General features: G+C 45.3%; 1 protein-coding gene across 3 annotated transcripts; it reads right to left on the reverse strand.

Moving 5' to 3' along the window:
• Positions 1 to 7,917: 7,917 nt before the first annotated feature.
• LOC141192485 (uncharacterized) lies at positions 7,918 to 58,863 on the reverse strand. 3 transcript variants are annotated; one of them, XM_073662012.1, is made up of 7 exons: positions 35,600 to 35,692; positions 18,388 to 18,568; positions 18,079 to 18,258; positions 17,881 to 18,004; positions 17,700 to 17,797; positions 17,411 to 17,501; positions 7,918 to 10,110 (listed from the first exon to the last, which is right to left on the reverse strand). In XM_073662012.1, exons 2-7 carry the CDS (start codon positions 18,463 to 18,465, stop codon positions 8,501 to 8,503), a joined length of 2,181 nt encoding a protein of 726 aa, XP_073518113.1. In that variant the 5' UTR covers positions 18,466 to 18,568; positions 35,600 to 35,692; the 3' UTR covers positions 7,918 to 8,500. The 3 variants fall into 3 exon arrangements, with proteins under 3 accessions (XP_073518113.1, XP_073518114.1, XP_073518115.1); XM_073662013.1 differs by having other exon boundaries at positions 18,388 to 18,565; positions 35,600 to 35,666; XM_073662014.1 differs by lacking the exons at positions 17,411 to 17,501; positions 17,700 to 17,797; positions 17,881 to 18,004; ... (1 more) ...; positions 18,388 to 18,568; positions 35,600 to 35,692 and adding exons at positions 15,885 to 15,905; positions 56,416 to 57,195; positions 58,235 to 58,325; positions 58,524 to 58,621; positions 58,705 to 58,863 and having other exon boundaries at positions 7,918 to 9,732.
• Positions 58,864 to 72,089: the final 13,226 nt, after the last annotated feature.

Below are 72,089 nucleotides of genomic sequence, written 5' to 3' on the forward strand. Positions count from 1 at the left end.
AGTGTGGGAGATAATGGGGCGTTTGTATGGTGTGGGGGCCATCATACAGTGAGATAGATAATGTGGGGTCTTTGCACAGTGTTTAGATACAAATGAGAAGATTGTGCACAGGGGAGACACTTGATCCGTATATCCTTCATACTGAAATATGGAACATAATACTTATACTAGTATACATACCTTTGGTGTCCTAATGTGGTCATGAAAGCGGAGCGCTTCTCAGAGCATTCCTGTTATGCAAGATGCAAGACACATTGGTCTCTGCCTTATGTGGACTAAGGCTGTTAGATAGCCCCACTTCTCTCCATTTGAGAGAAATGTCAAGATTGTTAAGTTGGTTGTTTATGGTTGTTTTTAACTTCTTCCACCATGTTTTTCTTTTCCACCCCTCCCCTTTGTTTTTTTTCTTATCTCTTTATTTGCCAATTTATTTATCTTACATCACATTCAAAAGTGCTTATAGACATATTGTTAAGGTACAACATCTTATTACACACACAAGAATATCACTATGACATTAATATTAGATGTGATAGCGTGGAATGTCCGGTTGATGGGGGAAGCCATTAAGAGATGTGCGGTTTTTTACATATTTAAAACAGTTCCATCCAGCTATACTATGTATTTCTGAAACACATATGGTAAAAGATAGGGTGCACTTAATGCATAAGCGAGAAATTGCCTATGAATATCACTTTTATGTCTTTTCAGTGTCATGTTCCTCGTAAATACCTGAAGATTTAAAAACAGATCAAAGTCTTTGGGTTTGTTTGTGGCACAAAAGCAAAGTCCTTTTGATAATATTAATTTCTCATCATTTTATAAAAGGCAGTCTGACAGATTAAAAATATTTGTGAGTATTATTGTTTGAGGCTTGGGGTAGGTTTATTTTCCATTTTTTCTTCCTCCTTGCGTTCCTCTAGTAGGTTTTTTCTTTTCCCTGGTTTGGGGAAGAAGTATTGGTTAATTGCCCTTTCTTAGGAGACACAGCCCAAGGAAAAAAAAGGTACCAGACCTTTAGTACCAGTTGTGGTATTGTCCACTGTCAGGGAAATATTAATATCAGGAAAATGTTCTCCCACATCTGCCTGACATAGATGTTCGCCCCCCTCCCTTATTCCCCTTCTGCTCAGCACAAAAGTCCCAATTAGAGCACGCCTGAGAAATAGCTTATGCAAACAAGCCAGCCAAGGAGTGTTATAACTTCGTTAGGAAGCAAGCATCTTGTCTCTGAAAGACGCAGGAGGTAATTAAAATGCTGACTTGCACTAATTTGCTTGTAACCATGAGGCTGCTTCCCGAGCTTCAAAGGGAAATTTGCAGACGAGCTGACTCCGATATGAACTATGAAATATTGTGAGTTCCATACGTCCGACAGTAATGGGACCCATATGTGTACTGATCAAATCAGCCCAGGAATGTATATGTAGTTTTCCAGGGCTGTAAGCAAAATCAGGGAGCTGTAGCGCAAAAACACCAGAATAGCAGACTGCAGCTATGTGATGTGTGGTCTCTAAATGAAGATAAAATCATAAGGGAAAAAATGGCGTAGTTTGCAAGCTTCTGCGATCAACGAGCGATGAGCTATTGCAGAAGTTAGCGTTTTTAATAAAAATGTACAGGCTGGAGATCGGCCCACATGATGTCACCACCAGGGGCATGTAGCCAGATCTCCCCTTAGGTATAAGAGAATCCATGGAGAAGACAGGAGCACTCATTGCCAGGGGGGAATAAGAATTATAAGCAAAGGGTCCTGTTCAATTACAGCACAATCCAGCTGGGGAATCCCTCCTCCACCTATATTGAATCATCTCCGCGATCGTATAGTGTAAGTTAACTTCTTTCATCCTATTTATTTTATGGAACTGCGTATGTATTTTAATGTCTCCTTTGTAACATCCTTATGTATATATTTTTCCTAAACACTGCCTCCCTTTTGGATTAAACATAAAATTTAATAGTTCTGTTTCTTTTGTTCTGTAATCGTTCCCTTCCACCGAAGCCATATACGCTACCAAAACGCAGGCGTCAGGCCAGGCCTGTATTATATTTCAAACTCGGCCGGTGGTGGCAGAGAATAATAATTGGGCTATCGTGAAGCTGACAGTGACTGTACGGAGGGCGTTAAACACGGATTCCAGGCTTTGAAATCCCCGAGGTGTGACGCCATACGCTCATTGGTCGCTTACAGATACCTACGTAGAGTAGTCTGGATCGTGTGCTCGCAACTACAGACGAAATACGGACAGCGTGACGGCACAGTGAGATATTGCGTGATCTCCTCGGTGTCGTCCCTCTGTGTGTGTTGAAATTCCTGACATCCACTATTATAATATTGCTTGTTTTTTTAGTAGAGGAAACAAGGTCTGATGTAGTGTCATATATTGAGAGGTCCAGTAGTGGAGTAGAAATGGGATCTGAGAATTCGAGTAGAACAAGAGATTCAATTTCATTAGGTGAAATTAGACTTATATTTCATTTATTGACACTAGTTGTCTTTATTTTATTTTTACTTAGACGAGCTCTTTCCCTTTCTTCATTGAGTCTATTTATTTGTAGTCTAATGTTGTCAAGATGTTTTTTTGCATTAAGAACCAAAATGAAGGTAGAGGTTTTCCACTCAGAGGATGGAAGTAGTATATTTGAATTTTGTATAAGAGGAGTGTTTGTCAAATCTGTGCTCCTGCCCACAGTACTTTTTGTAGATTCAACTGTTGCAATTGATAAAGGTTCAATTCTATTTGGTAGGACTTTCTCAATTATTTTGTTATTTGTTATCTTCGGTTCGATCTTATTATTTGCAATATGTTTTTATTTGTATCAGTACATTCATTAGCCTTGTCCTTTAATTGTATAGGTAGAGAATTTTTAGATTTTTGTTATGTCACTCGGGGCACACTTTGTGTTTCTTTCTTTTTCATAGTACGATAATCCCTGCCTCAATGCAGTTTTTTCGATTTTTTTCATTATTGCTCCATTTTTTAATTGTAATATGGATGTGATAGTGTTGTAATTAATTTTTTTATACTATGGATGAGATTCAAACCTTAATAGGTCCTTGTGACAAAACAGCTTTTTATCTTAATCAGCCAGAAGTCTAGATTTGTTCAGCCAAGAGAAATACACTATTGAGTGTGTGTTGACTTGTGAGTGTATTTCTGTGGCTGGTCAAGAAGGAGATAAGATTATGTGAATGTGACTTCTCTTGGTTTTTAAACAATGATGTTTGTTGCTATGCTAATTGCATATTGTACTAAAGCCATCTAGATGTAGATTTACAAGAACCCACTGTTATACCAACTATATAAATTGATTAAATGCTCAAACAATGAGACATGAGCCCTGTGGAATAATACCCTCCCTAATCCTTGACCTGTGGATGCATACTTGAAAGGACAACTAACTATTTAAGGCACATATGCCTCTGTAGCAGTGAGAATTGAAAGAGAGAATCAAAAATCAGTCAGAGTCTTCAGGGCAAAAGCTTGGTAGCATGGCTTGATCCAGAGCGACACAGATTTGGATTCTACATTATTCCTGCCTAAGAGTATACGGCCCTGACTGGAAGGATACGGATCTGCTCCATTTACCATCAGAGAACCCATGGATACATTTTGGGAGACCAGGTTGGAATCATGAAGTTATCTGGCTCCATGTATATGTTGTTTGGGGCTGCCAGGTGGAACCCTCTAGTCGCCTGGAACCCATGGAAACTCCCAGACAGGCCAGGGTGGGACCCTTGGGTCTCCTGGTCTTGTACCTTGATGGACTGTCAGCTTCTTAAGCTTGCTGCTATCTCCGCTCTGTGGGGGCCCGCCAAAAGCGGGGTCCACTGGTTGAGGTAGTTGGCCCTGGAAGTCCCAAAGTCGCAGTTGTTCTATCCCTGGTGGGTCAGCGGAAGGGTGAAACTGTGTAATGTTGTACCATCTTGGGTATTTGCTGGGATTGTTCTGTTTAATGTCAGTTTAGTTGTTCAATAAAATGTTGGCACACTGCTTTACCCTCGCCCTGTGTTATCTGAGTAGTATTATGCCCACGGAAGACCCCAGGTCTTCACAGTCCTTAGCTAATGATAGGACTTTTTCAGTTGCAGTTTCAAACAATTATGTTCTCTTTTTATGTAAACATGTTAACACATAATGTGCATACAATTATTTAAATTAGAGTCTCATTCAAGTGTAAATGTATTGTCCTTAGAAAATGGAGAAGTATGTACCAACCTGAGGCCCCTCAGACATATTTTTTCATCCATATAAATAGTTAAAAACCGGACATCCAGACCAAAATGAAGTTCCTCTTTTAATGCATCTTTGAAGTGATAAAAGTTTTTTTTTCCTTTAAAACGTTTGTGTCCTCCTCACTGAATGAGTTTGTAGAACTGTCCATGTCCATAATGGATCCTCCTGCTTGCCCAATAGTTTGTAACATGAGCCATTCCCTTGATGATAGTCGATTGTAAAAGTATTCCATGATGTAGATATATAGATAATTCAATCTGCAGTCGGGCTCTCCTTTGACAATTGCCAGACCCGGTGACGGTTCCAAGGTATTGCTTCTGTATCCAAGATAAAACACGAGGGAGAAAGTAGCGCAAATAGGGTCTTATCCAACAAACATTTATGAGTATTTGTATCAGATTGTGCTAACCTGATCCGTATTCTTTTCTTTGGCATTTTAAGTCTGATGTTCAGCTGCTGCGGATCCATGGATTTGTCAAAATCGATGAATATCAGGATCTGGAGAAATTTGTGGATACTTCCCGCGCTGCTGGTTTATTGAAGACGTCAATTCAGAAAGGTTTATTAAATATAAAATAATTGAATATGAAACGTGCAGATCTGAGATTTTTTTTTACATCAATGAATCTGGCTCTTTGTCTCTGCACTTCTATAGAATAATCTGGAAAGATGGAGATTTTGGACCCATTGATTGTTACATCTGGGTGATCCCTTGCCTGTCGCAGGATAATATCTCTGTCCCGGTAGTGTAAAACTTTAGCCAGCACAGGTCTTTGTGGAAGCCCAGGAGGAAGAGGATGGGTAGGCATCCTATGAGCTCGTTCTACAGCCTATAGGGGGTTAAGGTTTCAAGCCTGATTATTAATTTCAGCCAGTTTTGAAAGAATTCAGTAGGAAAGGAGCCTTCCATTTTTCAGGCACGTCAATAAGTGGTATATCATTGAGCCTTGACCTATTTTCAAGATCATCTGTTTCTGCAACCAGTGCTGATATTTTCTGTGCGGCAAGCCTGTTCTCATTGCTTGTATCAGCTATCTGATCATCAATGGTGCTGACTCTGACTTCCACTGCCCCTGCTCTATTTTCTGCAGTTTGTGTCATATACCTGCTATCTCATCTTTAAGAACACCAAAATGTACATTCAAAGCAGATAGAGCAAATGTACAATGTACCACTGCAATGAAAACGTATTTTAAAGTAGGTTCCTCAGTCCTATTGGTGCAGATTAGGCCGTGGGGCAGGGAGTATTGTGCTAGATGCTCGGCCGGAGCTCCTACACCTGCTTTTTCACATATTTCATCAAGGTTGTTGTCCTCTTATTTGGTCTCCAGTGAGGATACACAAAAGTACTGCTACTTTCTGTGTGCGTGGGATAGTCGTGCAAGAGAATATTGCTACAAAAAAAGTGACTGGCCTCTCCGACATTCACTTCAGCCAGGGAGTAAACTGTCCTGCATCCAGAAGATGACGACCCACCTAGGCAATGGTGGTAACAAAATCTTATCAAGTTGGGCATACAGTGGTGGCCAAAAGTATTGGCACCCCTGCAATTCTGTCAGATAATACTCAGTTTCTTCCTGAAAATGATTGCAATCACAAATTCTTTGGTATTATTATCTTCATTTAATTTGTCTTTAATGAAAAAACACAAAAAGAATTGTCCTAAAGCCAAATTGGATATAATTCCACACCAAACCTAAAAAAGGGGGTGGACAAAAGTATTGGCACCCTTTGAAAAATCATGTGATGCTTCTCTAATTCGTGTAATTAACAGCACCTGTAACTTACCTGTGGCACCTAACAGGTGTTGACAAGAACTAAATCACACTTGCAGCCAGTTAACATGGATTAAAGTTGACTCAACCTGTGTCCTTGTGTGTACCACATTGAGCATGGAGAAAAGAAAGAAGACTAAAGAACTGTCTGAGGACTTGAGAAACCAAATTGTGAGGCAGCATGAGCAATCTCAAGGCTACAAGTCCATCTCCAAAGCCCTGAATGTTCCTGTGTCTTCCGTGCATAGTGTCATCAAGAAGTTTAAAGCCCATGGCACTGTGGCTAACCACCCTAGATGTGCACGGAAAAGAAAAATTGACGAGAGATTTCAATGCAACATTGTGCGGATGGTGGATAAAGAACCTCAACTAACATCCAAACAAGTTCAAGCTGCCCTGCAGTCCGAGGGTACAACAGTGTCAACCCGTACTATCCATCGGCGTCTACATGAAAAGGGACTGTATGGTAGGATACCCAGGAAGACCCCACTTCTTACCCCGAGACATAAAAAAGCCAGGCTGAAGTTTGCCAAAACTTACCTGAGAAAGCCTAAAACGTTTTGGAAGAATGTTCTCTGGTCAGATGAGACAAAAGTAGAGCTTTTTGGCAAAAAGCATCAACATAGAGTGTACAGGAAAAAAAAAGAGGAATTCAAAGAAAATAACACGGTCCCTACCGTCAAACATGGCGGAGGTTGCCTGATGTTTTGGGGTTACTTTGCTGCCTCTGGCACTGGACTGCTTGACCGTGTGCATGGCATTATGAAGTCTGAAGACTACCAACAAATTTTGCAGTATAATGTAGGGCCCAGTGTGAGAAAGCTGGGTCTCCCTCAGAGGTCATGGGCCTTCCAGCAGGACAATGACCCAAAACACACTTCCAAAGCACTATAAAATGGTTTGAGAGAAAGCACTGGAGACTTCTAAGGTGGCCAGCAATGAGTCCAGACCTGAATCCCATAGAACACCTGTGGAGAGATCTCAAAATGGCAGTTTGGAGAAGGCACCCTTCAAATATCAGGGACCTGGAGCAGTTTGCCAAAGAAGAATGGTCTACAATTCCAGCAGAGCATTGTAAGAAACTCATTGATGGTTACCGGAAGCGGTTGTTCGCAGTTATTTTGGCTAAAGGTTGTGCAACCAAGTATTAGGCTGAGGGTGCCAATACTTTTGTCTGGCCCATTTTTGGAGTTTTGTGTGAAATCATCAATGATTTGATTTTTGCTTCATTCTCTTTTGTGTTTTTTCCTTGCAAGCAAATTAAATGAAGATAATAAGACCAAAGAATTTGTGATTGCAATCATTTTCAGGAAGAAACTGAGTATTATCTGACAGAATTGCAGGGGTGCCAATACTTTTGGCCACCACTGTTATGAAGAACTTTGTAAAGGCAATGGATAAAAATGTAAAAGCATTCATGCATCTGATTGATAACTTTACAAGGTTAAGTGAAGCAAATATAGAACAAGGAGTCTCTATTGGACGTCAGATTCGTAAGCTTCTTCAAGATGAGGAGTTTCTTTGTTTGTTGCAGGGCAAGGAAAAGGCAGTATGGTCTACATTTGGATTTGTGGTAACTAACTTTTTGGGAAACTCATCAGCAGATACAATAACTTTGAAGAGTTGGTTTTATTTCTCCTCAAAACATATAAGGATCTTGGCTGCAACATGTCCTTAACGATTAATTTCTTACATTTTAGACTTTTCTTCCACCAAGCAGCAGAGTAGTGAGATACGAAGATGGTGAGAGATGTAACAAAGATATTATACCTATGGAGAAAAGATATCAAGGAAAATGGAATCCCTCAATGCTTGCAGATTACTGTTGCATAATTTTAAGAGATGATCTGATGCAGGAGTACAAGAAACAAGCAAAAATCAGTTGTTACTGAATGAGGACCAAGTTTTGTAGTGCAATTTCTGTAATTGATTATAATTTGCAATAGTGTTTAGACAGGTTTTAGTTATTTGAATTGTTGCTAGGTTTTCTCTAAATAAATATCAGAAAATTGGCATAACAAGATATTCTGCATCTGTATATTTACAAAAATAATAATGTTTCAAAGTACTGAAACTTTTATCATTAATATATGTAGCAGTAAAAGGAAAACTCATTGTCCAATTTGAATTCAGGAGGTCAAACTCGTTAAGAAATAGCTCAGTTCATAGAAAACCTGACATTTTTTGAAAATATGTAAAACAGTGTTAAAGGATCTGAAAGGTCCTTGAGCTAGTCGGGTGGAAGGTTCTTTAGCTGCTCAGTCAGGACGTACAGCCTCTGTACAGGTCCCGGTACCTTCCTGCTCTGTATCAATCAATTAGATAAGTGTGGAACTGGAGAAGAGAGTAGTTCTCTCACTGATCAGGAAGGACACGGTCTCATTGTTCTAAGTCACAGGAAGCTACCTCCAGTTTATAGGATGCACTCACTTATTAGCAAGATTTTTTCTTGCTAAAAGTGTGTTTTTTCAAGTAAAATTTTCCACATTAAGGACATAAAAAAGGCTTCTGCCCTATGTGACTTCTCTGATGTCTATCAAGATGCGATTTCTGATTAAAACATTTCCCACATTCTGAACATGAAAAAGGCTTCTCCCCTGTGTGAATTCTCTGGTGCTTAACAAGATTTGTTTTCCATGTAAAACATTTCCCACATTCTGAACATGAAAAAGGCCTCTCTCCTGTGTGAGTTCTCTGGTGCCTAATAAGATTTGATTTCCCTGTAAAACATTTCCCACATTCTGAACATGAAAAAGGCTTTTCCCCTGTGTGAGTTCTCTGATGTGTAACAAGATCTAATTTCCGGTTAAAACATTTCCCACATTCTGAACAGGAAAAAGCCTTCTCCCCTGTGTGAGTGCTCTGGTGTGTAACAAGAACTAATTTGTGGTTAAAACATTTCCCACATTCTGAACACGAAAAAGGCTTCTCCCCCGTGTGAGTTCTCTGGTGACTAAGAAGATTTGATTTCTTGTTAAAATATTTCCCACATTCTGAACAAGAAAAAGGCTTCTCCCCTGTGTGAGTTATCTTATGTCCAACAAGAGCTGATTTCTTGTTAAAACATTTCCCACATTCTGAACAGGAAAAAGGCTTCTCTCCTGTGTGAGTTCTCTGATGTGTAACAAGATCTGTTTTCTGGTTAAAACATTTCCCACATTCTGAACAGGAAAAAGGCATCTTCCCTGTGTGAGTTCTTTGGTGTATAACAAGATTCCATTTCCGGTTAAAACATTTCCCACATTCTGAACAGGAAAAAGCCTTCTCCCCTGTGTGAGTTCTCTGGTGACTTAGATGATCTAATTTCTTGTTAAAACATTTCCCACATTCTGAACAGGAAAAAGGCTTCTCCCCTGTGTGAGTTCTCTGGTGTGTAACAAGAGCTGATTTCTTGTTAAAACATTTCCCACATTCTGAACAGGAAAAAGGCTTCTCTCCTGTGTGAGTTCTCTGATGTATAACAAGAGCTGATTTCTGGTTAAAACATTTCCCACATTCTGAACATGAAAAAGGCTTCTCCCCTGTGTGAGTTCGAAGATGTGTAACAAGAGATGATCTCACTGTAAAACATTTCCCACATTCTGAACAGGAAAAAGGCTTCTCCCCTGTGTGAATTCTCTGGTGACTAAGAAGATTTGATTTATCATTAAAACATTTCCCACATTCTGAACATGAAAAAGGCTTCTCCCCTGTGTGAGTTCTCTGGTGCTTAACAAGATCTGAATTCTTTGTAAAACATTTCATACACTTGGAACAAGAAAATCTATTCTTTGCCGTGTGAATTTTTTGATGCTTAAGAAAAAACTTTTTGAGTGTAAAACTATTTCCATATTCTGACTGTGAAAATGGCTTCTTAGCTTTGAGAGCCATTAGTTTTTTAATGCTTATTTTGTGACTTTGATTTTCCTTAGTAGTCGGTAATGAATTACAAGATAGGACCTGTTTCAAAAGATCAGATGACACATCTTTGTTGTGAAGGGATGATGGTATATCTGGAGAAATGGCATTCCCATTAATTGTATCCTGTGTGATTTCAAACTCATCTGATTTGAAAATTGAAGATGTCAGCTGTCCCTCTGATCTCCTGGTAGAGTCATCTGATAAGTAAAAAAAAATACTATATTTGAATAAAATATACTTGAAATTTATATTTTTGAACATTTCTACTTAAAATGCTGGTACAAATGGCAAGTTCTATAAAAAATATTGAATTATTCACCAAGACAATGACAGTTCACAGTCTAATAGAAAACCTTATAGCATGAACCAGTAGAGCGTGGTGCTCAACTGTTTGTTCATTCTGACTCCCAAATATTACATATGCAAAAATGCTACCAATAAAAATTTCTACTCATCTCACAAAAACAAGCCCTCACTCAGGTCCATAATTTGTCAATGGAAAAACAAAAGGTTTCCACATCATTAGTGGCTCAAAGGCTCTTGGAAATATTGAAAATTCTCTCTTCTCTCCTGTCATAAAAATTAAGAAAACATTTTCTCCGCTCCCCCAAGCCGTTCTTTCCTCTTCCCTTATCGACCAATAATCCACTAATTAGCACGCACAGGCGGAGTAGCTTGTAGGCAGATGCCAGTACCCAGAGAGATGGCAAACCCAATTAACAGAGACCTGCAATAAATTTACATCTAGCTAAGGAAGATTTAGCGATGCCGACATGAAATATGGAATATATAAAGTTCCATAAGTCCGATAATAATGGGACCCATATTTTTAGGGTCAGCCAAGGAACAATATGCATAATTTTCCATAGCGGTACGCCCCCCCGGGGAGCGGTGACGCAAAAGTACAAAATAACAGACCGGAGCTAGGTCAATTGTGGTCTCTAAAGAGAGGTAAATTCATAATGGAAAATATGGTATCACTTTCAGGCTTCTGCGATCAACAAGCGTTAAGTGATCATCAGAGCCAGCTATTTTAGTAAAAATGTGAAGGCTGGAGCCCAGCCCACGTGATGTCATCCCAGGGGGTGTGTGGGCAGGTCTCCACCTTCGACATAAAAGACCCCACTGAGGATGGGTCAGTGTTAATTGCCGGGGGGTATAGAGACCATAAGCTAAGGATCACGTTCGATAATGGTCAAATCAAAGTGAATTACATAAAATACTGATTGAAATAGTGGACATAATTCACACTAGTGGTCACCACTGATACAGATAATTAGTATAAGTTAGGAAGGGTTTGTAGAAGGGAAAAGGTGTGTGAATAAAATATAACTTTTATTAATATAATTAAAAAACTCTTATTTTGTGAATTATTGAATAAATATTCATACATCAAATTATGTATATAGGGCCACTGCTGTGTATTTTTATGCAGTGCTAGCCCACAAATTACTTATTTCAATTGTGAGGACACAAAAATAAATTATCCACAGCCAATGTCCCTATAATTATTGGCTGGGTATTATGAATTATGTGTCCCAGGTATTCCAACACTCTCCGTCATAATGTTAGATAATAACATATATAAAGTGCCGTGGAAATATGTGAGATAATAGTTAATTTTCCACCAGTGAGCCTAAGTGACTACTTATATACTCTGCATTATTAATAAATGCCGATATTAAAGATGAGCTATTTCCCTGCAATCTCACTATTATAGCTGGCATGAAAACAGCTATATAGCTGGATTTATATCTCTGGGCCAAGCACTAGTCTAATATGGGTGGTCTATGCGGTTAATACCGCTGTTCTGTCAAGTCATACCCATAATTGTAAGGGTGCTCATTTAATCCCACAGCATGTACATTCTTGCTGTGTGCGGGTAGTCTGCTAGCAATTACTATAATATATTGCAGAGATTAAAGATGTCAATGTATATCATTTGCTTCACGTGTCTAATTCTTCCAAAATCTCTAATGTCCTCAATTCAACAAGTTCAGTATAATTAAGGATTTGCACCTATTTGGAAGAAAGTTAATTTTTAAAAAACTATACTCAGACCAATCAAGTAGGGGTACTATTTCTCAGGAAGTAGAACCTACACCAAGTTTATTGAGCCAAGAATTGAGGACATTAGAGATTTTGGAAGAATTAGACACAGAGAATCAAGCAGGTGAATCAGAGAGTGAAAACAGATTATGCCCTCAATGGAAAAAGAAGATCCTTAAGCCCAAATCCACCAATATGCCGACATTACAGACCTGCCCTGCAGTGAAAGTCTTTGTTGACTTGGTTACGAAGGACATTTTAGCTTTGCCAGATGGAGATTCTCAATCATTTGCTGCTTCTGGAGATAGACGAACAATCGATGAACTCAAACAAATTGAGGACGTCGTCTTCAAGTCCAGTGACAAAGGTGGCAACATCGTCATCTGGCCGCAGGATAAATATATCCAAGAAGCCAAGAGACAACTCACCAACAAAGACTGTTATAGATCACTTTGGAGTGATCCCACTGACCAGTTCCTGGAAGAATACACTAATTTAATAACCCAGGGATTTGACAGTGGAGCTATCACGAAACGTGAGAGGGACTTCCTGACGGTTAAACATCCAAGAGTAGCAACATTTTATATGCTACCCAAGGTCCATAAAGACCTTGGAAATCCACCAGGAAGACCCATTGTCTCGGGTATAGGTAACCTGACTGAAAAAGTCAATCAGTGGATAGATCAGGAATTGAGAGGATATGTTTATGATCTTCCCTCCTACACCAGAGACACTATGCAAGTTCTACAAGAACTTGAGGGCAGTAAACTTGATCAGCAAGAACTACTTGTGACATGTGATGTCGAAAGTTTATACACTTGTATACATCAGGACAGTGGGTGCAGGGCCGTTGATTTTTATCTATCTAGAAATCACAACCTTGACCCAACACGAAAAGGTTTCATTCTCTCTCTTTTGAGGTTCATTCTGAAAAGAAATTACTTTGTTTTTGACGGACGCTTCTACCAACAAATGCGGGGAACCGCAATGGGTGCGGCGGTCGCACCGACTTTCGCAAATTTATATCTAGGATGGTGGGAAGAGGAGTTCGTCTTTGCGGAGAATATGTCTATCTATGTAGATCAGATTGTAATATACAAACGCTACATAGATGACATCCTTATCATTTGGAGGGGCACAGCAGATACCCTAATTAATTTTGTTAACATCCTTAACGACAATCAACTCAACTTGAAGTTAACTCTCTCTTTCCATAGGGATCATATTCCATTTCTGGATATCATGATATATAGAGATCTGGATAACAGGATTCAAACAGACCTATATAGGAAGGAAACTGCCACAAATGGTATCCTGGATGCTAGAAGTGCACATGCACCATCAACCATCAAAGCTATTCCCAAGGGGGAATTCTTGCGGTTACGCCGCAACTGTTCCACCTTTGAAGGGTTCAAATTGAGAGCAGTGGAACTGAGGAAGAGACTTTTCGAAAGAAATTACTCTAAACAATCAATCAAAAGGGCATATAATATTGCCTTAAGGACGGAGAGGAAGGACCTTTTAATCCCGAAGACTCGAAATCAAGACGAAACGTTGAGATTTATAACCGAATACCATCAAGATTGGCAAATCATGATTAATATCTTTAATAAACATTGGGGGATTTTAAAATCGGATAGAGATCTTGATCGATATCTCACACCAAAGGCCTCAATAGGATATCGGAAAACTACATCTATCTCTAACCTTTTGGTCTCGAGTCATTTTAAACGCAATAATAGAACTGTAAATGTAAGGGATCCGGGCTTCTTCCCCTGTAAACTATGCAAGGCCTGTCAAATTTTGACCCCTATGAAATCCTTTAGGGATGCTTTTGGAAAAAACTTTACCATACACCAACACTTAAATTGCTCTTCGGTTGGAGTGATTTATTGTTTGGAGTGCACATGTGGACTCAGATATGTAGGTAAGACAACCAGAGATCTGAGGACACGCATCAGAGAAAATATTAGGAGTATCATTAACTTTGATAAGGACGAACAAATATGTAGAGAAAGACAAAAAATTTTCGTTCCTACCCCCATCGCTAAACATTTCAAACATGCACATGACTTAAGATGGAAAGATCTGAAAGGATGGGCAATTTTTCAACATAAGTTGGACATTAGGGGTGGAGATTTGGACCAATTCTTGTTAAAAATGGAAAGCCAGTGGATATTCCGTTTAAATACGGTTAATCCACATGGATTGAACAAAAATTTCAATTTTGGTTGTTTTTTATGATGTTTCTCTATACTCTGTACAGTAACTTTTTGACTTGTCTCTGGCTTTGGGGTTGTTAGCTGTGCATTTCCAAGTGATTTTTTCCTGCTTTATAATGTATTGATTTATGTCTATTTGCCCTCTGAAAATATTGATGCATCTGGTTTTCTTTCCCAGATGTATCAGTTGAAATATAGAGAATCCAATATACTTATACCTCTACTCTCTACACTATCCCATCAATTTTCCTCATTTTGTATTTGAGGTGCGGGAATGAGGGGTTTAGCTTTATCCACATTCACTGGGGAGTGAACTATCATAGATAATATGAGAAGAGAATTAGAGGTTTGCAATAAAGATCCCCCTTAAATGCAATTGATGTTCAATATGTACAAGATTTCTTCAATCTGATAGATCTATACATATAATAATACTTTATGGTATTATTATTCTAATGCGTAGCCTTTCAGGTATATTATCAGCCAACCTAATAGTATGGGACAAAACGGGAATTTAACCATTATCTTTATAATTTCTGGTATTTTTAAAATTTCATTTGGAGTTATTTAATTACATGTCTCTGCCAATACAGGTATGTGGACTCTCTGATTGGCTGATAGACCTGTCAATCTTGACAGGAGGTATAAGAATCCTGAGAAGGCGGCCGATCCCGCCCTTAGAAAAAGCCGGTAATTACGGCGAAACGCGCGTCAGGGACGTTCATTCTTATAATCTATATGTGGTGACACATCCCAGGATCCACACACCACTCTCTGTCACTTTAATTTTTACTCTGCCGGCTTAATACATAAAGCGGTAGTGACCGCGTGCAGGCTATCTGCACGCGATCTGAATGAGAACGCTGTCGGGGAGATAAGAGGCTCTGCTCTCCACGTGCTCTAGCCAGCAATACAAACCGGCAGCTAACTGCACGACTTGCATAATCAATCATTTCTATCCGGCCGGCTTAACATATGAAGCGGCAGTGATAGCGTGCAGATTATCTGCACGAGGTCTTAGTGTGAGCGCTGCGGGGGAGACAGTGTGTTCTGACCCCCACTTGAAGCCAATGATATACATCGACATCTTTAATCTCTGCAATATATTATAGTAATTGCCAGCAGACTACCCACACACAGCAAGAATGTACATGCTGTGGGATTAAATGAGCACCCTTACAATTATGGGTATGACTTGACAGAACAGCGGTATTAACCGCATAGACCACCCATATTAGACTAGTGCTTGGCCCAGAGATATAAATCCAGCTATATAGCTGTTTTCATGCCAGCTATAATAGTGAGATTGCAGGGAAATAGCTCATCTTTAATATCGGCATTTATTAATAATGCAGAGTATATAAGTAGTCACTTAGGCTCACTGGTGGAAAATTAACTATTATCTCACATATTTCCACGGCACTTTATATATGTTATTATCTAACATTATGACGGAGAGTGTTGGAATACCTGGGACACATAATTCATAATACCCAGCCAATAATTATAGGGACATTGGCTGTGGATAATTTATTTTTGTGTCCTCACAATTGAAATAAGTAATTTGTGGGCTAGCACTGCATAAAAATACACAGCAGTGGCCCTATATACATAATTTGATGTATGAATATTTATTCACCAATAATTCACAAAGTAAGAGTTTTTTAATTATATTAATAAAAGTTATATTTTATTCACACACCTTTTCCCTTCTACAAACCCTTCCTAACTTATACTCAAATCAAAGTGAGGCGCCCCCCCTCCAGCTATACTTAATCATCTCTGAGACCTTATAATAAGTTCTTTAATCCTTATTTTGTGTAACTGCATATGTATTGAATTGTCTCCTTTTGTAAAACCTTTTGTATATTTTTCCTAAACACTGCCTCTCTTTTGGATTAAATATAAAATTTAATAATCCTGTTTCTTTTGTTCTGTGATTGTTCCCTCCTCCGAAGCCATACGCTATCAGAACGCAGGCGTCCGACCAGGCTTGTATTATATTTCAAATTGGGTTGGTAGTGGCAGCAAATAATAATAAGCTATCTAGAGCAAGAATGTGAACGGACACTGAAAATGGTGAGATTGTTCCATTATTATGTGTAAAGTGTGAACTCTCATGTTAAACCACTGATTGTCTTATACGGTTCATGTTTGGTGATGCTCTTAGTATCCGCTCCATTATTATCTGCCATGATCTCGTTTGGTGTGCAGGTGGGCTGTACTTAGTTACTATCCCATATAATCCTTGGCATGAATGAGGATAGATTTGTCTTGGGTAGTGACACTTTTCTACCATTCGCAGGCACCATTTTGACTTATGGTCCATGTGACTTTTTAGTACCCATTTAGATTTTGTTATGCATTTACTTATTAAAGGTTACGTTTTAACCTCTTTAACACTATTTTGCTTTGCCTTGTCAAATGTAAAGCATCACACCCTACTAAAGCTCATGCATAATGCCGGATGCTGCCAGATACAGCCTTGCTCTCTGCTGGTTAAGTTCTCTGTGTTCAGCTCCCGTGTTCTGTTTTTCTTCTTAGTTTCTTCTTGTGACCTCGGCCCGTTTACTGTCTACTCTTGTGTCTTCTGATTTTGTATTTTCTCTGCCCTCCTGGTTCTGATCCGGCTACCTGACTATTCTTCTTCCCATCTCACTCAACAAAACAGCTGGCAACACTGTTGTTATTGTACAGAAATTCACACTTGGCCCTCACTGCACATTTAATGTTGTCGATCTTAAAAGCGAGGTTTGGTCATAAAGACTGGACCTGGTCTTGTAGGGACCATATGAGCACATTCAGCATCACAGAAGGGAGAGAAGGTAGATTCATCCAATAAGATATCAGGGATCTAGGAAGCCAACAGCATCATCACCCTCCGCTTTCTCTCAGACCCATCATATTTTTCTTCAAGCGATTTTCTAACTTGTCAGCACTTTCTACGTACGCTGTCATTTGGATTGGTAGTTTGCAGATCTGGTCAGGTAAGAGTCAGGATCTTCTAATTTCAGTTGGTAAGTGGATTCTCCAGGTTGTAAGTTCTAAGGGGTTTCAACGCCCAAAGTCATTTGTACAGTTTTGGATGGAGGAGAATGTTTTGGTCTAGATGCAAAATGGTGATCAGACGATTGTGATAAAGCCGGACTACACCACAGATAAAGCAGCCACAGCTGATGACTGAGAAGAATCTGTGACTTCTCTGTATTTAGTGGTTACTACTCACCTGGGCGGTCATATGTAGGAATCTCCTCTTTACACTGCTCATCACCCCTCACACATGTCTCTGTAGTATTAATATGGGTCAGATCTTCACCCTGAAACAAATATTGTACAAGTCAAAGACAGATGGAGAAGTCCCATCTATGATCAGCACTAATCCTGCTATCTCCACTGTTCTCATTATACAAGTATAAAACATATAATACTGGTGGATAAAACAAGACTGAACACAAGACCTTCACAGCCGTCTACACATCATAGGGGAGATCTCATGACACCTTCTCTCCATCTACCTGATGATCCTGAGGAACATTGGGATCTTCTTGTTTACAGTCCTGTGGAAGAAGAGGACGGGGATATCTCTCTGGTGCCGTCTTCTTACTGGATAGATCTGGAGGAAACACATACAGGGACTGAATTCATTCTTTACATACAGATAATTATAGGCCGTGTGTATTTAGTCCTGTCAATTACCTGGTGATGTGAGGGGCTGGGGAACCTCCATCATGACGTCCTTGTACAGATCTTTGTGTCCTTCTAAATACTCCCACTCCTCCATGGAGAAATAGACAGCGACATCCTGACACCTTATAGGAACCTGACACATACAATGATATAGTCATCCCCCAGATCCCTTCACAGCGATACTGTATAATGTCCCAGCAGTGTCACCTCTCCAGTCAGCAGCTCAATCATCTTGTAGCTGAGTTCTAGGATCTTCTGGTCATTGATGTCCTCATGTATCAGGTGGTGAGGTGGAAGCTCCGTGATTGGGCTTAGGGGTCTTCCCCATCCCTCAGACACAGGGTCCTGACAGCGCTCACTAGAGGTCTTCTTCACTACTATGTAATCCTAGTTATGGAGAGACACATTAATAAATCTCACTACAGACATTTCCAGAGTCCTCACCTCTCCAGTTCGGACCATCTGTTATTCCCATAGATAAGAATTATGTAATGTGACGTTATCAAAATCTCTCACCTCTCCAGTAAGCCGGAAGAGGATCTCTAGGGTGAGGTGTAATATTTTCTCAGCCATCTTGTCTCTGTCCATATTCATCTTTGATAGGTAAATCAGGAAAATTCTCTTATATAGAAGATATTCACCGAGAGGATCCGATATTGTAGAGACCAGAATGATCTAGTTTTCTTCTTTACATCTACTAATAAAACCTATATATTTTAGGCCACAGACAACAAGCAATTTCTTCCTCGGAATCTGCAGCTGAATACCTTTCTCATAGACTCATCTTCCTTATTGCTAATTCTCATCTCATTTACCAACACTGGAATTAGCAATACTGCAGGAGATATTCATTACTCGTGACATGAGAAATAACTACTTCATGATGAGGACCAAATCTTCATCTTCTACTATGGCTGTATAAACATATATGGCCAGAGCCCGTCTATATGTTTCTCGTCTTCACCAGACTGTCATCTTCTATCACGTTAGATCTCAGGTCTGATTCACACACAGAAGTTTGAGGCATTTATAAAAGTTTGTTTGTAAGAACACCAAGACAGGGGTTACTTGATACCAATGTCTCTATGTACAGTGTTTTATGGGGTTTATTTCTGGCCTTAGGCTTTCCTATATATTACAAGAAAAATCCATAAAAATAGAATTAGACTTACCGGTAATTTGGTTTATAATAACCCACCATGACAGCACACCGGAGGATGTAACCCCACCCTAATAGGGACAGGAAACATGAAGAGGTGAAATAGCCCCTCACACATCCTCCCTCCAGTGTTATTATAAAGGACCACAAGAGAATGAATGCTTCAAATTATATTTTATTCTCACTGATATGATCATGTAAGAAATAATAAGCAAAAGGGAGGGAATTACTCGTGCTGTCGTGGTGGGTTATTAGAAACCAAATTACAGGTAAGTCTAATTCTATTTTCTCTAATAACCCCCCACGACAGCACACTGGAGGTATACCCAAGATATATTTAGGGAGGGACAATAGCCTGGAGGCAAAGGCTAAATCTCTTCTAATGGACACTAGGTCCAATCTGTAGTGTCTGGAGAAGGTATGGAGTGAGGACCAGGTAGCAGCTCTGCAAATCTGCTCGATGGAGGCGTTGGCTTTCTCAGCCCAGGAGACAGATACCACTTTTCTAGAGTGAGCTTTGAGCTTCTCTGGAGGTGAAAGGTTTTGGATCTGGTAAGTTTCAATAACTGCTTTCTTAACCCAGTTGGCGATTGTAGATTTAGACGCTTTCTTCCCCTTATTTTGGCCTTGAGAATGGACAAATAGATTTTTGTCTCTTCTCCCTTCTTGTGTTTCCTGAAGATAATGCAGGACTATCCTTTGAACATCCAGAGTCTGGAACTCTTCTCTCTCGGATTGTCACAGAAGGATGGGAGAATTATATCCTGAGATCTGTGGAAGTATGAGACTACTTTAGATAGAAATGATCAGTCCAGACGAAAAATGAGACGATCTTCTAGGACCTTTAGAAGATCGCGAATCTTAGAAACTCCCGATAAGTTGGATGAATCGGGACGTGGTAATATGCATCTTGGAGATCGATCGTAGCCATGACATAATCTTGTCCTATCAGAGGAACTGTTGATTTGATCGATTCTATCTTGAACCTTATGTAAAGTATGTGTTGATTCAGAGGTTTCAGATTGATTGTGATCCGATGGGATCCCCCCATTTTTTTTTTATCAAGAAGAGTTTGGAGTAGTGTCCTCTGCATCTCTCCTTTGTTGGAACTAGAGAGATCACCTCTGAAGATAGTAGTTCTCCCATACAAGCTATTAAAGTGGCTTGTAGCTCCGGAGAGGAGAGCCGTGTTGTTTTCACTCTCCGTGGAGGATAGGAGGAGAGCTCTATTTTTACCCCAGAATCGACCGATCTTAGGATCCACAGGTCATAGTAACATAGTAACATAGTTTGTAAAGCCGAATAAAGACTTGCGTCCATCAAGTTTGACCTGTTAGTTCTGTAATTGCTAAAGTTGATCCAGAGGAGGGCAAAAACCCCAAATGATTTGGCCAATCTTCACCTGAGGAAAAATTCCCTCCCGACTCTGAAACCAGCAGTCAGAATAAATCCCTGTATCAACCTACTATTTTATTCTATTTTTAAGTATATGCTGAAATCTGCCTGGTATCTAGAAATGCATCCAGTCCCCGCTTGAACTGGTGTAGTGAATCTGACATTACCGTCTCTTCACTCAGTGAATTCCATATTCTCACTGCTCTTACCGTAAAGAACCCCTTCCTATGCTGGTGCTGAAACCTTTTCTCTTCCAGTCTTAGTGAATGCCCTCTTGTTACCGTAATATTCCTCCTTTTGAACAAATCCCTGGCAAGGTCTCTATACTGTCCCCTAACATATTTGTACACATTTATTATGTCCCCCCTCAACCTTCTCTTTTCCAGACTGAATAGTCCTAGTTTTGCCAACCTCTCTGGGTATTGCAGTCCCTCCATTCCCTTTATTAATATTGTTGCCCTCCTTTGTACTTTTTCAAGCTCGTTTATATCCTTTCTATATATTCGGGCCCATAACTGAGCACAGTATTCCAAGTGTGGTCTGACCAGTGCTTTGTACAGTGGAAGAACAATGTTCTCATACTTTGCAGCTATACCTCTTCTGATACATCCCATTACCCTGTTTGCCCTTACAGCAGCGGCCTGACTTTGGGCACTCCAATTTAGTTTGCTATCAATCAAGATGCCCAAGTCCTTCTCCATCTCTGAATTCCCCAATGATTTCCCATTCAGTGAGTACTGGTGACTTCCATTTTTCCTTCCCATATGTATGACCTTACATTTCTCCTCGTTAAACCTCATTTGCCATTTAATGATCCACCTACCCAGCTTATCCAAATCCCTCTGTAGGTCTGCACTGTCCTCTTTAGTATTAATTGTTTTACATAACTTTGTGTCATCTGCAAAAATTGATATTTTACTATTTATCCCGTTGACTATGTCGTTAATAAAGATATTAAATAACATTGGGCCTAGTACAGACCCCTGTGGTACCCCACTAGTGACTCTTACCCAATCTGAGTATATTCCATTTATAACCACCCTCTGCCTTCTATCCTTTAGCCAGTTAGCTACCCACTTGCAGACATTTTCCCCCAGCCCCATCATTCTCATTTTGTATACCAACCTATTATGTGGCACGCTATCGAATGCTTTTGAGAAGTCGAGATACACGACATCCACTGGTTCCCCCTGATCTACTCGAGAGCTAACCTCCTCGTAGAAGTCAATCAGGTTTGTTTGGCAGGAGAGATTCCTCATGAATCCATGTTGGTTCGGGATTAAAAGATTATTAGCATCAAGATGCTCCGTAATTGCCTCTTTAATGAAGCTTTCAAAAATTTTGCCCACAACGGACGTCAGACTCACCGGCCGATAGTTTCCGGCGTCACTTTTCGCTCCCTTTTTGAATATTGGCACTACATTCACCTGTCGCCAATCAAGTGGCACAGACCCAGTCTCAACAGAGTCCTTAAATATAAGATATAACGGTCTATCACATTACTTAGTTCCCTTAGTACCCGTGGGTGTATGCCATCAGGTCCTGGTGATTTGTTTATTTTAATGTTACTGAGGCGTTTCTGTACCTCAACTTGGGTTAGATTTGTCATACTTAGTGTAGGATTAAGCTTGTCACTTCTCATTTCTCCTGTTAGTTCTATTTCCTTTGTGAAAGTTGTCGAAAAAAAATTATTTAATAGATTAGCTTTATCCTCATCTTTCTCTATGATTTTGCCTTCCTCACTTTTTATCGGTCCAATATTATCCGATTTAATCCTTTTACTATTTATATACGTAAAGAACAGTTTGGGATTTGATCTACTTTCCCTAGCAATACGTCTCTCTGTTTCCTCCTTCGCTATTTTTATTTGTTTTTTACAGGTTATCGTTTTTTCCTTGTAACACATTAGTGCCTCCTTACTGTTTTCCTGTTTTAATCTCTTGAATGCCTCTTTTTTGCTATTTAACGCCCCTTTTACGTTCTTGTTCAACCATATTGGTTTCCTCTTATTTCTGGCCCTTTTATTCCCATACGGTATATACCTCTCGCACTGAGTATTCAGAATTCTTTTGAAGGTTTCCCATTTACTATTCGTATTCCTTTGATTAAGAACTTTGTCCCAGTCAATAAGTTGAAGGCTTTCTTTCAGCTGCTCAAACTTCGCCCTACTAAAGTTTAATGTTTTTGTTGTTCCCTTATTGATAACCCTACTGAAGGGCATTTTGAAGTTGATAATATTATGGTCGCTATTACCTAGGTGCCCCCCTATCTGTACCTCAGTTATTCTATCAGGCCTATTAGTCAATATTAAGTCCAACACGGCCTTCCCTCTCGTTGGTTCCTGCACTAGTTGGGAGAGATAATTATCCTTAATATTTGTCAAGAACCTTTTTCCTTTCTGAGATCTACAGGTTTCTGTTTCCCAGTCAATATCCGGGTAGTTGAAGTCCCCCATAACAATCACTTCATTATGTTTTGCTACTTTGTCTATTTGTCCTAATAGCAGATTCTCATTCTCCTCTGTTTTATTTGGTGGCTTATAGCAGACCCCCAGTAATATTTTATTATTATTTTTTGCCCCCTCTATCTCTACCCACATGGACTCGACCCCCTCTTCTCCCTCTCCTATATCTTCCCTTAGTCTGGGGTTTAGACATGACTTTACATATAAGCAGACTCCTCCGCCTTTCCCCTGTTTCCGGTCCCTTCTAAATAAACTATAATCTAATAAATTTACCGCCCAGTCGTAGCTATCGTCTAGCCAAGTCTCTGTTATACCTACGATGTCATACTTCTCCTCCGATATAAGAGCCCGCAGCTCATCCGCCTTATTGGTCAGGCTTCTTGCGTTGGTCAGCATGCAAGATAAAACTTTGGGGTTATTTAGCATCCTATTCTTCTTTAACGATCTAACTGTACTATCCCCACCCCCCTCTCCACCCTCATTATATTCACTTCTCCCCTTCCCCCTTGCTTGCCTCACATCCCACCTATTTCCTTGGTTCCCCCCCATCTCTAGTTTAAAAACTCCTCCAACCTATTAGCCATCTTCTTCCCCAGCACCGCTGCACCCTCCCCATTGAGGTGCAGCCCGTCCCTACGGTAGAGCCTGTAGCCGACCGCGAAGTCGGCCCAGTTCCCCATGAACCCAAACCCTTCTGCCTTGCACCAACTCTTTAGCCACTTATTCACCTCCCTAACCTCCCGTTGGCGCTCCTGTGTGGCTCGCAGGATTGGTAGTATTTCTGAGAAAACTACCTTGGAGGTCCTTGCCCTAAGCTTCCTACCTAGGTCCCTGAAATCATTTTTAAGGACCCTCCATCTACCACTCACTTTGTCATTGGTGCCGATGTGGACCATGACCGCTGGGTCTTTGCCAGCCCCACCCAGTAACCTGTCAACCCGATCCGCGATGTGCCGGACTCGAGCGCCAGGGAGGCAGCACACCATTCGGCGATCACGGTCTTTGTGACAGATTGCCCTGTCTGTCCCCCTAATAATAGAGTCACCCACTACCAGAACCTGTCTTGCCTGCCCTACACTTCCCCCCTCCCCCTCATTACTGGAGCATACACTCCCCCGGCGGTCAGAGGATCTGTCGTGCTCCAATAATGCCGGTTCTGAACCAGCCTTCCTATACTTCTTCCCTCTATCCCTCCTAACTGTTATCCAGCTCCCTGCCTGTTCAGCCTGCACTTCCCCTCTATGCTCCACCCCCAGTATTGACCCATTGAGTGTCTGCTCGGTGAGCAGCAAACTCCGTTCCATGTTGTTGATGCTCCTCAGTACCGCTATCTGAGCACTTAGATCCAGAATTTGGGCTTCCAAGTGCACGATATGCTCACATCTCTCGCAGCAGTATGGATCCTCGAGCGGTTGCTCACGGAATGCATACATTGCGCAAGATGTACACTGCACGGCTCCGGCCAACATGGACGTCATTCTAAATATGGGGATCCAGTCAGTATATATATACACAAGTACAAAACACAATTATTTATATATAGGTGTATGGACGGGGATCAATTAGGGATGTGCAAGTGTATCAATTAGATATCGGCGGGGGATCAGTTAAGTATGGACGGGGGATCAATTAAGTATCAAGTATGGACGGGGGAATCTGATAAGTAGGTCAGGTGGATTAATTAAAAAGTAAAGTAAAGAATGAAACACAGTCAGCAATTCAGTCCCAAGTCCCCCCCCCAAACTCCCCGAATCCAAAGCCACCGAAAAACAAGTCACACACCCACCCCCGCCCGCACCCACGCCCCGGACACACGCAGCTCGCCCACACCCGCAAACTAAGAGACCCAAAGAGCCTTCCCTTTTCTCTCCCTTTCCAGCAACGCACCCTTCACCTCAATGCACCTCCAAAGGACTTGATGCTCAACCAGCTGCCCCTTATAAACCCTTAATTATGACCCCTTCCCCTTAATTAACCCCTTGTGAGTAAATCTACACCTCAGGATTTTAGTGCAATGTAGTTAACCCTTAAATACACAGGTAGTAAACTAAGAAACTAAAACTGTAGTGAGAAAATAGATTTTAAAAAGCCCAATAAATCTAAACAGGTAGAAAAGCACTCAGCAGGTCACAATGCAGCACTCACCGCAATTCACACAGGTATTTTCTGCAGGATTCCCAATACCTCTTCACTGAAAAACAAGTCACACACTCACTCTCGTTCGCACCCACGCTCCGGACACACGCAGCTCGCCCACACTCGCAAACCAAGAGACCCAAAGAGTTCCCTTTTCCCTTTCCAGCAATGCACCCTTCACCTCAATGCACCTCCAAAAAAAAAAAGGTCTGAAGAGATCTTCCGCCCCGCCACTGGGGAAGAAAGCTCGAAATGCAGCCCCCGATTATCTTGGCGTCATCGTTTGTTCTGACGCTGGTTCTGGGAAAGAAAAATATTCCTCCCTTTGGGTAGCTCCACCGACCTGACTTCCCTTTCCTACTATATTGAGGAGTTTTTTCCTGGGGAGGTCAAAAGGGTCCTCTTTTTGAGCTAAGTTATGGGAGGGATTTCTTTTTATCCAAAGCTTTTTCAAGTAAATCATCTAGGGCTGGCCCAAACATGTATTTTCTTTTAAAGGGAATGGAGTATAATTTCATTTTTGATGTGACATCCCCACTCCAGGATTTCAACCACAGGGAGCTCTCACAGAATTGGGATAGCCCAGATGCCCTTGCTGCTACTCTTTCTGACTCTGCGGAGGCATCCGCCAGGAGTCCTGTAGCTTTGTGGAGGAGTGGCAAAGATGCCAGAATGTCTTCTCTGGGAGTGCCTGAGGCCAGGTGTTCCTCCAGCTGACTTGACAAACAAGACATCGATCGGGCAACACATGGAGATGGCATTTGTGTTCAATAGTGTTGCAGAGGTTTCCCATGACTTCCTCAATAGCCCCTCCATTTTGTGTTCCAACAGGTATTTTAGCTGGGAGGAATCCTCAAATGGCAAGGTTGTTTTCTTTGCCACCCACGCAATCTGGATGTGAACCTTTGGAATTTCTGACCAGCATTCTGCTGTTTCGTCATCAACCAGAAACCTATCCCCTAGGTCTGCAGGGGAATTCAGCCTTTTTTCAGGGGAATCCCATTCTTCTAGAAACCAGATCCCGAATACTTTGGTGAATAGTAAAAACAAATTTTTTTCCTAGAGCGTACACCTCCAAACATTTCCTCCTGCACTGTTTGGGAAACCTTTTCTTCCTCCACCTCCATAGTATTCCTTACTGCCATAAGGAGTTCTTCCATGCTATCCACTGAGAAATAATATTTTTTCCATTGGGATTCCTCAGGGCCTGGACTCAGCTCGCCCTCTTCTGGAGGTTCTTCTGAGATATCTCATCCAGAGGATCCTCGTCCCCTTCTTCTAGCAGGCTGATCTTTCTTTTCTTTGCAGCCGAGAGTGGACGCAGTGTCTTGGCTGGGTGAGTGTGTACGGTGGGAAAATGAGGCAAAGGAGGATTTGATTTCCTGGCGCACTATACCCTTTATCTCTTTCATTAAGGAAGGCTGTTCCTTCCTGATGATTTTCTATGTACATTCCTGACATAACGGCTTCTTATGGGAGGAAGACAATCTGTTTGAACAAATTGGACATCTGCAGATGTCTTAGTTCTGTCTCCAGTAGCAGATTCCTTGTCCCCCTATAAGAGACAGAAGGAACAGGGGCTATAATATCCATTACCTGCATTCTGGAGATGGACTGCCAGTGCCATACTTACAGGGACTGGAATGGTGCTGGGCTCCACAGATGCTGAGTGGGAAGACTCTAACCCATCCAGAACAGACACAGTTTGTCCTACCTCAGGCGTCTTCCTATCCAGGGCTCCTTTATGGGCGATCAGATGCAGCGCCCTCCCTCTCATCTGGGGGGGCTCCTCCCCATGTAGTCCAGGTGAAGGTACAGGCGTTCACCGGCGGTCATCTGCCACCATTCTCTATATGCTGATGCGTTCCACCGTGGAAAGCAAATCCGCCGGAAGTGACTTCATCATCCCACCACCCGACATTCGACGTCACTTCCGGTGCAGAGATCGTGCGCACCCCACATGGACTGTGGGACTCCCTGGAGCGGAGTCTCCAGTGTCTCACTCTGCTTGCTGTAGAGAGGAAGGGAGGAGGAGATGGACGCAGCACAACGAGGAGGAACCCCTTCATTCCTGATAGGGACAGGAAAAAACACTGGAGGGAGGATGTGGTAAGGGCTATTTAACCTTTTCATGTTTCCTGTCCCTATTAGGGTGGGGTTACATCCTCCGATGTGCTGTCGTGGGGAGTTATTAGAGAAAAAGCAAATATTAAAATGTTTCAAAAGAAAATTGGCAACAACAAATTCTTGTAATAAGAAAAAAACATGCAAAAAGCACAAGACACATTTTGTTACTTAACATATTAAACATTTGTTTTAAAAGAAATTAACTCTTTTGGGCACCAGAACAGGTGTACAACGCAGGGATGGGACAGGTACGGCTGCTACACCAACCCTGGCAGTCTAACCAGTTGTTGCTGTCAAAAGCAAACATGGCATCTAAGAAAATTTGACAGAGTTCGGCTCAATGCCCCTCATCCCCTAAGTACTCAATAGTATGAGGCTTCCTAGTTACTGCAAACAGACTTGGTGGTGGGGTCGGCTTACTCCTGTCCCCACATTGCACCTTCCAGGTCATCCCCCCAGTACCATCACTCTCATTCCCTTCTTTTGAGGTCCACACCATCAGGCTCTTCCATCCCCTCTCCCTCAGAGTAGAGGTCGTATACCATCCCCCAGGCTCACCCATGCAGTTTCTTGACCATTTTTCTGCCTGGCTGCCGCACTTCATGTCCTCAGATTTACCAACCCTTATCCTGGGAGACTTCAACATCCCCATAAACAGCCCCACCTCCTCATTCGCATCCCAGTTTCTATCTTTAATCACTTCTCTTGGCCTCTCACAGCTTTCAACCTCTGAGACACACAAATATGGAAACACCCTTGATCTGGTCTTTGTCCGGCTTAGTTCAATCCCCCACCTAAATAACTCCCCTCTTCCCCTCTCTGATCATAACATTCTCTCCTTCACGCTCACAAATCCTCGTCCGCCCCAGCACACTCCTACCTATCACAGATTCAGAAATCTACAAGCAATCAACCCTCATACACTTACAGACGCCCTTCATTCATCACTGTCCCCAATCTCCTCTTTTTCCTGTCCTGATCTGGCAGTAAACCACTACAATGACACACTCAGAAGCACACTGGACCAAGTAGCGCCCCTCACCCTCAGAACCTCTAAACACAGAGTAAAACAGCCCTGGTTCACACCGCAAACCCGATTTCTCCAGCGTTGTTCTAGAAGTGCCGAACGCCTTTGGAGGAAAACTCGCACACTAGAAAACTTTATCCACTACAAATTTATGTTAAAAACCTATAACTCTGCCCTTCACCTCGACAAACAGACCTACTTCACCACCCTGATCTCCTCACTATCCAACAACCCCAAAAAACTCCGATATCTTTTACTCCCTCCTCAATCCTACAGCGCAGGCCCCCATCACGTACATTGGTGCCGAGGACTTGGCCTCCTACTTCACAGAGAAAATAGACACCATCCGTCAGGAAATCAGCTCCCAGCCCCCAAGTGCCGCGACTCCCATCCCTCCCCACATCCCCTCTGGATCACTCTCCACATTGGACCCAGTCACAGAAGACGAAGTCTCTAGGCTCCGCTTTTCTTCTCATCCCACTACATGCACCACTGACCCCATCCCCTCACATCTACTCCAGTCTCTTTCTTCAGTCGTCACTACTCACCTAACCAAAATCTTCAACCTCTCCCTCTCTTCTGGTATCTTCCCCTCCTCCTTCAAACACTCCATCATTACTCCATTATTAAAAAAGCCCTCTCTTGACCCTTCCTGCACAAACAACTACAGACCAGTCTCCAATCTTCCCTTCATCTCTAAACTCTTGGAGCGCCTGGTCTACTCCCGCCTTACCAGTTACCTCTCCACAATCTCTCCTCTAGACCCATCACAGTCCGGCTTCCGCCCCCTACATTCTACAGAAACTGCACTCATCAAAGTAACCAATGACCTTCTGACAGCAAAACGTAATGGTGACCACTCTCTGCTTATTCTTCTTGACCTCTCTGCAGCCTTTGACACCGTTGACCACCACCTCCTACTCTCTATGCTCCACTCAATCGGCATAAAGGACACTGCTCTCTCCTGGTTCTCCTCCTACCTATCTGACCGCTCTTTCAGTGTATCGTTCGCAGGCTCCACTTCTTCCCCCCTTTCTCTCACTATTGGGGTTCCGCAGGGTTCAGTCCTTGGCCCTCTTCTCTTCTCTCTCTTTACACAGCCCCAATTGGACAGACCATCAGCAAATTTGGTTTTCAGTACCATCTTTATGCTGATGACACACAACTATACACCTCATCCCCTGACCTTACCCCCGCTGTACTACAGAACACCAGTGACTGTCTGACCACAGTTTCTAACATCATGTCCGCTCTCTACCTGAAACTCAACCTTTCCAAAACTGAACTTCTTCTGCTCCCACCGTCTACTCACCTCTCTAAATCTGACATCTCTCTCTCCGTGTGTGGCACCACAATAATGCCGAGCCAGCAGGCGCATTGTCTGGGCGTTGTGTTTGACACCAATCTCTCCTTCACCTTCCACATACAATCTCTTGCCCACACTTGTCGCTTGCACCTGAAGAACATCTCTAGAATCCGCCCCTTTTTCACCTTGGAAACAAAAAAACCCTCACTGTTGCCCTGATCCACTCCCACCTTGACTACTGTAACTCTCTATTAATTGGCCTCCCCCTCACTCGACTTTCCCCCCTCCAGTCCATCCTTAATGCTGCAGCCAGGGTCATCTATTTAGGCACATCAGGGGCTCTCCAAACGCAACAAGGTGTCCGCTAACAAATTGAATGGAAAATCGGCTCAAATTGTTAGCGGACACCATGTTGCGTTTGGAGAGCCCCTGATGTGCCTAAACAGTGGAGCTCCCCCACAAGTGACCCCATTTTGGAAACTAGACCCCCCAAGGCACCTATCTAGATGCATAGTGAGCACTTGGAACCCTCAGGTGCTTCACAAATTGATTCATAAAAATGAAAAAGTGGAAAAAAAAACTTTTTCATTTTTACAAATCAATTTGTGAAGCACCTAGGGGTTCCAAGTTCTCACTATGCATCTAGATAGGTGCCTTGGGGGGTCTAGTTTCCAAAATGGGGTCACTTGTGGGGGAGCTCCACTGTTTAGGCACATCAGGGATTCTCCAAACGCAACATGGTGTCCGCTAACAATTTGAGCCGATTTTCCATTCAATTAGTTAGCAGACACCATGTCGCGTTTGGAGAGCCCCTGATGTGCCTAAACAGTGGAGCTCCCCCACAAGTGACCCCATTTTGGAAACTATACCCCTCAAGGATTTTATTAAGGGGTATAGCGAACATTTTGAACCCAGAGGTACGACACAGAATTTGATAACATTAGGTCATCATATTGAATAAGTTGTCATTACTCTTGAGCGCAAGTGCTCGCTACTTGAGTTTGCATCGGGTACTCAGGTATGCACCATGTATCACGGGTGCTCAAGTGAAATGCTCGAGTCCCCGCCCGCATGTTTCACGGTTATCGCTCGTGCATGGCAGGCAATCCCCGCGAGGTTTTTTTGGCCGCGAAGCATATGGGGTGGAGACTCGAGCACCCGCGATACTCAGTGCATACCCGAGCACCCGATGCAAACTCAAGTAGCGAGCACTTGCGCTCAACACTAGTCGCCATATCGTCATCTTTTTTTTTTTTTTTTTACATTGGAAAAAAAAAACAACCCCAACCCTAACATTAGCACAAACCCAACCCCAGCCCTAGCGTTTATTTTTTACGCCGTTCCTCATGCGGTATAAGTGATGAGATTACTTTATTCTTCGGGTCAGTGCGATTACAGCGATACCAGAATCATATCGGGTTTTTATGATTGACAGCTGTCACACACTAAAAGACACATATTTTGTAAAATCTAGTTTTTGCATCGCCATATTTTGGCAGACAGAGTCATGTGACAGCTTGTTTTTTGCGGGATGAGTTGACGTTTTTATTGGTGCCATTTTCAGGCACGTGACATTTTTTGATCGCTTTCTATTCCTATTTTTGGGAGACAGAATAAACAAAAACCAACAATTCAGGAATTGTGTTTTTTTACATTTTTTTATTCTGATCCGGGTGTGGTAAAATTGATAAGGCAGCTTTATTTTTCAGGTCAGTACGTTTACAGCGGCACCACATTTATATAGTTTTTCTATGTTTTGGCGCTTTTACACAGTAAAAGCTGTTTTAAAGAAAAAATTATTTTTTTGCATCGCTTTATTCTGAGAGCTTTAACTTTTTGATTTTTCGGATGATGGAGCTGTATGGCGGCTTGTTTTTTGGGGACGAGATGACGTTTTCAGCGGTACCATTTTTATTTATATTCGTCTTTTTGATCGCGTGTTATTCCATTTTTTGTTTGGCGGTATGATGATAAAGCATTGTTTTTTGCTTTGTTTTTTTTTACCGTGTTCACTGAAGGGGTTAACTAGTAGAACAGTTTTCTAGGTCAGGTCATTACGGACACGGCGATACCATCCCTGTGCCATGCAGGCTATCAGCGCTGGACAGGGAGAAGATTGTTTGGAGATGCACTGCGCATGTCCAAACAATCTTCCTGCTGTCTGGTGACCCAGATGTTGTCATGACGACATCGGGTCGTCATGGCAACACCCGGGAAGCCTTTGCAGACAGCGCTGGAAGCCGGAAGAGGAGGTGAGTATCGGCGATCACCTCCCCTTGCCTCCGCAATGCTGCGATCGACTTCGATCGCAGCATTGCGGGGCTTAATGTGCTGGGAGCGGTGCAGGACCGCTCCCTGCACATAGTATCGGGTGTCAGCTGTGACAATCAGCTGACACCCGGCGGCGATCGCGCCCGCACAGCCTGTGTGCGCGCGCGATCGCCATGACGTACTAATACGGGTCAGGCTCTTAAAGCCCAGGGCACTGATGCGTATTAGTACGTCATGGGCTTTAAAGGGGTTAAATTGCTTGTTCTCACGTTCTGACCCACAAAGCTCTCCACAGTGTAGCACCCCTTTACATCTCTTCCCTCATTTCTGTTTATCGGCCTACCCGTTCTCTACACTCCACAAGCAACTTTCGACTAACATCTGCACTAATCCGTACCTCCCACTCCTGGCTCCAAGACTTCTCCCGAGCTGCACCTATTCTTTGAAATGCTCTACCCCAAGAAATTAGGATGAATCACAACTTACACAGTTTTAGGCGCTCCCTAAAAACACACCTGTTTAGGGCAGCCTAACACCTTCCCTAATCGAAGTCCTTTTATCTTCTTATAGCCCATCCCTTATTTCTCTATGCATAACTCTCCACCGAACCAAAAAGCACTACAGATACTGGCTGGTGATGAGCTCATGCAGCCTTTATCTATCCCGCATCCCTTCAAGATGGCTGGACCATCCTTGTAAATAAGCCATTGTACTTTGTGTCACCCCCACCTCATTGTAGATTGCAAGCTCTTATGAGCAGGGTCGTCATTTTTGCTGTAATTATTGTATTATCTTTAGCTATGTTACTTATGACTGTTGTATACGAACCTGTGAATTGTTAAGCGCTGCGGAATATGTTGGCGCTATATAAATAAAGATTATTATAATTACAGTGCATCACCTGAGCAATCAGAGGCATGTATGCTGTATGATCGCACTGAGGAGATTTGTTTAACCCCTTAGTGACGGATCCAATTTTGACCTTAATGACCAAGCTAAATTTTACAATTCTGACCAGTGTCACTTTATGAGGCTGATCCAACTTTGATGTAATGTCCTTAAAACAAGTCAAAATGAGGCTCAGTATTGTGTGTGGCCTCCATGTGCCAGTATGACCTCCCTACAACGCCTGGGCATGCTCCTGATGAGGTTGCGGATGGTCTCCTGTGGGATCTCCTCCCAGACTGGACTAAAGCATCCGCCAACTCCTGGACAGTCTGTGGTGCAACGTGACGTTGGTGGATGGAGCGAGACATGATGTCCCAGATGTGCTCAATCGGATTCAGGTCTGCGGAACGGGCGGGACAGTCCATAGCTTCAATGCCTTCATCTTGCAGGAACTGCTGACACACTCCAGCCACATGAGGTCTGGCATTGTCCTGCATTAGGAGGAACACAGGGCCAACCGCACCAGCATATGGTCTCACAAGGGGTCTGAGGATCTCATCTTGGTACCTAATGGCAGTCAGGCTACGTCTGGCGAGCACATGGAGGGCTGTGCGGCCCTCCAAAGAAATGCCACCCCACACCATTACTGACCCACTGCCAAACCGGTCATGCTGAAGGATGTTGCAGGCAGCAGATCGCTCTCCACGGCGTCTCCAGACTCTGTTACGTCTGTCACATGTGCTCAGTGTGAACCTGCTTTCATCTGTGAAGAGCACAGGGCGCCAGTGGCGACTTTGCCAATCCTGGTGTTCTGTGGCAAATGCCAAGCGTCCTGCACGGTGTTGGGCTGTGAGCACAACCCCTATCTGTGGACGTCGGGACCTCATACCACCCTCATGGAGTCGGTTTCTAACCGTTTGTGCAGACACATGCACATTTGTGGCCTGCTGGAGGTCATTTTGCAGGGCTCTGGCAGTGCTCCTCCTGTTCCTCCTTGCACAAAGGCGGAGGCAGCGGTCCTGCTGCTGGGTTGTTGCCCTCCTACGGCCCCCTCCACGTCTCCTGGTGTACTGGCCTGTCTCCTGGTAGCCCCTCCAGCCTCTGGACACTACGCTGACAGACACAGCAAATCTTCTTGCCACAGCTCGCATTGATGTGCCATCCTGGATGAGCTGCACTACCTGAGTAACTTCTGTGGGTTGTAGAGTCCATCTCATGCCACCACGAGTGTGAAAGCACAACCAACATTCAAAAGTGACGAAAACATCAGCCAGAAAGCATTGGTACTGAGATGTGGTCTGTGGTCCCCACCTGCAGAACCACTGCATACATACATACTGCATAAGGGGCATAATTGGGGCATCACTGTGTGGGGGCAACATACATCCTGCATAAGGGGCATAATGGGGCATTACACTGTGTGGGGGAATCATACATACTGCATAAGGGGCATAATGGGGGCATCACACTGTGTGGGGGCAAGATACATCCAAAAAAGGGGCATAATGGAGGCATTACACTGTGTGGGGGGTCATCATACATCCTGCATAAGGGGCATAATGGGGGCAGTACACTGTGTGGGGGGCATCATACATCCTGCATAAGGGGCATAATGGGGGCATTACACTGTGTGGGGGCATCATACATCTTGCATAATGGGGGCATTACACTGTGTGGGGGCATCATACATCCTGCATAAGGGGTATAATGGGGGTATTACACTGTGTGGGGGAATCATACATCCTGCATATGGGGCATAATGGGGGTATTACACTGTGTGGGGGCACCATACATCCTGCATAAGGGGCATAATGGGGGCATTACACTGTGTGGGGGGCATCATACATACTGCATAAGGGGCATTACACTGTGTGGGGGGCATCATACATACTGCATAAGGGGCATAATGGGGGCATTACACTGTGTGGGGGGCATCATACATACTGCATAAGGGGCATTACACTGTGTGGGGGGCATCATACATACTGCATAAGGGGAATTACACTGTGTGGGGGGCATCATACATACTGCATAAGGGGCATAATGGGGGCATTACACTGTGTGGGGGGCATCATACATACTGCATAAGGGGCATTACACTGTGTGGGGGCATCATACATCCTGCATAAGGGGCATAATGGAGGCATTACACTGTGTGGGGGCATCATACATCCTGCATAAGGGACATAATGGGGGCATTACACTGTGTGGGGGCATCATACATCCTGCATAAGGGGCATAATGGGGGCATTACACTGTGTGGGGGCATCATACATCCTGCATAAGGGGCATAATGGAGGCATTACACTGTGTGGGGGCATCATACATCCTGCATAAGGGACATAATGGGGGCATTACACTGTGTGGGGGCATCATACATCCTGCATAAGGGGCATTACACTGTGTGGGGGCATCATACATCCTGCATAAGGGGCATAATGGGGGCACTACACTGTGTGGGGGCATCATACATCCTGCATAAGGGACATAATGGGGGCATTACACTGTGTGGGAGCATCATACATCCTGCATAAGGGGTATAATGGGGGCATTACACTGTGTGGGGGCATCATACATCCTGCATAAGGGGTATAATGGGGGCATTACACTGTGGGGGGCATCATACATCCTGCATAAGGGGTATAATGGGGGCATTACACTGTGGGGGGCATCATACATCCTGCATAAGGGGTATAATGGGGGCATTACACTGGGGGGGGCATCATACATCCTGCATAAGGGGCATAATGGGGGCATTACACTGTGGGGGTCCTGTACTCTGAGAACAATACGTTTCCTCCCTTCCTGTCTCCATAGTTGGGTCGTATGTATCTATTACAGGAAACAGAACAGAAACCTTATGATTCTTATAAAAGGGCAACACAAGACCCCAAAAGAGCCTCCGTGCTGAAGGGGTTAATGCCCCCTGCGCCCAGTAATGGGGTCTCCACATACCTCCACCTGCAGAGCCGCCACCACATATATGGCTGTTGTGTGCGCACAGGACCTGTGATGAGGTCACAGGAGGGGAGGAGTCAGGGGTCACATGATCAGGGGCCTCAGTGGATGCAGGACTCTGCTGTGCTGGTTGTCATGGTGCTGGATGAGCTGAAGTTTATGTGTGGGGTCAGGAGGGGTTTACAGTGTGGATGTAGCAGAGCCGCGTGTGTACGAGGTGTACGGAGCAGAGCCGCGCGTGTACGAGGTGTACGGAGCAGAGCCGCGCGTGTACGAGGTGTACGGAGCAGAGCCGTGTGTGTACGAGGTGTACGGAGCAGAGCCGTGTGTGTACGAGGTGTACGGAGCAGAGCCGCGCGTGTACGAGGTGTACGGAGCAGAGCCGCGTGTGTACGAGGCGTACGGAGCGGAGCCGTGTGTGCACGAGGTGAGCTGGGAGCCACGCGTGAGCGAGACATACGGAGCGGAGCCACGTGTGTACGATGTGTACGGAGCGGAGCCGCACGTGTACTAGGTGTACGGAGCGGAGCCGCGCGTGTACAAGGTGAGCGGAGCCACGCGTGAGCGAGACATACGGAGCGGAGCCACGTATGTACGAGGTGTACGGAGCGGAGCCGCACGTGTACTAGGTGTACGGAGCGGAGCCGCGTGTATGCGAGGTGTACGGAGCGGAGCCGCGCGTGTACGAGGTGTACGGAGCGGAGCCGCGCATGTACGAGGTGTGCGGAGCCGCGTGTGTACGAGGTGTACGGAGCAGAGCCGCGTGTGTACGAGGCGTACGGAGCGGAGCCACGCGTGTACGAGGCGTACGGAGCGGAGCCGTGCGTGTACGAGGTGTACGGAGCGGAGCCGCGCCTGTACGAGGTGTACGGAATGGAGCCGCATGTGCACGAGGTGAGCTGGGAGCCACGCGTGAGCGAGACATACGGAGCGGAGCCACGTGTGTACGGAGCGGAACCGCGTGTGTATGAGGTGTGCGGAGCCGCGTGTGTACGAGATGAACGGAGCGTAGCACTGTGTACGAGGTGTACGGAGCGTAGCCGCGTGTGTACGAGGCGTATGGAACAGAGCCGCTTGTGTACGAGGTGTACGGAGCGGAGCCTCGCGTGTACGAGGTGTACGGAGCGGAGCCGCACGTGTACGAGGTGTACGGAGCGGAGCCGCGTGTGTACGAGGTGTACGGAGCTGAGCTGCGCGTGTACGAGGTGTGTGGAGCTGCGCGTGTACGGAGCGGAGCCGCGCGTGTACGAGGCGTACGGAGCGGAGCCACGCGTGTATGAGGCGTACGGAGCGGAGCCGCGCGTGTACGAGGTGTACGGAGCAGAGCCGCGTGTTTACGAGGTGTACGGAGCAGAGCCGTGTGTGTACGAGGCGTACAGAGCGGAGCCGCGCGTGTACAAGGCGTACGGAGCGGAGCCGCGCGTGTACGAGGCGTACGGAGCGGAGCCGCGCGTGTACGAGGCGTACGGAGCGGAGCCGCGCGTGTACGAGGTGTACGGAACGGAGCCACGTGTGTACGAGGTGAGCGGAGCCACGCGTGAGCGAGACATACGGAGCGGAGCCACGTGTGTACGATGTGTACGGAGCGGAACCGCGTGTGTATGAGGTGTGCGGAGCCGCGTATGTATGGAGCGGAGCCGCGTGTGTACGAGGTGAACGGAGCGTAGCACTGTGTACGAGGTGTACGGAGCGTAGCCACGTGTGTACGAGGCGTATGGAACAGAGCCGCTTGTGTACGAGGTGTACGGAGCGTAGCCGCGTGTGTACGAGGCGTATGGAACAGAGCCGCTTGTGTACGAGGTGTACGGAGCGGAGCCTCGCGTGTACGAGGTGTACGGAGCGGAGCCGCACGTGTACGAGGTGTACGGAGCGGAGCCGCGTGTGTACGAGGTGTACGGAGCTGAGCTGCGCGTGTACGAGGTGTGTGGTGCTGCGCGTGTACGAGGCGTACGGAGCGGAGCCGCGCGTGTACGAGGCGTACGGAGCAGAGCCACGCGTGTATGAGGCGTACGGAGCGGAGCCACGTGTGTACGAGGCGTACGGAGCGGAGCCGCGCGTGTACGAGGTGTACGGAGCAGAGCCGCGTGTTTACGAGGTGTACGGAGCAGAGCCGTGTGTGTACGAGGCGTACAGAGCGGAGCCGCGCGTGTACGAGGCGTACGGAGCGGAGCCGCGCGTGTACGAGGTGTACGGAACGGAGCCACGTGTGTACGAGGTGAGCGGAGCCACGCGTGAGCGAGACATACGGAGCGGAGCCACGTGTGTACGATGTGTACGGAGCGAAACCGCGTGTGTATGAGGTGTGCGGAGCCGCGTATGTATGGAGCGGAGCCGCGTGTCTACGAGGTGAACGGAGCGTAGCACTGTGTACGAGGTGTACGGAGCGTAGCCACGTGTGTACGAGGCGTATGGAACAGAGCCGCTTGTGTACGAGGTGTACGGAGCGGAGCAGCGTGTGTATCAAGTGTATGGAGAGGAGCTGCGTGTGTACGAGGTGTACGGAGCTGCGTGTGTGTACGAGGTGTACGGAGCGGAGCCGTGTGTACGAGGCGTACGGAGCGGAGCCGTGTGTGTACGGAGCAGAACGTATATAACAGATGTAGTTAGTGTACGATGCCGTGTGTGCGATGCCTCGGGTATATAGTCTTCAGTGCAGACATTTGCGGAGTGTGAGGAGCGAGTGGAGTCTGGAGAATCTCAGCTGTTCCCTCCATTGATGCAGTAAGCAGCGCGCAGCAATGATAAATGAGATTGTGATCCTTGGTTGTTAATATCGGGACGTTTCAGTGTAATAACCTTTCTCAAACACTCGCTGGATGGGGGCACTGTGGGCAGGAATAGCTTATAGGGGGCTATACAATTTTTAAAGCAGTTTCTCAACAATAAGGCGACACCAGAATGTGGCAGAAGATCTCGCTTCCACGGCTGGCAAGGGAAGAATCACTACAGTGGGTACGGAAAGTATTCAGACCCTTTATATTTTTCACTCTTTGTTTCATTGCAGCCATTTGGTAAATTCTAAAAAGTTCATTTTTTTCTCATTAAAGTACACTCTGCACCCCATCTTGACTGAAAAAAAAATGTAGAAATTTTTGCTAATTTTTTAAAAAAGAAAAACTGAAATATCACATGATCATAAGTATTCAGACTCTTTGCTCAGTATTGAGTAGAAGCCCCCTTTTGAGCTAGTACAGCCATGAGTCTTCTTGGGAATGATACAAGTTTCTCACACCTGGATTTGGGGATCCTCTGCCATTCTTCCTTGCAGATCCTCTCCAGCTCCATCAGGTTGGATGGTGAACGTTGGTGGACAGCCATTTTCAGGTCTCTCCAGAGATGTTCAATTGGGTTTAGGTCAGGGCTCTGGCTGGGCCAGTCAAGAATGGTCACAGAGTTGTTCTGAAGCCACTCCTTTGTTATTTTAGCTGTGTGCTTAGGGTCATTGTCTTGTTGGAAGGTTAACCTTCGGACAAGTCTGAGGTCCACAGCACTCTGGAAGAGGTTTTCATCCAGGATATCTCTGTACTTGGCCGCATTCATGTTTCCTTCAATTGCAACAAGTCGTTCTGTCCCTGCAGCTGAAAACACCCCCATAGCATGATGCTGCCACCACCATGTTTCACTGTTGGGATTGTATTGGGCAGGTGATGAGCAGTGCCTGGTTTTCTCCACACATACCGCTTAGAATTATCACCAAAAAGTTCTATCTTCGTCTCATCAGACCAGAGAATCTTATTTCTCATAGTCTGGGAGTCCTTCATGTATTTTTGAGCAAACTCTATGCGGGCTTTCATATGTCTTGCACTGAGGAGAGACTTCCGTCGAGTCACTCTGCCATAAAGGCCCGACTGGTGGAGGGCAGCAGTGATAGTTGACTTTGTGGAACTTTCTCCCATCTCCCTACTGCATCGCTGGAGCTCAGCCACAGTGATCTTGGGGTTCTTTTTTACCTCTCTCGCCAAGGCTCTTCTCCCATGATTGCTCAGTTTGGCTGGACAGCCAGGTCTAGGAAGACTTCTGGTGGTCCCAAACTTCTTCCATTTAAGGATTATGGAGGCTACTGTGCTCTTAGGAACCTTGAGTAATGCAGAAATTCTTTTGTAACCTTGGCCAGATCTGTGCCTTGCCACAATTCTGTCTCTGAGCTCCTTGAGCAGTTCCTTTGAGCTCATGGTTCTCATTTGGGCTGACATGCACTGTGAGCTGTGAGGTCTTATATAGACAGGTGTGTGCCTTTCCAAATCAAGTCCTATCAGTTTAATTAAACACAGCTGGACTCCAATGAAGGAGGAGAACCATCTCAAGGAGGATCACAAGGAAATGGACAGCATGTGACTTAAATATGAGTGTCTGAGCAAAGGGTCTGAATACTTATGACCATGTGATATTTCAGTTTTTCTTTTTTAATAAATTTGCAAACATTTCTACATTTCTGTTTTTTCCAGTCAAGATGGTGTGCAGAGTGTACTTTAATAAGAAAAAAAATTAACTTTTTAGGATTTACCAAATGGCTGCAATGAAACAAAGAGTGAAAAATTTAAAGGGGTCTGAATACTTTCCGTACCCACTGTATGATGCCCCCACTGTGCCTCCCGGGTAATATGTATGATGCCCCCACTGTGCCTCCCGTGTAATGTGTATGATGCCCCCACTGTGCCTCTCGTGTAATATGTATGATGCCCCCACTGTGCCTCCCGTGTAATATGTATGATGCCCCCCCACTGTGCCTCCTGTGTAATATGTATGATGCCCCCACTGTGCCTCCCATGTAATATGTATGATGCCCCTACTGTGCCTCCCGTGTAATATGTATGATGCCCCCACTGTGCCTCCCATATAATATCTATGATGCCCCCCCACTGTGCCTCCCGTGAAATATGTATGATGCCCCCACTGTGCCTCCCATGTAATATGTATGATGCCCCCACTGTGCCTCCTGTGTAATATGTATGATGCCCCCACTGTGCCTCCCGTGTAATATGTATGATGCCCCCACTGTGCCTCCCATGTAATATGTATGATGTCCCCACTGTGCCTCCCATGTAATATGTATGATGCCCTCACTGTGCCTCCCATGATATCACCGCGTTGGTCCTCCCATGCCTTGTCCTTTCTGTCGGCGGACTTCTCAGGATCCATATTTAGGTGAGTATAAGATGTTTCTTTTTATTTTAATAGCGCTCATGGGGGACTACTGGGGACCATCCACACAGTGTGAGGGGACTACTGGGGCCATCATACAGTGTGTGGGGGAAGACTGGGGGCTATCCACACAGTGTAGGGGCAACTGGACTGCTGGGGGCCATCCATGCGATGTGGGGGAAGACTGGGGGCCATCCATAGTGAAGGGAGGCTACCGGACTACTGGGTACTATCCATACAGTGTAGGGGAAACACTGGGGGCCATTTACAGTGTGGGGGAACTACTGGGGGCCAATATACGGTGTGGGAGGACTATAGGAGACCTTCATACAGTGTGGGGGACTACTGGGGGCCATTTACAGTGTGTTGGGACTACTGGGGGCCATCATACAGTGTGGGAGGGGCTACTGTGGGGCCCATCATACTGTGTATAAGGAGTTGCGGGTATGTGAGAGGTGTGGGGTATCATGCTGTATACAGGAGAACTATATATGGGGGGACTCGGGAAATTATTACATTTTAAGGGGGACCTTAAGATGCATAACTGTTATAAGGGCACTCAGGGTATTGTGATTGTCAGATGGGTTTAGTGGAGGAATTATTACTTTCTAGGGGAAAAGTGTGGGCAGTGATTTCTAGGGCACAATTTTACCATCTAAGGGCAGAAAGGAGGTGTCTTACTTTGTAAGTGGCACAGTGGTGTCATTATTATGTGGGGTATTAAGAGGATCAGAAATAGGGACACAGTGGCTCGGTATTGGGGTGACAGCAGGATGAGGAGTTTGTGCAGGTTAGGAATAGATGGGGACGGGACAGGAAATGTAAGAAGTCATATGTGTCTTTGTTGTAACCTCTGCAGACGAGTCTTGGCTGGAAAAGGCGTGATATTGGCCCAGACAAGATGGAAAAGACAGGAAAAATGAATAACTTCATCACAAAAATAGTTTGGACCCCCGACGGGTCACCATACACCTGAAACAGATTATTTCTGAAAAACTATAACCTAAAAAAAATCCATTAAACTACAATTTACCTTCAGTTAAAAAGACTTTAAGCTACAGTATTGAGCAGATCAATTTTAATATGTAAACAAGTCACTTTCCAATTTCCACAAGGTTTTCCTATCAATAGTGCAGCACAAACACAGAATACTGTAGAAAACATTTAGAGTATCACATTTCCATTGCAATAGAAACATCAGTCATTATGTCAATAACAAAGTGTCAAAATGTAGAACTTAAAATAAACATATATATATTTCAAAAGCTGCCAGAACCATAAACTGTAGAAGCAAAGGGTCCTCTCTCTAAACCTAAACTCAAGCCCACCAGATAGTTTTGGGCTTGTTACTTGTTACATTTTATTGGTTAATTTGACCTTCAAATTGTGGAATAATGTCCTGGGACCTGGGGTAAATGCTGATCGGACACTGCAGCTCTCATCTCAGTGCTGTCCTGCTGCTGTGAGACTAGAGCTGCAGTGTGCGATCAGCATTTATCCCAGGTACCGGGAAGTTATTCCCCAAAGCCTGGGACGGATGCAGAGCAGTATATGGAATCACACATCTCTGCATAGTAATCCCTGGAAGTGAGACATAAGTATTATATCAGATACAAAGAAAGCCAGTTCTGATATTCTCTGGGGGTGTGCTCTTTATCCTCTGCCTGACACCTCCTGCATATTATTGGACAACGTCATACAGGGGAAAAGTAAACGCCCCCTTAGTTGAAGGGGAAATTGGCGTAAAAGTTTACAAGTTAATATCTCTGCAATGGAGATGAGAAATAAAAGAAACCGTGTTTTATTCATATCTTCAGCCACCTGAATGTAAAGTAACCAGTTCCTCTTTAAAGGGAATCGTTTAATAATATGAACCTGGCCCAAACCACATATATAGACATGCAGATCCTTGAAAGCTAAATCCAATGACACTTTTATATCTTTTATCTGCTGCTGCATACCCAAGAAATCAATTTTGTAACTGGGCTTGAAATATGATAACTAATGGGTGACTGGTCTGGTGGGGTTTGTTTTCCTTAGACTAATTGTTCCACAGTTCCACTAATCATGTTATCATGCCCTGTGGGTTTGAGTGACATTATTTGCAAGAGCGGTGCCACTAACAGCTTTTTGTAAATTTCAGCATCTCTGATAATGCACAGTAAGCCAGGTACACTGTGCATGGCCGGGTATACAGCATGGACGCAGGACACAGCCGGCTGCGGAATTTGCAGAGAACCGTCTGTGAAGGCGGACTGTGTCCTGTCATCATTGCCTCTAGCTAATTCACAGTGCGCCGATAAACTTGGGGTCCGTACGCCGGACTTACTGCGCAATGTCAAAGAGCCAGTGGTAACAACGCTCTTGTAAATAACGTGACTCATGCTTACAGGGGTATAACGTCATTAGTGGGGCAATTAGTCGGGGGAAAACAACGCCCCCCACAACTAGTCCCCCACTACTTAGCAAATTGCAAGCCCTGTTATAAAACTGATTTTATGCATAGGCAGCAATTAATAAGTAAAAAAAAAAAAGCCTTGTAAGAAAGGTATAAAGGGATCAATAAATAAGTGGTTACAAATAGGAGATCCTGACCGGTCCCTTTAACCCCTTTACAACCCAAGGTGGTTTGCACGTTAATGACCAGGCCAATTTTTACAATTCTGACCACTGTCACTTTATGAGGTAATTACTCTGGAACGCTTCAACGGATCCCCCTGATTCTGAGAATGTTTTTTCATGACATATTGTACTTCATGATTGTGGTAAAATTTCTTCGATATCACTTGCGTTTATTTGTGAAAAAAACGGAAATTTGGCGAAAATTTTGCAATTTTCAAAATTTGAATTTTTATGCCCTTAAATCAGAGAGATATGTCACACAAAAGAGTTAATAAATAACATTTCCCACATGTCTACTTTACATCAGCACAATTTTGGAACCAAAATTTTATTTTGTTAGGGAGCTCTAAGGGTTAAAAGTTGACCAGTTATTTCTCATTTTTCCAACAAAATTTACAAAACCATTTTTTTAGGGACCACATCACATTTGAAGTCACTTTGAGAGGTCTTTATGACAGAAAATACCCAAAAGTGACACCATTCTAAAAACTGCACCCCTCAAGGTGCTCAAAACCATATTCAAGAACTTTATTAACCCTTCAGGTGCTTCACAGGAATTTTTGGAATGTGGAAGAAAAAAATGAACATTTAACTTTTTTCACAAAAATGTTACTTTAGACCCAATTTTTTTTATTTTCACAGGGGTAACAAGAAAAAATGGACCCCAAAATTTGTTGTGCAATTTCCCCTGAGCATGCAGATACCCAATATGTGTTTGGGCGCACGGCAGGGCTCGGAAGGGAAGGAGCGCCATTTGACTTTTTGATTGTAAAATTTGCTTGAATAATTAGCGGACGCCATGTTGCGTTTGGAGAGCCCCTGTGTGCCCAAACATTGGAGCTCCCCCACAAGTGACCCCATTTTGGAAACTAGACCCCCCAAGGCACCTATCTAGATGCATAGTGAGCACTTGGAACCCCCAGGTGCTTCACAAATTGATTCGTAAAAATGAAAAAGTGAAAAAAAAAACACTTTTTCATTTTTATGAATCAATTTGTGAAGCACCTGGGGGTTCCAAGTGCTCACTATGCATCTAGATAGGTGCCTTGGGGGGTCTAGTTTCCAAAATGGGGTCACTTGTGGGGGAGCTCCAATGTTTGGGCACACAGGGACTCTTCAAATGCAACATGGTGTCCGCTAACAAATTGTCAGCTCAACTCCGGGGAAGCCGCGTCAGACAGAGCTGGAAGCCGGAAGAGGAGGTGAGTATCTGCGATCACCTCCCCTTGCCCCCGCAATGCTGCGATCGACATCGATCGCAGCATCGCGGGGGTTAATGTGCTGGGAGCGGTGCAGGATCGCTCCCTGCACATAGTATCGGGTGTCAGCTGTGACAATCAGCTGACACCCGGCAGCTATCGCGCCTGCACAGCCTGTGTGCACGCGCGATGGTCATGACGTACTAATATGGGTCTGGCTCTTAAGTCCCAGGGCACAGACGCGTATTAGTACGTCAAATGTTGTTAAGGGGTTAAAGTTAAAATGTGGAATTAATAGACATGAATATTAGTGATGGGTGAGCACTAAAATGCTCTGGTGCTCGATGCTCGGGTCGAGCACATTGGAATTGCCCAAATCGATGGGAACAATGCTCAAATGACATGGGAACAGCATGGGGAAGACCCCTGGAAGCATTTCTGACTGCCAGGTCACTGCTGTCAACAACTTTGTCAGAGTATTACACCACTTTTACGGACTCACAATAAAACATACAAAAAACGAAACCAAAATGGATTTTCCTGGGAAATATGATAAGGAACATCCTTTCTAGGGTAATGACTTGTATATAAGGCAAAATAATGATGCGTTTTTGCACTTTTGTATTGCTTTCAACCGTGACAAATGCATTCACTGGGAAATGTAATTTTAACATTTTACAACATTATCTGGCCATGTGCTGTGTGAGACATGATCAGACACATCCTGTTTCATTTAAGAAGGAGGGACTCTGAAAGTCACAAAGCCTATTTTTATAGGGCCATCAGGCGGCCTTTACTATTCTTAAAGGGCCAGCAGTCGGCCCTCACTATTCTTAGAGAGCCATCAGCCTGCTATGCTTTGCTGTTCCCATTACTAAAGAGTGGGTTTCCTATACTGTTATTGCGTATGCAGTGAGTGGCAAGGCTGTGCAAAAGATGGACGCACCCCAATACCCCTTTGAAATTTTGGATGCACCCCAGTACCTCTTTGAAGAGACTTAGAGGAGGGTCTCATGAAAAAATGTTCCCATTATTAGCAACTGGATCTCCCATAGTGTTGGCATATGCAGTGAATGTAAGGGCTGCCAAAAATTGGGAGGCACTCCAATGCAGCTTGGAAGATACGTGGAGGAGGGTATCATAAAAAAATGTTCCCATTAGAAAGGAGCTGGTCTCCTATACTTGTAATGACCATGCACTAAGTGTATGGGCTGACAAACATTTACCCCTGGGGGGTATACATGAACATACTGTACAGTCATGGCCAAAAGTATTGAGAATGAGACAAATAGTAATTTTTCCAAAGTTTACTGCTTCATTTTTTGTAATGGCAATTTGTATATACTCCTGAATGTCAAAGCGTGATCAGCTTAACAGCAATTACTGTACTTGCAAAGTCAATATTTGCCCAGAAAATGAACTTTAACCCCCAAAACACATTTCAACATCATTGCAGTCCTGCCTTAAAAGGAGCAGCTAACATCGTTTTAGTGATTGATCCATTAACACAGGTGTGGGTGTTGATGAGGACAGGGCTGGCGATCAATCAGTCATGATTAAGTAAGAATGACATCACTGGACACTTTAAAAGGAGGCTGGTTCTTGGTATCATTGGTTCTCTTCAGTTAACCATGGTTATCTCTAAGGAAACACGTGCAGCCATCATTGCACTGCACAAAAATGGCCTAACAGGGAAGAGTATCGCAGCTAGAAAGATTGCACCTCAGTCAACAATCTATCGCATCATCAAGAACTTCAAGGAGAGAGCTTCCATTGTTGTCAAAAAGGCTCCAGGGCGCCCAAGAAAGACCAGCAAGCGCCAGGACCGTATCTTAAAACTGTTTCAGCTGCGGGATCGGACTACCAGCAGTGCCGAGCTTGCTCAGGAATGGCAGCAGGCTGGTGTGAGTGCTTCTACACGCACTGTGAGGCGGAGACTGTTTGAGCAAGGGCTGGTTTCAAGGAGGGCAGCAAAGAAGCCACTTATCTCCAGAAAAAACATCAGGGACCGACTGATATTCTGCAAAAGGTACAGGGAGTGGACTGCTGAAGACTGGGGCAAAGTCATTTTCTCTGATGAATCCCCTTTTCGATTGTTTGGGACATCTGGAAAACAGCTTATTCGGAGAAGAAGAGGTGAGCGCTACCACCAGTCTTGTCTCATGCCAACTGTAAAGCATCCTGAAACCATTCATGTGTGGGGTTGCTTCTCAGCCAAGGGAATCGGCTTACTCACAGTCTTGCCTAAAAACACAGCCATGAATAAAGAATGGTACCAGAATGTCCTCCAAGAGCAACTTCTCCCAACCGTCCAAGAGCAGTTTGGCGCCCAACAATGCCTTTTCCAGCATGATGGAGCACCTTGCCATAAAGCAAAGGTGATAACTAAATGGCTCATGGAACAAAACATAGAGATTTTGGGTCCATGGCCTGGAAACTCCCCAGATCTTAATCCCATTGAGAACTTGTGGTCAATCATCAAGAGATGGGTGGACAAACAAAAACCAACAAATTCTGGCAAAATGCAAGCATTGATTATGCAAGAATGGACTGCTATCAGTCAGGATTTGGTCCAAAAGTTGATTGAGAGCATGCCAGGGAGAATTACAGAGGTCTTGAAGAAGAAGGGGCAACACTGCAAATATTGACTTGCTGCATTAACTCATTCTAACTGTCAATATAACCTATTGGTACTCATAATATGATTGCAATTATATTTCTGTATGTGATATAAACATCAGACAAACACTACTAAAAACCAGAGGCCAGCAGATCATGTGAAAATATAATTTTGGTGTCATTCTCAAAACTTTTGGCCATGACTGTACAAAAATTTTTTTTTACGGGCATCATAAACACCCTTTAAAAAAATTATGTGGGTGTTGCACCGGTCACCCTGGTGATATGGTGGTGGAGGATGAGAAGGAGGACAACAAGAGCAATTAGCCCAAATCAGGAAGCGTATACCCAACAACTGCACTCTTCTGGTCACAAATCCTTCCCAACATCTGCAATGTAGAGTTCCAATGTGTTGGGACATCACACACCAGTCAGTGAGCCGTAAGCTGCAAACGCTGCTGAAGCACGGCAAGGGCGGTGGAAGCTGTAGCTGACTTTCTAAAATGGGCACACAGGTGGTGTACTTTGACAAGCAGATCCGGCACCTCCGGGTAGCTTTTGAGAAACCACTGAACCGAGGTTAAACACATGGGCCAGGCATGGTACATGTGTGAGCTCGCCTCGCCTCAGTGCTGCCACCAGGTTTCGGCCATTGTCACACATTACCATGTCTGGCTGTAGGTTCAGCGGTGTCAGCCACAGATCTGCCTGCTCTTCCAGAGCTGTCCACAACTCTTCAGCATTGTGAGGTTTGTCACTTAAGCATATTAGCTTCAGCACAACCTGTTGCCGCTTGGCCGAGGCAGTGCTTCCAGCTTGTGACTGATGTGGTCATTTTGGAGATGGAGGCTGAAGAGTAGAAGGAGGCTGAGGAGGATGAGGTGCAGGAGCTGTACACTGTGGGGGCAACCCTGATTGACCTTTGGCCCCCAATCCTCGGCATCGGGAGGATGTGTTCAATCCCAAGGTCCGACTGGATCCCGGCTTCCACTATGTTAACCCAGTGTGCCGTCAGCAAGATGTACCGTCCTTGCCCACAAGCACTTGTCCACGTGTCCATGGTTAGGTGGACTTTCCCTGTAACTGCATTGTTGAGGGCACAGCTAATGTTGTGGGACACGTGCTGGTGTAATGCGGATGGCACACCGGGAGAAATAGTGGTGGCTGGGGACCGAGTACTGAGGGACGGCCACCACCATCAGGTTGTGGAAAGCTTCCATCTCCACGAGCCTAAAAGGCAACATTTCGAGCGAAACCAGTCGCGAAATGTGGAAACATAGTAGTGTGGCCTGTGGGGCGTTGGCTGCGTATTTGCGCTTGCGTTCCAAGGATTGGGGTATGGACAACTGAACACTGCGCTGGGACAAGGACATGTTTGCTGATGGTGCTAGCTGAGTGTGCAACGACAGGTGTAGGGCAGGAGGCATCTTCACATTCACTATGGACAGGGGATTGGCTTGCACGCACAACAGCAGAAAAAGCAATGGTGCCACCCGCAGACAGTGTTCCTGGACCCTGGGGTTCGGCCCACAAAGTGGGGTGCTTTGCTGCCATGTGCCTAATCATGCTTGTGGTGGTCAGGCTGGTAGTTTTGCTACCCTTGCTGATGCTGGCCTGGCAGGTGGTGCAAATGGCCTTTTTGGGGTTATCGGCAGAATCTTTAAAAAACAACCAGACTCGGGAAGACCTAACATTTGTACTGGCAACTTCCGTCGTGTTGGTGTTACGAGGAACGGTTGCCCGCCTTCTGTCTGTGGCCACCACACTGCTTCTTCCTGCCTGTTGGGGTGCTCTGCCTCCCTCCCCCTGTGTGTCCTCCTGCCAAGTTGGGTCAGTTACTATATCATGCACCGCCTTGTCTTCCACTTCCGCACCCTGGTCCACCTCCTGACTTTCTGGCAATTGTGTCTCATCATTGTCCACCTCTTGTGACACTTTCCCACCGTCGCCTTCATGTGACCTTGGCTGCTCAAATATTTGGACATCACTACATGCGATCTCCTCTTGCCCTGCTTCAAGTGGACCAGGCAAGAGGCCCGAATTTATAAATGAAAAAGTGAACAGCTCTTCAGAGTGTCCAAGTGTGGGATCAGTTGTCTCTGGGCAATCGGCATGGTGGGATGAAGGAGGATCAGGGTGAGGAATATGCGGTCCAGACTAATGGCTACTGAGACTTGACCGTGTGGAAGACAGGGTGGTGGTGGTGGCTAAGTGACTGGAAGCATTATCTGCTATCCAACCAATAACCTTTTCACACTGCTCTGTGTTCAATAGTGGTGTCCTCTATTAATTGGGACAGGAAGGTTGAGCGAGAAGATGTGGGTGTTTTTGCGGCACAATTTCAGCTTGCCCACGGTCTCGGCCTCTGTGTAACATACCTGGCAGCGTCCTTGCATAGTGGTCCATCTCCCACTGTGCAAGAGCGCGCACTTGATTTCCAGTCCAGACTGCCACTCTGGCTTCTTTCCATGCTGTCTGCTTTGCTCTGCTCTGGCTGCTTAGGGCGACGCCCGCTGAATTTCCTGTTTCTTGTAGCTGCTGCAGACACACCCCTAATGCGTCCTCAGCCTATTGCTGTCTGTCACCTGGTATTTAAACCAGCTCCTCCTTGGAATCCATGCCGGAGCATCTCGTTCCTTCAGAGGGCTTCTTGCCCCCTGTTGTGCCAGGTCCTGTCTGAATTATCTCCTAGCCTGTTGTCTGTCCGCCTTCCGGGAGGCTATATTTCCAGGCCAGTCTGAACAAGCTATCTTGTGTGTATCTGGTTCTGCCTTTCCCTTCCTGTCTGTTCTGTGTGAACAGAGCCCTGTCCCCTTTGCTTTGTCTTTGTTTACCGCTTCGGCGATTTATCTTTGTCCTGTCTTATTTACCACTCCGGCAGTTCCTGCCCGCTCAGCCTTGTCCACCGCGTCTGCGGTTTTGCTCTGCTCAGCTCTGTCCACTGCGTCTGCGGTTTTGCTCTGCTCAGCCTTGTCTACCGCGTCTGCGGTTTCGCTCTGTTCAGCCCTGTCCACCGCGTCTGCGGATTTGCTCTGCTCAGCTTTGTCTACCGCATCTGCGGTTTCGCTCTGTTCAGCCCTGTCCACCGCGTCTGCGGTTTTGCTCTGCTCAGCTTTGTCTACCGCGTCTGCGGTTTCGCTCTGCTCAGCCCTGTCCACCGCGTCTGCGGTTTCGCTCTGCTCAGCCCTGTCCACCGCGTCTGCGGTTTCGCTCTGCTCAGCCCTGTCCACCGCGTCTGCGGTTTTGCTCTGCTCAGCCCTGTCCACCCCATCTGCGGTTTTGCTCTGCTCAGCCCTGTCCACCGCGTCTGCGGTTTTGCTTTGCTCAGCCTTGTCCACCGCGTCTGCGGTTTCGCTCTGCTCAGTCTTGTCCACCGCGTCTGCGGTTTCGCTCTGCTCAGCCTTGTCTACCGCATCTGCGGTTTCGCTCTGCTCAGCCTTGTCTACAGCGTCAGCGGTTTCGCTCTGCTCAGCCTTGTCTACCACGTCTGCGGTTTTGCTCTGCTCAGCCTTGTCTACTGCGTCTGTGGTTTTGCTCTGCTCAGCCTTGTCTACCGCGTCTGCGGTTTTGCTCTGCTCAGCCTTGTCTACCGCGTCTGCGGTTTCGCACTGCTCAGCCTTGTCTACCGCGTCTGCAGTTTCGCACTGCTCAGCCTTGTCTACAGCGTCTGCGGTTTCGCTCTGCTCAGCCTTGTCTGCGGTTTTGCTTTACTCTGCTTGATTACCGCATCTGCGGCTGTGAACCCATCTCCCAGTCTGTACTGGACCCTACCCAGCCTGCGCTCTAGCCTGCCTGTTCCTGTATTCCCCGGTGTGGGTCAACAGCCGTGTCCGGAGTCTGACCTGGAGTAGACCCTGGTCCCTCTGCTCGGTTCCTCCCTGGTGCAATGGCATCGTATGCCGTCGTGCGACCTTGGTCGGATCGGGCAGATACTTAGTTACGCCCCTCCAGGCACTCTCCGGTTTATGGCACAGTGGAATCACTAAACAAGCACACGCCAGTCAGTCCGAACGTGTGCATTACACTCTGCATGCACCATCATGTCCAGTTCCCCGTCCGTTGCCACATGCCTTGCCCATTTTAAATGGAGGACAATATCTTCCACGCTCACTACAAATGGCTGAATTTGGAGCGAACTTATATGTGATCCGTGTGACGGACAAACCACAGTTTTAAATAGCTGGCCTGTAGGTAACTATTTTTAACAGCACCGACCTTGTGTCAGTAAGTTCACTGACTCACTGAAACAAAATTTCAATGGAGGCCAATGGAGCGCAATTATATGTGATCCATGTGATGGACAAACCACCGTTTTAAATAGCAGGATTTTTAGCACTGTAATATGGCTGTATTCTGCAGTGCCAACAAGCAAATGGCGCAGAAAAACGGTGTTCTCTGGATTGACTTTTAAGCAAATAGTCAGGATAAAGATAAAAAAATGATTCCTGGCCCCTAATACCTGGGGAGATTTCTACAAATATCTGTAAAAGCACCAGCAGACAGAACTGGAATGGAGCCTTTTGCTATGTGCACTGCAGTCTGATATATACCCTGCCTGCCTAGCATGGGGGCGCTAGGTCTGATATAGACCTGATGACCCTGTGTGGCCAGCCAATCACTGTAATGCCACAACCAACATGGCTGTGGCTTTACAGTGTGTGGCAGACAATCTCTGCATGTTGACTGGCACTCTAAAGAGCGCCAAACATGCAGGGAGGGGACCCGAGCTCCCACCGAGCAACCCCGGAAATACTCGGCGAGCGCCGAGCAGTTGCGAGCAGTGAGATGCTCGGGCGAGCGCCGAGCAGTTGAGAGCAGTGAGATGCTCGGGCAAGCAGTTGCGAGCAGTGAGATGCTCGGGCGAGCAGTTGCGAGCAGTGAGATGCTCGGGCGAGCGCCGAGCAGTTGCGAGCATGCTGGCTCATCACTAGTTGCGGTTCATTACAACATTCCACTCTAAAGCTACAGAATTACGTGACTGTCTTAACAAATCATGGCCCATCTTAATGGCTGACCCCATATTGGCAAAATATCTACCAGAGAGATAGCAAATCACCTTCAGAAAGGCAAAAAATCTCTGTGATCATCTTATGAGAAGCCACAATTATCCTACCACTCCCCCTAATTTTTTGAAAAGACCACCTCCAGTAAATAGATGTGTACCATGTGGTAGATCTGTGGTGTGTCCTAATGTCGAACATGCTAACTCTTTCACAGATTCCCAGGGCTCTAGGACCTATTACATCACCAAACCGATAACTTGTACCTCTAAAGCGGTGGTCTATTATGCGACATGCCGCTGTCCTAAAATCTATGGAAGGCTCACAACTAGATAACTTAAGACAAGAACACGTGAACACGTCCTAGGTATTGAAGCGGCGGTAAATGAAACGGATATTTCTACGTTAAAACTATTCCCAAGCATTTTAGAATACACCATGTGATGCATTTAAACTTAAAATTCGGCGTATTGACATGATCACCACTAATATTAGGGAAGGTCGAGTGAGCCAACTATTAGCCCAGAAAGAGAGCCGATGGATTTGGACTTTGATCACCTATATCCACATTGTTTTAGCTATTTTATTTGTGTTACCTTTTTATCTAGTATGGTTGGGTAGTAGTTAATAATTTCTATCTGTCAATGACGTTGAGGACTTCCATTCTGCTATTGGATAACATGGACATAATTGCTGGCACTGTATTGTCTCTCAAGATCTGTAACTTTTTTCCTGTGTGCGCATTTTGTCCAGTTATTATTGTATATATTTCGCATTTATAGATCGATATTTTGAGAGATATTTTCTTATATCTTATTATGCATTTATACTATGATCTCATATAATCATGTTATACTTCATGCTTTTCTTAAATATATACTTTGTTTTGTCATGGCCAATTAACTTCTCTGACTTATACAGAACTGGCTATCGCCTATACCCCTTAGATACATATATACATTTGGGCTATGCTATTATTGACAGTTTACCCCATTATGCTTGTTTCTTTTTCTCTCCGGTTGTATTTGACTATATGTCTGTGGACTGGGCGGTACGCATGGCTTCACTGTTCTCTGTGGTGTCCTCGCTGGTCGTATCAATCTGTGCTCCATGACGCGTGATCACGTGGTTCCCCACGTGCTTGCGGCGTGATGGATCATATGACGCGGTTGCCATGGATGCGGCGGTGTAGCGGTGATTGCCATGTGTCATGCCACGCCCTACCCACACCCATTGGCAGAGAGACTACACCCCCCCTTTTCTATTAGCTCAAGGGCCCTTTTTAAACCTTACCCACCTTTATTGACGCCACCTCCTGACGAAGACAGCCATGCCGAAACGCGCATCAGGGTGAGCGCAATTGAGGGGCGCGTTCACATCCACTGTGGCTGTAAGTATTCTATAGGATTCATGCTACACTCTTTTTGCTGCCGTTCTTTAATCTTTTTTCCTACTTAGGTGCATTTTCTAGGCTTTAATATGTATTAGGATAAACTTTTACCCTGTAGCCTAAGAGGTCAGGGCACTGATACCACTTATAAAGATCTGCTGTCCCCGGTATGAGCTATCTATATTAGTACCTATATATAGACAGCGGTGTGACTAACCTCTTATATAGCAACTACTTCTGACCTACCTCACAAGCACCTGCACTTTTATGGAATGCTTCACTGCATTTTAGCAATATATTCTTATTTTTGGCAGCCCAATTATGTATTTACATCAGAAAAGAATCATGTTAATTTGTCTCATGCTCCTCATTAGTGCTCCTCCATTGTTTTACTATTAACTGTCTCTGTTTCTGCGATTCATATTTTTTCCTGTATAAATTATAATTAATAACATTTTGTAATTTTTTCACTATTATATGGGACTCTGACTTGGAAGTTTTTTCCTCTTGTTTCTTATGTATGGAGGAGCATGTGGGGCCCATTATACTGTATACTGGTTGGCCCACGACTTTGTCAAAGTTTTTCATTTTGGCCCTCTGCATGTTTTGAGTTTTACATTCCTGATGTAGAATCAGTCTGGGTAAATGTACATGGACATGGCAATAATGGAAAGCTGCTAATTGGAGTTTGCTACAAGCCTCCTAATATAGCTGAACACGTAGAGGATGAAATGCTGCAACAAATTAAAAAGGCAACAAAAACAAGTCATGGTGAAAAGTGTTGGATCTCTTGAAATTGTTCCAGAAAATGAAGTAATTCTCCCAGAAAATTATTGCAATTACATGTTTTGTTATACACGTTTATTTCCTTTGCGTGTATTGGAACAACACAAGAAAACAGAGAAAATAAGGCAAATTGAACATAATTTCACACAAAATAGGCCGGAAAAAATTGTAGGTAAACAACTTTGTTTCAAGCATGTGAAGCTTGTTCACACGCAATTGTGGCAAGTAACAGGTGTGGGCAATATGAAAATCACAACTAAAACTAGATAAAAAAGGGAGAAGTTGATTCAATCTTTGCATTGTGTGCATATGTGTGCCACACTAAGCATGGAGAAAACAGAAAAAGGAGAACTGTCTGAGGATTTGAGAACCAAAATTGTTGAAAAATATCAACAATTTCAAGGTTATAAGTCCATCTTTAGGGATCCGCATGTTCCTTTGTCCAAGGTACGCATCATAATCAATAAATTTACAACCCATACAGTCAAATATGGTGGAGGTTCAAAGGTGTTTTGGGGTTGGTTCGCTGCCTCTGGCACTAGGTGCCTTGACTGTGTGCAAGACATCATGAAATCTGAAGATTAGCAAAGGATTTTGGGTCACAATGTAGTGCCTAGTGTCAGAAAGCTGGGTTTGCGTCCTAGGTCATGGGTCTTCCAGCATGACAATGACCCCAAACATACTTCAAGAAGCCCCCAGAAAATGGATGGAAACAAAGTGCTGGAGAGTTCTGACCAGCAAGGAGTCTGGATCTAAATCCCATTGAACACCTGTGGAGAGATCTTACAATTGCTGTATGAAGACAAATATTACAGTTTGAGAGTCCTCAGTTTTTGATGCCATCTTTTCAGTTAGCCATTAGTCAGTAAGCTTTCGAGACTACTCAGGTCTCTTCATCAGACATAGTATAACACAAAATCTGAAGAGTCACATATTTATACACAACATGGCACAGGAATAATGCAATAGATAACACAAGTGATGTGAAGCAGAAATATCAGTTTTGGAAAGGGAGAAGCAGTTGTGGCCGTAAAAATAAGTGGCCACAAGTAGATCTATTCTTTTTGTCTTTTTTTGTGTGGCGATGAGAATTCATCCTTGTTCTAAGTTTTTGCCCTGTCTCCCCTACATACAGACCCCCAGTTGGACATTTGGTACATATAATTAAGTACATTAGATGTGATGAAGCTGAAAGTACCTGGGATATTGTGGTCCTGGCGTAAGTTGGGATCTTTATCTTGTCCGTGGTCATTATAAATGGACAGGTTTTACATATACAGTGGATGAGGATGAATTTTGTAAGTTTCACCACAAAGGTGAAACTATCCTCCCGGTCAGTTTGCTTTCCCTCCCAGTACCTTTTCATTCTAATAATGTTAGGTTTTTGAGAGATTATACTTGTTCCTTCTATTTTTTGTTCTCCTTAGCTTGCCTTCTTTGCCCTATATGAATGTGTTTTTGTTTCTCATTCAAGGTTTTCGTAATTTACTTCATACTTTTCTTTCCCCTTGTTGACAGTGTGTTGCAGCCTCCCCTCTGGTTCCTCAGGAGGTACGAGAAACTCCTCAACAGCTTATTAAGGAGTTAGGTCTGTGGTGATGTTTTTAGTTGGGCAGCTAGGGCCTTTCTTGTCTGTACAGAGACTAGTTGGGTGTAGTTGTGGCATTCTCCCCTGTGTGGGTTCTCCGGTGGTTATCAAGATGTGCTTTTGGATAAAACATTTCCCACATTTTGAACATGAAAAAGGCTTCTCCCCTGTGCGAATTCTCTGATGTTTATTAAGATGTGATTTCTGTACAAAACATTTCCCACAATCTGAACATGAACAAGGCTTCTCCCCTGTGTTGGTTCTCTGGTGCTTATCAAAATCAGATTTCTGGTTAAAATATTTTCCATATTCTGAACATGGAAAAGGCTTCTCCCCTGTGTGAGTTCTCTAATGTTTGATAAGAGTTGATTTCTCTGTAAAACATTTCCCACATTCTGAACATGTAAAAGGCTTCTACACTGTGTGAGTTTTGTGATGTTTGATAAGAGTTGATATCGCTGTAAAACATTTCCCACATTCTGAACATGAAAATGGCTTCTCTCCTGTGTGAGTTCTCTGATGGTTGATAAGAGTTGATTTCTCTGTAAAACATTTTCCACATTCTGAACATGGAAAAGGCTTCTCCCCTGTGTGAGTTCTCTGATGTGCAATAAGAGTTGATTTCTCTGTAAAATATTTCACACATTCTGAACATGAAAATGGCTTCTCCCCTGTGTGAGTTCTCTGATGTATATTAAGATACGATTTCTGTACAAAACATTTCCCACAATCTGAACATGAAAAAGGCTTCGCCCCTGTGTGGGTTCTATGATGTGCAATAAGAGTTGATTTCTCTGTATAACATTTCCCACATTCTGAACAGGAAAATGGTTTCTCTCCTGTGTGAGTTCTCTGGTGCCTAACAACATTTGATTTCTGATTAAAACATCTCCCACACTTGGAGCAAGAAAATCTATTCTTCGCTGTGTGATTTTTTTGATGTTTAAGAACAGACTTTTTGAGAGGAAAACTATTTCTATATTCTGAATGTGAAAATGGCTTCTTTGCATTAGGAGCAGTTTGTTTTTTAATGCTTATTTTGTGACTTTGATTTTCCTTAGTAGTCGGTAATGAATCAGAAGACAGGACCTGTTTCATAGGATCAGATGACAGATCTTTGCTGTGAAGGGATGATGGTATATCTGGGGAAATGTCATTCACTTCAATTATATCCTGTGGGATCTGAAAACCGTCTGATTTGAAAATTGAAGATGTCAGCTGTCCCTCTGATCTCCTGGTACAGTTATCTGCCAAGAATAAAACCAATTATTATTTTTTAATAAAAAACACTTGAATTTTATATTTTTGAACATTTCTACTTAAACTGTCTGTAAATAAAGGCAAGTTATATAAAAAAAATCACTTATTCACCAGGACAATGACCATCTAATAGAAAACCTCATAGGATGAACCAGTAGAGCGTCGTGTTCAGCTGTTTGTTCATTCTGCCTCCCAAATATGGAGTAAAAGGCGCAGGCTCTGTCCAGCCACCAAGATTAGGGAGCCTGGGACCGGTAGTACCATCCAGTCTGGCAGTATGGGTGTGTGTGCTGTCCAGCTGGAGTAATCTGCTCCCTGTTTCAGCCATATGGAAAGCACCGAAGCCTATTAAAGCTGGAAGCATATTGCCGGAAGCTGCCAGATCCAGCCTTGTTCTCCTCTGGTCCAGTCCTCTGTGCTCAGCTCAAGGCTTGTGTATTTGTTTCCGGTTGTGACCTCGGCCAGTTTACTGACTACTCTCGTGTCTTCTGATTTTGTATTTTCTCTGCCCTCTTGGTTCTGATCCGGCTACCTGATTATTCTTCTTCCCATCTCACTCCACAGAATAGCAGGTAACAGCAGGTAATATTCAGCAGCACAGAAGGGAGAGAAGGTAGATTCATCCAATAAGATATCAGGGATCTAGGAAGCCAACAGCATCATTACCCTCCGCTTTCTCTTACAGACCCATCAGAACATTTCTTCAAGTGATTTTCTCACTTGTCAGCACTTTCTACGTACGCTGTCATTTGGCTTTGTAGTTTACAGATTGGGGCAGGTAACGGTCAGCGTCTTCTAATCCCAGGGGGCAGGTGGATCCTCCAGGTTGTAAGTTCTATAGAAAAGGGCTTTCACAATTACACAAAGTAAATTGAATATTTTTGGATGGAGGAGAATGTTGAGGTCTAGCGGCAAAATGGTGATCACACGACTGTGATACGGCCGGACTACACGACTGATAAAGCAGCCACAGCCGGTGACAGAGAAGAATCTGTGACATCTCTGCATTTAGTGGTTACTACTCACCTGGGTAGTCATATGTAGGAATCTCCTCTTTACACCGCTCATCACCCCTCACATATGTTTCTGTAGTATTAATATGGGTCAGATCTTCACCCTGAAACAAATATTGTAAAACTCACAGACAGATGGAGAAGTCCCATCTATGATCAGCTCTAATCCTGCCATCTCCACCGGTCTCATTACACAAGTATAGAACATATAATCCTGGTGGATAAAACAAGACTGAGCACAAGACCTTCACAGCCGTCTACACATCATAGGGGAGATCTCATGACACCTTCTCTCCACCTACCTGATGATCCTGAGGAGCATTGGGATCTTCTTGTTTACAGTCCTGTGGAAGAAGAGGACGGGGACATCTCTCTGGTGTTGTCCTCTTACTGGATAGATCTGGAGGAAACACATACAGGGACTGAATTCATTCTTTCCATACAGATAATTATAGGCCGTGTGTATTTAGTCCTGTCTATTACCTGGTGATGTGAGGGGCTGGGGAACCTCCATCATGACGTCCTTGTACACATCTTTGTGTCCTTCTAAATACTCCCACTCCTCCATGGAGAAATAGACAGCGACATCCTGACACCTTATAGGAACCTGACACATACAATGATACCGTCATCTCCCCGATCCCTTCATAGTGTTACTGTATAATGTCCCAGCATTCCCAGCAGTGTCACCTCTCCAGTCAGCAGCTCAATCATCTTGTAGGTGAGTTCTAGGATCTAGTCATTAATGTCCTCATGTATCAGGGGGTGAGGTGGAGGCCCCGTGATTAATCTCTGGTTATGGAGAGACACATTAATAAATCTCACTACAGACATTTCCAGAGTCCTCACCTCTCCAGTTCTGTTCATCTGTTATTCCCATAGATAAGAATGATGTAATGTGACGTCATCAGAATCTCTCACCTCTCCAGTAAGCCGGAAGAGGATCTCTAGGGTGAGGTGTAATATCCTCTCCACCATCTTGTCCCTGTCTATATCCATCTTTGATAGGTAAATCAGGAAAATTTTCTTATATAGACGATCTTCACTGAGAGGATCCGGTATTGTAGACACCTGAACGAGAAGAAGATGAGCTGATGTAACATCATAAAAATCCTGTATAATAATACAATTACTGGAGATAATAAGGGAAACATATGAGGAGATTTATTATTTTTTATTTAGTTTTTTCTTTACATCTAGTAATAAAACCTATATATTTTAGGCCACAGACAACAAGAGATTTCTTCCTCGAAGTCTGCAGCTGAATATGTTTCTCATAGACTCACCTTCCATAATTCTCGTCTCATTTTCCGTCACTGGAATTGGCATTAGCAATAATGCAGGAGATATTTATTTCACGTGACATGAGAAATAACTAATTCATGATGAGGCAACATCTTCTACTATGGATCTAAAACCATATTTGGAGACAGTCCGTCACTGACTACATCTCCACTGGCCGTCTGTATGAATATTTCCCGTCTTCCCCAGACTGTAATCTTCTATCAAGTTAGATCTCATGTCTGATTCACACACAGAAGTTTGAGGCTTTTATAAGAGCTGTTTTGTTTGCACAAATGCCGCGGACAGAAATTATTTGATACTAAAGTCTACATGTACAGTGTATTATGGGTTCTATTTCTAGCCTTAGGCTTTCTTATAATACAAGAAAAAAACCAGAAAAAAAGCAGATATTAAAAGGTTTCAAAAGAAAATTTGCACCAACAATTCTTGTAAAAAGAAAAAACATGCAAAAAGTAGAAGACACATTTTGTAATTTTTTAACATGTTATGAACTCTTTTGGGCACCAGAACATAGATGTACACCTCAGGGATGGCACAGGTGCGGCTGCAATAAAATCCCTGGCAGTTTAACCACTTGCTCCTGCAAAAAGCAAACAAGGCATCTAAGAAGGTGTGACAGAGTTCAGCTGAATGCCCTCCTCCCCAAAGTACTGGGCCTGTAATGTACAAAAGTCTATTAGGCCGGGCCAGAGGCAGAGTTCCATAACTTACTTTTTAACGCCTCCATAAACATTAGACTAAAGTTACATGGAAGCACTGATTTTGGTCGACTATATAATGTATTTGGGGACCTCCCTACAGATGCAGTCAGTCATACAAACCACAGGAAAGCTGGAATATTTGTGTATGGGGGAGTCTGGAGAGATAGCCGTCTGCCAAATGATCCTTCAGCCAACACTTATCTCATGTGTATGGGGCAGTTAGTATTACACTGACAGGCAGTGATAATACACGGCACTACAGTAGTACAGTGCAACACCTGAGCAATCAAAGGCTTCTGTGTTGTATGATCGCACTAATGAGAGTTATTTTAAAAAGTTTATAAAAAAGGTTTAAAAAAAGTTTTAAAGTGAAAATATCACAGTTTTAGCAAAAATAAATATTTGTCACTATAAGGAAAACATGCATATAATGAGAAAATGGAGAGGGAGGTCAGCTCACTGCTTATTTAATGTACCTTGTCTGAAGAACACAGCATGGAGCCGCCCTGCCTAAGGGGCATAATGGGGGCATTACACTGTGTGGGGGGGCGTCATACATACTGCATAAAGGGCATAATGGGGGCATTACACTGTGTGGGGGGGCATCATACATACTGCATAAGGGGCATAATGGGGGCATTACACTGTGTGGGGGCATCATACATCCTGCATAAGGGGCATAATGGGGGCATTACACTGTGTGGGGGGCATCATACATACTGCATAAGGGGCATAATGGGGGCATTACACTGTGTGGGGGGCATCATACATACTGCATAAGGGGCATAATGGGGGCATTACACTGTGTGGGGACATCATACATACTGCATAAGGGGCATAATGGGGGCATTACACTGTGTGGGGGCATCATACATCCTCCATAAGGGGCATAATGGGGGCAATACACTGTGTGGGGGGCATCTTATATCCTGCATTAGGAGCATAATGGGGGCATTACACTGTGTGGGGGCATCATACATACTGCATAAGGGGCATAATGGGGGCATTACACTGTGTGGGGACATCATACATTCTGCATAAAGGGCATAATGGGGGCATTACACTATGTGGGGGCATCATACATACTGCATAAGGGGCATAATGGGGGCATTACAATGTGTGGGGGGCATCTTATATCCTGCATTAGGAGCATAATGGGGGAATTACACTGTGTGGGGGAATCATACATACTGCATAAGGGGCATAATGGGGGCATTACACTGTGGGGGACATCATACATTCTGCATAAGGGGCATAATGGGGGCATTGCACTGTATGGGGGCATCATACATCCTGCATAAGGGGCATAATGGGGGCATTACACTGTGTGGGGGCATCATACATCCTGCATAAGGGGCATAATGGGGGCATTACACTGTGTGGGGGCATCATACATACTGCATAAGGGGCATAATAGAGGCATTACACTGTGTGGGGGCATCATACATACTGCATAAGGGGCATAATAGAGGCATTACACTGTGTGGGGGCATCATACATACTGCATAAGGGGTATAATGGGGGCATTACACTGTGGGGATATCATACATCCTGCATAAAGGGCATAATGGGGGCATTACAATGTGTGGGGGGCATCTTATATCCTGCATTAGGAGCATAATGGGGGCATTACACTGTGTGGGGCATCATACATCCGGCATAAGGGGTATAATGGGGGCATTACACTGTGGGGACATCATACATTCTGCATAAGGAGCATAATGGGGGCATTGCACTGTTTGGGGGCATCATACATCCTGCATAAGGGGCATAATGGGGGCATTACACTGTGTGGGGGCATCATACATACTGCATAAGGGGTATAATAGAGGCATTACACTGTGTGGGGGCATCATACATACTGCATAAGGGGCATAATAGAGGCATTACACTGTGTGGGGGCATCATACATACTTCATAAGGGGTATAATGGGGGCATTACACTGTGGGGACATCATACATTCTGCATAAAGGGCATAATGGGGGCATTACAATGTGTGGGGGGCATCTTATATCCTGCATTAGGAGCATAATGGGGGCATTACACTGTGTGGGGGAATCATACATACTGCATAAGGGGCATTACACTGTGTGGGGGCATCATACATACTGTATAAGGGGCACAATGGGAACATTACACTGTGTGGGGCATCATACATCCTGCATAAGGAGCATAATGGGGGCATTACACTGTGTGGGGCATCATACATCCTGCATAAGGGGTATAATGGGGGCATTACACTGTGGGGACATCATACATTCTGCATAAGGGGCATAATGGGGGCATTGCACTGTGTGGGGGCATCATACATCCTGCATAAGGGGCATAATGGGGGCATTACACTGTGTGGGGGCATCATAAATCCTGCACAAGGGGCATAATGGGGGCATCATACATACTGCATAAGGGGGATAATGGGGGCATTACACTGTGTGAGGGCATCATACATCCTGCATAAGGGGCATAATGGGGGAATCGTACATCCAGCATAATGGGCGTAATGGGGGCATTACACTGTGTGGGGGAATCATACATACTGCATAAGGGGCATAATGGGGGCATTACACTGTGTGGGGGCATCATACATAATGTATTAGGGGCATAATGGGGGCATTACACTGTGTGGGGGGCATCATACATACTGCATAAGGGGCATAATGGGGGCATTACACTGTGTGGGGGCATCATACATACAGCATAAGGAGCATAATGGGGGCATTACACTGTGTGGGGGCATCATACATCCTGTATAAGGGGCATAATGGGGGCATTACACTGTGTGGGGGCATAATACATCCTGTATAAGGGGCATAATGGGGGTATTACACTGTGTGGGGGCATCATACATACTGCATAAGGGGCATAATGGGGGCATTACACATCCTGTATAAGGGGCATAATGGGGGCATTACACATCCTGTATAAGGGGCATAATGGGGGTATTACACTGTGTGGGGGGCATCATACATCCTGCATAAGGGGCATAATGGGGGCATTACACTGTGTGGGGGCATCATACATAATGTATTAGGGTCATAATGGGGGAATCGTACATCGTGCATAATGGGCGTAATGGGGGCATTACACTGTGTGGGGGAATCATACATACTGCATAAGGGGCATAATGGGGGCATTACACTGTGTGGGGGGCATCATACATCCTGCATAAGGAGCATAATGGGGGCATTACACTGTGTGGGGCATCATACATCCGGCATAAGGGGTATAATGGGGGCAATACACTGTGGGGACATCATACATTCTGCATAAGGGGCATAATGGGGGCATTACACTGTGTGGGGGGCATCATACATACTGCATAAGGGGCATAATGGGGGCATTACACTGTGTGGGGGCATCATACATCCTGCATAAGGGGCATAATGGGGGCATTACACTGTGTGGGGGCATCATACATCCTGCATAAGGGGCATAATGGGGGCATTACACTGTGTGGGGGCATCATACATCCTGCATAATGGGGGCATTACACTGTGTGGTGGCATCATACATCCTGCATAAGGGGCATAATGGGGGCATTACACTGTGTGGGGGCATCATACATCCTGTATAAGGGGCATAATGGGGGCATTACACTGTGTGGGGGCATCATACATCCTGTATAAGGGGCATAATGGGGGCATTACACTGTGTGGGGGCAACATACATCCTGCATAAGGGGCATAATGGGGGCATTACACTGTGTGGGGGCATCATACATCCTGCATAAGGGGCATAATGGGGGCATTACACTGTGTGGGGGCATCATACATACTGCATAAGGGGATAATAGAGGCATTACACTGTGTGGGGGCATCATACATACTGCATAAGGGGCATAATAGAGGCATTACACTGTGTGGGGGCATCATACACACTACATAAGGGGTATAATGGGGGCATTACACTGTGGGGATATCATACATTCTGCATAAAGGGCATAATGGGGGCATTACAATGTGTGGGGGGCATCTTATATCCTGCATTAGGAGCATAATGGGGGCATTACATTGTGTGGGGGCATCATACATACTGTATAAGGGGCATAATGGGAACATTACACTGTGTGGGGCATCATACATCCTGCATAAGGAGCATAATGGGGGCATTACACTGTGTGGGGCATCATACATCCGGCATAAGGGGTATAATGGGGGCATTACACTGTGGGGACATCATACATTCTGCATAAGAGGCATAATGGGGGCATTGCACTATGTGGGGGCATCATACATCCTGCATAAGGGGCATAATGGGGGCATTACACTGTGTGGGGGCATCATACATCCTGCATAAGGGGTATAATAGAGGCATTACACTGTGTGGGGGGCATCATACATACTGCATAAGGGGCATAATAGAGGCATTACACTGTGTGGGGGCATCATACATACTGCATAAGGGGTATAATGGGGGCATTACACTGTGGGGACATCATACATTCTGCATAAAGGGCATAATGGGGGCATTACAATGTGTGGGGGCATCATACATCCTGCATAAGGGGTATAATGGGGGCATTACACTGTGGGGCATCATACATCCTGCATAAGGGGCATAATGGGGGCATTACACTGTGGGGCATCATACATACTGCATAAGTGGCATAATGGGGGCATTACAATGTGTGGGGGCATCATACATCCTGCATAAGGGGCATAATGGGGGCATTACACTGTGTGGGGGCATCATACATCCTGCATAAGGGGCATAATGGGGGCATTACACTGTGTGGGGGCATCATACATCCTGCATAAGGGGCATAATGGGGGCATTACACTGTGTGGGGGCATCATACATCCTGCATAAGGGGCATAATGGGGGCATTATACTGTGTGGAGGCATCATACATCCTGCATAAGGGGCATAATGGGGGCATTACACTGTGTGGGGGCATCATACATCCTGCATAAGGGGCATAATGGGGGCATTACACTGTGTGGGGGCATCATACATCCTGCATAAGGGGCATAATGGGGGCATTACACTGTGTGGGGGCATCATACATCCTGCATAAGGGGCATAATGGGGGCATTACACTGTGTGGGGGCATCATACATACTGTATAAGGGGCATAATGGGGGCATTACACTGTGTGGGGGCATCATACATCTTGCAGAAGGGGCATAATGGGGGCATTACACTGTGGGGGTCCTGTACTCTGAGAACAATACGTTTCCTCCCTTCCTGTCTCCATAGTTGGGTCGTATGTATCTATTACAGGAAACAGAACAGAAACCTTAAGATTCTTATAAAGGGGCAACACAAGACCCCAAAAGAGCCTCCGTGCTGAAGGGGTTAATGCCCCCTGCGCCCAGTAATGGGGTCTCCACATACCTCCACCTGCAGAGCCGCCACCACATATATGGCTGTTGTGTGCGCACAGGACCTGTGATGAGGTCACAGGAGGGGAGGAGTCAGGGGTCACATGATCAGGGGCCTCAGTGGATGCAGGACTCTGCTGTGCTGGTTGTCATGGTGCTGGATGAGCTGAAGTTTATGTGTGGGGTCAGGAGGGGTTTACAGTGTGGATGTAGCAGAGCCGCGTGTGTACGAGGTGTACGGAGCAGAGCCGCGCGTGTACGAGGTGTACGGAGCAGAGCCGCGCGTGTACGAGGTGTACAGAGCGGAGCCGCGCGTGTACGAGGTGTACGGAGCAGAGCCACGCGTGTACGAGGTGTACGGAGCAGAGCCGCGCGTGTACGAGGTGTACGGAGCGGAGCCGCGTGTGTATGAGGTGTACGGAGCGGAGCCGCGCGTGTACGAGGTGTACGGAGCGGAGCCGCGCGTGTACGCGGTGTACGGAGCGGAGCCGCGCGTGTACGAGGTGTACGGAGCGGAGACGCGCGTGTACGAGGTGTACGGAGCGGAGCCGCGCGTGTACGAGGTGTACGGAGCAGAGCCGCGTGTGTACGAGGCGTATGGAGTGGAGCCGCACGTGTACGAGGTGTACGGAGCAGAGCCGCGCGTGTACGAGGTGTACGGAGCAGAGCCGCGCGTGTACGAGGTGTACGGAGCAGAGCCGCGCGTGTACGAGGTGTACGGAGCGGAGCCGCGCGTGTACGAGGTGTACGGAGCAAAGCCCTGCGTGTACGAGGTGTACGGAGCAGAGCCACGCGTGTACGAGGTGTACGGAGCAGAGCCGCGCGTGTACGAGGTGTACGGAGCGGAGCCACGCGTGTACGAGGTGTACGGAGCGGAGCCGCGCGTGTACGAGGTGTACGGAGCGGAGCCGCGCGTGTACGAGGTGTACGGAGCAGAGCCGCGTGTGTACGAGGCGTATGGAGTGGAGCCGCACGTGTACGAGGTGTACGGAGCAGAGCCGTGTGTGTACGAGGTGTACGGAGCGGAGCCGTGTGTGTACGAGGCGTACGGAGCAGAGCCGCGCGTGTACGAGGCGTACGGAGCAGAGCCGCGCGTGTATGAGGTGTAAGGAGCGGAGCCGCACATGTACGAGGCGTACGAAGCAGAGCCATGCGTGTACAAGGCGTATGGAGCGGAGCCGCACGTGTACGGAGCGGAGCCACACATGTACGAGGTGTAAGGAGCGGAGCCGCACATGTACGAGGCGTACGGAGCGGAGACGCGCGTGTACGAGGCGTAAGGAGCGGAGACGCGCGTGTACGAGGTGTACGGAGCAGAGCCGCGTGTGTACGAGGCGTAAGGAGCGGAGCCGCGCGTGTACGAGGTGTACGGAGCAGAGCCGCGTGTGTACGAGGCGTAAGGAGCGGAGCCACACATGTACGAGGTGTAAGGAGCGGAGCCACACATGTACGAGGTGAGCGGAGCGGAGCGTGTACGAGGCGTATGGAGCGGAGCGTGTACGAGGCGTATGGAGCGGAGCCGTGTACGAGGTGTTCGGAGCGGAGCCACGTGTGTACGAAGTGTACGGAGCGGAGCCGTGCGTGTACGAGGCGTTAGGAGCGGAGCCGCACGTGTACGAGGCGTAAGGAGCGGAGCCACACATGTACGAGGTGTAAGGAGCGGAGCCGCACATGTATGAGGTGTACGGAGCGGAGCTGCGCGTGTACGAGGCGTATGGAGCGGAGCCGTGTACGAGGTGTACGGAGCGGAGCCACGTGTGTATTAGATGTACGGAGCGGAGCCGTGCGTGTACGAGGCGTAAGGAGCGGAGCCGCACGTGTACGAGGCGTACGGAGCGGAGCCGCGCATGTACGAGGCGTATGGAGCGGAGCCGTGTACGAGGCGTATGGAGCGGAGCCACGTGTGTACGAGGTGTACGGAGCGGAGCCACGTGTGTACGAGGTGTACGGAGCGGAGCCACGTGTGTACGAGGCGTATGGAGTGGAGCCGCACGTGTACGAGGTGTACGGAGCGGAGCCACGTGTGTACGAGGCATATGGAGCAGAGCCGCGCGTGTACGAGGTGTACGGAGCGGAGCCACGTGTGTACGAGGTGTACGGAGCGGAGCCACGTGTGTACGATGCGTATGGAGTGGAGCCGCACGTGTACGAGGTGTACGGAGCGGAGCCGTGTACGGAGCGGAGCCACGTGTGTACGAGGTGTACGGAGCAGAGCCACGTGTGTACGAGGTGTACGGGTCGGCCAATAGCTTTTGAGCAACATACAATCCCCTAAAGTGACCCCATTTCGGACACTGTACCCACCAGGGAAGTCATCTGGAGTGTAATGGGCGTTCTTATCCCCAGGTTTCTCACTGATTTCTTTACCGCTCGGTTGTGTGTAAATAATATTACATTTGCTCAGAGCCGCAGCGAGTGGTTCAGCCAGGGGAGGACACACCGCCGATGCAGCCGCAATCGGGCCCAGAAGTGGAGGGGCCCATGCAGGAAGGGGCGTACTGCTCAGGCAATAGACCACGTAGCTGCTATGGGACCCCTCAGTCAAGGGTCCCGATGCTGCTTAACCCCGTCCACTCCCACCCGTAATAATTTTTGATACCAAGGGCAGAGTGCGGGCATTGAAAAAGGGGGCGTGTCATGCAGGAGAGGCGGCAGCCAATGAACGTTTCCCCATCAGACTGATGAGAGCGCTCATTGGCTCCTGTGTCCGTCCTCCTGCAGGGACTTACACTGGGTCTTCTGCCTCCTGCTGGTCCCTTCCCAGCAGCATCTCCTCAAACAGTAGAGGGTGGGGGAGAACAGTTCACAGCATGCAGGGGCAGGAAGCTGAAATCAGGCCTATCTGCTGTGTCCCCTCCTCCACAGTGGGTCCTGCAGCCCTTTCCAGAAGACCCTGATACCATTAAAGATTAGTATAAGAGAGTATGTATATGTGTGCTGGGCTGCCACCAGGAAATTCAGGCCCCATGCTGGCAAAATTTTTGGTTCCCCTTGAGACTCCGCCCAGGCTCCACCCCAGCTCCGCCTCCACTCCTCGAACCTTCCACAGTCACACCGCCCACTCTTGGAAAAACTCCACTTCTGCACCAAGTCCTGAGGGTTTGTGCCCACGGTCAGGAGCCGCCTGTGTCCCAGAAGCTGTGAGATAGCCACGTGGCTTTTGCCCTCATTTTATGCAATTGAGTGGCGCGATTTTTTTTTTGTAAATGTAGACTTTCCTCATAGATGTTAGTCTGTGGAGAAAGTCCACATGTGAACCCGCAAGAGAAATTGACACGCTGCGGGTCTGAAAGACGCACCGCATGTCAGTTTCCACGGGTGATCCGCAGGTGCACAGAATCGCATAGTTGACATGGGATTTCTAGAAATCCCATGCACTATTCTGTAACACCTGGCCACTGCAGGTTTGATGCCGCATAAACACGCAGTGTCAAACCCGCAGCGGCTCCTGACTATGTGCACATACCCTAACAGTTCCCATAGAACACCAGATCACACACATAGCCAGCAGATTTTGTTTTGGCCAAAAGATTTTGTAAGCCGCCACCACAACAAGGTAGACTCTCCTGGCCGGGGCCTGCTCTACTCTAACCTATTAAACATTTCTTAAAATATCCAGTACTCTTTTTAAGTATATTTTTATTTATTTTTCTTTAAGGGAATTTGTCACATACATTTTTTAAAATGACCAATAATATCACATACCAGGGACTAATACCGCCACACTATGACCAGACCACATATTACCACCACATAGTGACCAAATATTACTACTGTACATACAAGGAACAAATAACACCACACGATGACTGGCGTACATATTACCACCACATAGTGACCGAATAATACCACGTACAAGGGACAAATACCGCCACAACATGACCAGACCACATGTTACCACCAGATAGTGACTGGTGAATATGGATCATTAATGAAAAAACACAATATCAATTACCATAAGTGCTATTATACACAGAAGCTCTGTACATAGTATACAGTGTATAGTGTCAGTGTCCAGGTAATACAGGGATCACCAGTGACATTATACACAGGTGCTCTGTATATAGTGTCAGTGTACAGGTAATACAGGGATCACCAGTGACATTATACACAGCAGCTCTGTATATAGTGTACAGGTAATACAGTGATCACCAGTGACATTATACACAGGAGCTCTGTATATTGTGTCAGTGTACAGGTAATACAGTGATCAACAGTGACATTATACACAGGTGCTCTGCATATAGTGTCAGTGTACAGGTAATACAGGGATCACCAGTGACATTATACACAGGAGCTCTGTATATAATGTCAGTATACAGGTAATAAAGGGATCACCAGTAACATTATACACAGGAGGGAGGGTTAGGGAGCAGCAACACTGAATCCAAACAGGGTGAAGATAGTCCACTGAAGAGTGCCGGTTCCGCTGGTGAGCACAGCCATTTGAAGAAAACGAAAAGGAGAAAATCGGCACTCCAACAGGTAAAATATGAAAAATCGTTATTGGACCATTTAAAAACAGGAGAAAAATGTAAAATTCTTACTCATTTCTGGTGCTGGGGTTGCATCCTTAGTCATAGGAGATAAGAAAAGGACAATTAAGTCATATATATACACGCACAATGGAGTCACATGACACAAAATGAGAAATCAATTAGACATGCAAAAGGTGTGCAAGAAAAATCACAGCCACAGTTCACATTGAAGGCAATTAGATCAAATACAGACAAGGTGATCATTGCAAGAATCACACAACAAGCTACACATGCAAAACACCATGATGGTGAAAAATAAGATAGAATTAAACCTCATACTCTTGTTCATGCTTATTTGTATCCCACTCTGTATATAAACTGTTTATTGCAGGAAATTTGTGTAATAACCACCGATGTTTGTTACCAGGGGATTAGCCATATAGGAACACAGCTCCGGGATTAAGTATGCAGGTGAGAGATCACAGGGTTAAAATATTGCAAATGCCATCAACCGTTATCACAACCAAACCAGAACCAATGGGACCAGTTTACAGTGGGTCCAGAAAGTATTCAGACCCCTTTAAATTTTTCACTCTTTGCTTCATTGCAGCCATTTGGTAAATTCTAAAAAGTTCATTTTTTCTCATTAACCCCTTTAAAGCCCATGAAGTACTAATACGCGTCAGTGCCCTGGGCTTTAAAAGCCTGACCCGTATTAGTACGTCATCACGATCGCGCGCGTACACAGGCTGTGCGGGCGTGATCGCCGCCGGGTGTCAGCTGATTGTCACAGCTGACACCCTGTACTATGTGCAGGGAGCGGTCCCGCACCGCTCCCAGCACATTAGCCCCCGCAATGCTGCGATCGAAGTCGATCGCAGCATTGCGGAGGCAAAGGGAGGTGATCTCAATACTCACCTCCTCTTCCGGCCTCCAGCGCTGTGTGCCGCGGCTTTCCGGGTGTTGCCATGACGACCCGATGTCGTCATGACAACATCCGGGTCACCAGACAGCAGGAAGATTGTTTGGACATGCGCAGTGCATCTCCAAACTATCTTCTCCCTGTCCAGCGCTGACTGTTTTTTTTTCCACTTTTTCATTTTTACGTATCAATTTGTGAAGCACCTGGGGGATCCAAGTTCTCACTATGCATCTAGATAGGTGCCTTGGGGGGTCTAGTTTCCAAAATGGGGTCACTTGTGGGGTGTTTCCACTGTTTAGGCACATCAGGGGCTCTCCAAACGCAACATGGTGTCCGCTAACAATTTGAGACGATTTTCCATTCAATTTGTTAGCGGACACCATGTCGAGTTTGGAGAGCCCCTGATGTGCCTAAACAGTGGAGCTCCCGAACAGGTGACCCAATTTTGGAAACTAGACCCCCAAGGCACCAATCTAGATGCATAGTGAGCACTTGGAACCCTCAGGTGCTTCACAAATTGATTCGTAAAAATGAAAAAGTGAAAAAAAAATACTTTTTCATTTTTACGAATCAATTTGTGAAGCACCTAGGGGTTCCAAGTTCTCACTATGCATCTAGATAGGTGCCTTGGGGGGTGTACTTTCCAAAATGGGGTCACTTGTGGGGGGTTTCCACTGTTTAGGCACATCAGGGGCTCTCCAAACGCAACATGGCGTCCGCTAATTATTCAAGCAAATTTTATAATCAAAAAGTCAAATGGCGCTCCTTCCCTTCCGAGCCCTGCCGTGCGCCTAAACAGTGTTTTTTCCCCACATATGGGGTATCTGCGTGCCCAGGGAAAATTGTACAACAAATTTTGGGGTCCATTTTTTCCTGTTACCCCTGCGAAAATAAAAAAAATTGGGTCTAAAGTAACATTTTTGTGAAAAAAGTTCAATGTTCATTTTTTTCTTCCACATTCCAAAAATTTCTGTGAAGCACCTGAAGGGTTAATAAAGTTCTTGAATGTGGTTTTGAGCACCTTGAGGGGTGCAGTTTTTAGAATGGTGTCACTTTTGGGTATTTTCTGTCATAAAGACCTCTCAAAGTGACTTCAAATGTGATGTGGTCCCTAAAAAAATGGTTTTGTAAATTTTG

This window comes from Phyllobates terribilis, unplaced genomic scaffold, assembly GCF_046119375.1.
Source record: "Phyllobates terribilis strain yellow unplaced genomic scaffold, ASM4611937v1 Scaffold_62__1_contigs__length_8034531, whole genome shotgun sequence".
NCBI lineage: Eukaryota > Metazoa > Chordata > Amphibia > Anura > Dendrobatidae > Phyllobates > Phyllobates terribilis.

Excerpts from the sequence above, each read along its gene's own strand:
- LOC141192485 (XM_073662014.1), bottom strand. The coding sequence starts at position 58,837 with ATGTGTCAGGTTCCTATAAGGTGTCAGGATGTCGCTGTCTATTTCTCC. Across the intron at positions 58,622-58,704 it reads CCAGCCCCTCACATCACCAG|ATCTATCCAGTAAGAGGACA; the intron begins GTAATAGACAGG and ends TGTTTCCTCCAG. Across the intron at positions 15,906-56,415 it reads ATGTTCAGAATGTGGGAAAT|GGTTTGTAGAAGGGAAAAGG; the intron begins GTTTTACAGCGA and ends TAAGTTAGGAAG.